Source organism: Dendropsophus ebraccatus, chromosome 3 (assembly GCF_027789765.1).
Source record: "Dendropsophus ebraccatus isolate aDenEbr1 chromosome 3, aDenEbr1.pat, whole genome shotgun sequence".
NCBI lineage: Eukaryota > Metazoa > Chordata > Amphibia > Anura > Hylidae > Dendropsophus > Dendropsophus ebraccatus.
The window spans coordinates 123,060,529-123,132,617 of record NC_091456.1 but is presented as its reverse complement, the minus strand read 5'-3'; the positions used below and the strand labels follow the sequence as shown (position 1 = coordinate 123,132,617).

General features: G+C 45.3%; 3 protein-coding genes across 3 annotated transcripts; 1 reads left to right on the top strand and 2 right to left on the bottom strand.

The window, feature by feature from the left end:
* Nucleotides 1–34,291: 34,291 nt before the first annotated feature.
* RPS28 (ribosomal protein S28) lies at nucleotides 34,292–42,699 on the bottom strand. Its single transcript, XM_069962621.1, has 4 exons — nucleotides 42,591–42,699; nucleotides 42,317–42,364; nucleotides 37,403–37,537; nucleotides 34,292–34,373 (listed from the first exon to the last, which is right to left on the bottom strand). The coding sequence occupies exons 1-3, from the start codon at nucleotides 42,627–42,629 to the stop codon at nucleotides 37,415–37,417; spliced, it is 210 nt and encodes a 69-aa protein (XP_069818722.1). The 5' UTR covers nucleotides 42,630–42,699; the 3' UTR covers nucleotides 34,292–34,373; nucleotides 37,403–37,414.
* Nucleotides 42,700–43,015: 316 nt separating this feature from the next.
* NDUFA7 (NADH:ubiquinone oxidoreductase subunit A7) lies at nucleotides 43,016–49,432 on the top strand. Its single transcript, XM_069962620.1, has 4 exons — nucleotides 43,016–43,131; nucleotides 47,106–47,155; nucleotides 48,751–48,900; nucleotides 49,252–49,432. Exons 1-4 carry the CDS (start codon nucleotides 43,081–43,083, stop codon nucleotides 49,346–49,348), a joined length of 348 nt encoding a protein of 115 aa, XP_069818721.1. The 5' UTR covers nucleotides 43,016–43,080; the 3' UTR covers nucleotides 49,349–49,432.
* A 15,516-nt stretch (nucleotides 49,433–64,948) lies between these two features.
* Nucleotides 64,949–66,792, bottom strand: LOC138786541 (potassium voltage-gated channel subfamily V member 2-like). Its single transcript, XM_069963524.1, has 2 exons — nucleotides 65,557–66,792; nucleotides 64,949–65,212 (listed from the first exon to the last, which is right to left on the bottom strand). Exons 1-2 carry the CDS (start codon nucleotides 66,790–66,792, stop codon nucleotides 64,949–64,951), a joined length of 1,500 nt encoding a protein of 499 aa, XP_069819625.1.
* Nucleotides 66,793–72,089: the final 5,297 nt, after the last annotated feature.

The following is a 72,089-nucleotide window of genomic DNA, read 5'->3' as shown; positions in this document are numbered from 1 at the left end:
AAGCTAATGACAGTACACTGTCAAAGGTCAAAAGTGAATAAAGTGGCTTGTGCATAAAAGTGATACAATAGGAGTAAGGCATGCACGAACATCAAAGATGCCCTTCATTATTAAAAAAAATCAAAACACTGTTCTAAGTTTCTTAAAGATATCTTCTTTATGTTAGTAGACCTGTGGCCAATTTTGAACATACATGAGTGCCAGCCTCCTCTCTTATACAAGGTTAAAAAAACAATGGTGTATTGCAACTCAGCTCTATTCTCTTCAGTAGAACTGAACTTATAGCACTCACACAGTAGCGAAATTAGGGGAAGGGTCGCGCTGCCGGGCCCACCAAGGCTGGGGGCCGACTGACAGAGGCGAATTTACCCCCTGGGCCTGTCCCTCAGTAGCTGCTTAGGGCCGCAATTTAACAGAAACCCGCTAAAAGATCTGCGGTTCCAGATCCCTGGGCCTGAGTGACCTTTAGCTGTGCGTACGCCTTTAGGCTATGTTCACACTACGTAAGTTTCCGGCCGTAGCGCGTTCCGTGAATAAGCGGCCGAAGACTTACGTAGTTTGCATACAATGGAAAGTATACGATGTACGGCTGCACAGTTCACACTACATACGAACTTACGCCCGGATCGTACGCGGCGCCGTAAAAAATGAACCAGACCATTGTTTGCGGCCGAAAATGCCGTAACTTACGCCCGTAGCGTTACATGCGGTTCCATACGTAGTGGTGATTTCTTCATTTTTGCAGCTTTTCGTGCCGATCCAAAAGGTTCTGTGGGGTGTCCGGGGCTAGGCAAAGCTTTCCAAGTAAAAGACCGCTGTCAGATCGCTACGTAGGGCGCTCGGGAAGTGTAAGTAGACTATGGGCGTACGTTTGCGGTCCGTACGTAGGCGGCCGCAAGTAGCGTAAATCTCCGGCCGGAGTTTACCGCGTATATGTCCGGCCGCGAAAATATGCGGCCGGACATATACGCAGTGTGAACATAGCCTTAGGCTGGGTTCACACTATATATATATTTCAGTCAGTATTGTGGTCCAACCAAAACCAGAAGTGGATTGAAAACACAGAAAGGATCTGTTCACACAATGGTGAAATTGAGTGGATGGCCGCCATATAACAGTAAATAACTGCCATTATTTCAATATAACAGCCGTTGTTTTAAAATAACAGCAAATATTTGCCATTAAATGGCGGCCATTCACTCAATTTCAACATTGTGTGAACAGATCCTTTCTGTGTTTTTAATCCACTCCTGGTTTTGGTTGCAATATAAGGACCACAATACTGACTGAAATATACGTAGTGTGAACCCAGCCTTAGGCTATGTTCACACTACGTAAGAGACCCCGGCCGGGCCACGGAACGGCTGGTCTCTGGACGGATTGTCTCTTAAGTACTTAAGTACCGGCCGGATGATTTTTCCGGCCGCAGAGCTCTGATGCGGGCGCATCAGCGTGCGCCCGCATCAGAGCTTCCCATAGCACACAGTGAAGCAAGCGGCCGGAGCCGCTTGCTTCACTGTGTGAACTGACAGGTCTTTCTGTGGCCGGAATTCACTGAATTCACATTGTGGACTGTACAGCAGCAGTTGGGATGCTGGCACAGCTTCGCAGCATCTTGTATGATAGAGGTTACACAGCTTCCCAGCATCTTGTATGATAGAGGTTACACAGCTTCCCAGCATCTTGTATGATAGAGGTTACACAGCTTCCCAGCATCTTGTATGATAGAGGTTACACAGCTTCCCAGCATCTTGTATGATAGAGGTTACACAGCTTCCCAGCATCTTGTATAATGGAGGTTACACAGCTTCCCAGCATCTTGTATGATAGAGGTTACACAGCTATTCACCATCTTATATGATAGAGGTTACACAGCTATTCACCATCTTGTATGATGGAGGTTACACAGCTTCCCAGCATCTTGTATGATAGAGGTTACACAGCTTCCCAGCATCTTGTATGATAGAGGTTACACAGCTATTCGCCATCTTATATGATAGAGGTTACACAGCTATCCACCATCTTGTATGATGGAGGTTACACAGCTTCCCAGCATCTTGTATGATAGAGGTTACACAGCTTCCCAGCATCTTGTATGATGGAGGTTACACAGCTTCCCAGCATCTTGTATGATGGAGGTTACACAGCTTCCCAGCATCTTGTATGATAGAGGTTACACAGCTTCCCACCATCTTGTATGATGGAGGTTACACAGCTATCCACCATCTTGTATGATGGAGGTTACACAGCTATCCACCCTTTTGTATGATGGAGGTTACACAGCTATCCACCATCTTGAATGATGGAGGTTACCCAGCTTCCCACCATCTTGTATGATGGAGGTTACACAGCTTCCCACCATCTTGCAGCAAGACAGATAGGTGGTTGGCTCTGCACTCACAAGTAGCATCAGCTAGCACCTCACAAGGAATGGGGGAGACCTGGTGGTACTAATTGATATTATAGGATTCCAGATAATGACCAACATCATAAGAACTGCACTCACCACATGATGTCTTCATGGACTTCTTTATTAATTCACCGACAGTGTCATCAAACACATTGTGGACTCCAGTGGGCAGCTTTCAGGTAGAGGTAGGATACAGTCTGTTTGGTGCTGATTGTGCTTCAATGGACCCCCCGAGGTTTAATGAGGCACAATCAGAATGAAACAGGCTGTATCCTACCACTACCTGACAGCTGCCCACTGGAGTCCACACTGTGTTTGATGTCACTGTCGGTAAATTAATAAAGAAGTCGATGAAGACATCACATGGAGAGTGCAGTTCTTATGATGTTGGTCATTTCCAGCATCTTGTACTCAGTATAATGGGGTCACACAGCTTTCCCAGCATCTAATACTTAGTATTATGGAGGTCACCCAGCTTTCCCAGCATCTAATACTTAGAATGATGGAGGTCACCCAGCTTTTCCAGCATCTTGTACATGCTTTCCTTTTACTGCCCAGAGAAGGCCTACTGGGGGTAGGGGTGGTGTACAGCACAGAGGGGGGTATACTACAGAGGGACCTATACTGCACTTAGGGGGACAACACTACAGAGAGGCCTATACTACACAGGGGCTGCATAGAGGGGGTACACTACAGGGACTTTGTATAGAGATGAGGATAATGCTGGATCAAGGAGTCTAAAATGTTTCTCTAGCAGATCCTGTGGAGAAGAGTCATGGTCGGAGAAGTCTTCATGATGGCCTGAGCCAGGTAGAGAACAAAAGAAAATGTAAACAACTTTGAATATCAAAAACATCAACTGCAATTCATGCAGAGAAGCCGCCTGCTGTGAGTCACTGGATATAGATGCACTATAATCACTTATAAGAACTGCAGAACCTGTATACACCTTGATCTACCTCAATACGGTCACTGCTTAGTAAGAATATTGGCCTTTGTATTGTGGATGTTATTCAATGACAGTATAGCGCTATTATCCAGTCAGTGTATAGTGAGGGTAGTGGTCATGGTGTAACAGTATTATTTGTCCTGTATATGCTGGTATTATTATTAATATTTTGTATATTAATGCTGCGTTTACACGGAGCAATAATTTGCCCAATCGTACGAATAACGAACGTACGTAACGATTACGAAGTAACGTTTTTTTTTATAACGATCAGCATTTAGATGGAACGATATATCGTACGGAAAAATCGTTTTGCGATCGCTTAAGCCTATCTCACACATAGGTTAAATCGGTGAACGACTGTTTACACGGAACGATCTGCGATTTTTTGCGAACCACGATTTAAGAACATGTTGCAAGATCAAAATGGACGATTTCTCGCTCGTCGTTTGATCGTTCGCTGCGTTTACATGTATGATTATCGTTCAAATTCGAACGATAATCATTCCGTGTAAACGCAGCAATAGTGGAGACTATTCATTGAACATAAAGAGCACAGGTGTCAAACTGTGGCCCTCCAGCTGTTACAAAACTACAATTAACTTAGAAGCTTTAGAGTGCCTTTACACAGACAGATTATCTGACCGATTTTTTAAGCCAAAACCTGAATTGGATTTGGGAAGAAGAGAAATCTGTCTTTCCTTTATGACCTGATCTCTGTTCATAGTCTGTTCCTGGCTTTGGCTTAAAAAATCTGCCCGATAAATCTCTTTGTGTAAACAAGGAATTAACTTTAGCTGCACGGGCATGATGGGAATTGTGGTTCTGCGACAGTTGGGGGAGAGTGAGTTTGACACCCCTGTAAGGGTATATGCGCACAGAGTAATTCCGCATAGGCGCTATCATATGCTCCGGCAGATTCCGCTGTCCGCCCAAAGAATTGAAATGCGTGGTATTACAATTTGTCACTGTTTTCATCAGTGGAAGTGAGCTGCAATTCCAAACACAAACTGAGGACAGGGGTGGTGCTGTTTCTGGAACAATTCAGCTATGGTTCTCTAATCCTGCATAACCCCTTTAAATTTTACATGGCCATGTATGTGAAATGTAGAAAGCCTTTTAGGCTAGGTTCACACTGCGTTTTTGCAATCAGATGTATTTGTGTGCATCCCCTTTGATCTGTTTTTCCATTGACTTCCATTGTAAAAAAAATCGGATCAAAACGGATCACTTTAAACGGACACAAAAGTAGTGTCAGCTACGTTTTTGTGTCCGTAAAAAAAAAACTGATCCGTTTTAATTAGTTTTTTCTACAACGGAAGTCAATGGACAAATGCATCAGGTTTTTTTCATCCTTTTTTTGCAAAAACGGATGAAAAAAACGGATGAAAAAAAACGCAGTGTGAACCTCTCAATCCCTAATCTCTATGAGTAATGTAGTAAAATATGCCCTTTATTATTTGGAAAGTGTTGTCTGCTGAGGTTGTCTGTGGTCTGCTGTTGTCTGATTTGGCTTTCCCTGGCTGCAGAGGTTATTGCCAAATTGGAACAGTTCAGCCTCTTTACACTCTTCAACACTAGTCAAGAGTGGAAGACAAAATCTGTGTTGCTACAATACATGCAGTTAGCACCACCTGCTGGCAACTTAATAAAACTGCATATCAATAATAAAAGCAAGAATTATTACTCACCGATAATTCACTTTTCATAAGCTCCTCATGACAGCACCACAATGGAGAACGTCATCTTTGACCCTATCAGGAACAGGAAATCACAGAGGTTAAAAGGGCACTTCCCACATTCCCCCTCAGTGTAATTATAACGAAACCATACACTAATAAGGGCGGGACATCTAAGGGTGCTGTCATGAGGAGCTTATGAAAAGTGAATTATCAGTGAGTAATAATTCTTGCTTTATTAGGGCTCGTTCACACAAAGCAAAAGCAGCTGAATTTCTGCGCTGAATCAGCGCTGAAATTTCAGCCGTTAAAATAGGTACAGAGCTAATTTCCATTGTGTTGAATGGAAATTCTGCTCTGCAGTTCACACGGTGGAATTTCCGCACTGAACTAATCCGCTTTCCGCCAGAAGAATGAACATGTTCATTTTTCCGCTAGTGGAAGCTTATACAAACCAATGGGGCTTTGATTTTCTGTTTCAGCGCGGAATACGCGCGTATTCAGCGCGGAATACAAGCGTAATACAAGCGGAAATTACGCGCTGAATCAGTGCGGAAATGGGGAAGAAAGGGGGGAGGAGGATTCTAGTATATATTCTGGTATAGTCTAGTTTACTCGCCAAATACTCGCTGAATTTCAGCGCAGAATGCATGCGGATTCAGCGCGGATTCCTCGAGTATTCCGCACTGAATTTGTCAAGAGCTGATTACGAGCTGAACACTTTCCTAGCGGAATACGCAGGGATTCTGCTTATATTCTGCTTATATTCTGCTCGGAATTCAGCGTCAGTTGATTTCAGGCGGAAATATTTCCTCGCATAATCCGCCCCTTTTGCTCTGTCTGAACGTAGCCTTTCACTGCGTCCTCATGACAGCACCACTATGGAGACATACCAACTTAGACTTTCAGGGAGGGACAACTGCCTGGAGTACTTTTCTCCCAAAAGCCAGGTCCTGAGAAGTGCCAATATGCATACGATAGTGTTTGAAGAATGTGTGGGGGTGAATACCACGTGGCTGCCTTACAAATTTGTTCAAGGGAGGCTGATCTAGCTGCCCATGAAGCTGCTGTGGCTCTGGTAGAGTGCGCCTTTAGACCTGTAGGGGGATCATTCCCCATTGTAGTGTAGGCTTCACAAATAGCAGTCTTGATCCATCTTGCGATGGAGCTCTTTGTTGCTTTTTTGCCCTTCTGAGCTTTTTTCTTGGACCTTGAAGAAAACAGGTTAATCTCTGGCAACCGCATTTCTCTACTAAGCTGGAGAATATCTGGGCATTTAGTTCCCACTCTCGCGGGAGGACCTGATGGCGGCTTAAATAATCTGCCAGTATATAGTCCCTACCTTTTAGATGGATTCTCTCTGTTCTGCCCAGGAGAATATTTTTGCTGCCAATCTCTGAAGAAGAGTGGATCTTGTGCCTCCTTGGTGCCTGAGATACGCCACAACTGTTGCATTGTCCGATAGGATTTTAATATCTTTGTGGACCAGAAAGGATTCTGCAGAGCTTCCCATACTGCTCTCAGTTCTCTGTAGTTTGACGATTGGGGATGGGGCGCGCATGTTCAAGGTCTGCACTTTCAAGGTCAATGGCATGAAGTTCATCAGAAACAAAGACTGGCATCCGTAGTGACCTGGACTGGCCACTCCGGATTCCAACAAACTCCTTTGGTAAGGTTCTGTTTGGTCTTCCACCAGATGAGGGAAGATTTGACCCTTAGAGGAATAGTCATATTCTTGTCTGTGGACAAAGGAGATCTGTCCCATACTTGAAGTATGTTGGTCTGGAGATCCCGAGAGTGGTGCTGACACCAAGGCACTGCCGGAATACACAATGTCATCAGACCTAATAGGGACATAGCTTTCCTTATTGATATCACCGATTTCCTTCTGAACTATTCCACCTTGGATATCACCGCCGTAACCTTTTCTTCTGGAAGGGATGTCATCTGGGCTCTGGAGTCCAGGACCATGCCAAGGAATTTCTTCCTGTGGGAGGGAACAAGATCCGACTTGTTGAAGTTTATTATCCATCCTAACTTCTGAAGATAATTTAGGACCAGCTGTATGTGTCCTGAGAGGATGGATGGGGATGGAGCAATAAGGAGAAGGTCGTCCATGTATGTGACTACAGTAATGTCCTGTAACCTCAGGTTTGCTACTGCTTCCAACATCACCTTCGTGAATAGCCAAGGGGCTGAGGATATCCCGAATGGGAGGTTTCCGATTTATTATGGTTCTGAATGTCCCGTTGGGCTTGGGAACTAGAAAAAGACTGGAATAATGCCCTAGTCCTATCTCCTCTGGAGGGACTGGGATTACAGCTCCTAGATTCAACAGCTCTTTTACCCCATCCATCAGTTGGTCTTTCATTTTGTCCGATTGATAGTGGGTAACTTGGAATTTTGGGGGGGGGAAGAGAGGAGAAGTGCAAGAGGTACCCTTCTCTCAAGATGTTTAGAATAAACTTGTTTTGAGTGACTTTCTCCCAGTGTATTATAAAGTGAGATAGTCTTCCCCCCACCTTAATGGAGTCACTTGTCCTTCCCCTCAAAGGAAGGGTTGAGGAGAAATCCTCTTCCCTTAGCTCATTTGGGGTAGGACCAGCGGCCAGATTTGCCTTTGCCTTTGTAACACTGCTTTTTTTGTGTGTAGGGGCGAATAGGTTTTTTTACCTTTTTGTTGGTTCGAGTCAGGAAACTTCTTTTTTCTGTCAGACGCTTTTTCCAGGATTTCTTCCAGGTCTTGGCCAAACAGGAGCTTACCCTGGAAAGGGAATTGACAAACTTTATTTTTGCAAGCTATGTCTCCCTGCCAGTGTTTAAGCCAAAGCAGCCATCCTAATGGTTTCTGCTGAAGCGTCAGCCAAGACCCTGGCTGCCATTTTAAGCATGGGCATGGTAGAGAGTAGTTCATCTCTAGATGTTTTGCCTTCAATGTGCGCTTCTAATTGTTCAAGCCAGATGTGTAAGGATCTTGCTACACTCGTAGCTGCGATGTTAGGGTTTAAAATCGCAGTAGAGGCTTCCCGAAACTTCCGCAGGAGCCCCTCCATTTTCCTTTCCATGGAATCTTTCAATTGGGAGGCATCCTCAAATGGCAATGATGTGTTCTTAATTATTTTAGTTACTGGTATATCTACCATAGGGGTTGTAGACCAGGTTTCAGAATCAGTTTCATCAAATACAAATCTGGACTTAAATTCTTTCGGAATATGAAGCCTTTTTTCTGGTTCTTTCCATTCAGAAAAGATCAGATCTTTAACCTCTAGGCGACCTAGGACGTACCGATGTGTCCTGGAAGTCTGTCCCCAGACGACCCTGGACGTACCGGTACGTCCTGAGCTATGAAGTGCGCTCCGGACCGGAGCGCTCTTCATAGCAGGTGGCGGCCGGCTGCAATCAGCAGCCGGCACCTCACCGTTAATGACACGCTGCAGCGTGACATTAACTCCTTAAACGCAGCGGCCGCTGCGTTTAAGTGTAAGTGACAGGGGGAGTCCCCTGTCACTTACCGATCGGGACCCAATAGGTAAAACAGACCGCCGGAGGTCTCTCACCTGCCTCTGTGCGGTCTGATCGGCGCTCTGTTCTCTGAGCCTGCACATGCAGGCTCAATGAGCAGAGTGCCGATAACACTGATCAATGCTATGCCTATGGCATAGCAATGATCAGTGTAAAAATCCAAGTAGTGTATGTAGAAGTCCCCCAAAGGGACTTCAAATGTGTAAAAAAAAAAAAAAAAGTTAAAAACACCAACACACTACCCCAAAACCCCTCCCCCAATAAAAGTCTAAATCACCCCCATTTCCCATTATATAAGTAAAACATATAAAAATAAATAAACATATAATATACCGTAGCGTGCGTAATTGTCTGATCTATTGAAATATAAAAATATGGTATTAATAAAAACCAGAGATAATGGTGGAAAAAATTACGCCCAATACAGCCCCGTAGGTGAAAAAATAAAACTGTTATAAGCCTCACAATAGGCCCATTTTATTAATATTTAATTGCCAAAAAAAAAGGATTTCATTAAAAAAAAGGTATTAGTCTTACCGGTAAGACTGTTTCTCCGAAATCTTCACGACGGCACCACAGGAGTTAACTCTACCCCCTAGGGACAGGAAAAAGCACAAACACGAGAGGTTAAAAGCCCCTCCCCTTCCCACAATCACCAGTGTATTATAACAACCTTTGGCACCACGTGAGTACTATATATATATTTATACACAGTATAGGGTGGGGTGTTGGTGCCGTCGTGAAGATTTCGGAGAAACAGTCTTACCGGTAAGACTAATACCTTTTTCTCTCCTCATCTTCACGACGGCACCACAGGAGAATGCCAACCATTTACCTTAGGGGGGGACCACAGCCTGAAGAACCCTTCTCCCGAAGGTTAGGTCTTCATTTCTCTGAAGCTGCAGTCTATAATGCTTCGTGAAGGTGTGCGGAGAGGACCAAGTGGCTGCCCGGCAAATCTGATCAATCGAAGCTGAAGCCCTCTCTGCCCAGGTGGTGGATATTGCCCTGGTGGAATGGGCTTTGATTCTCAGTGGAGAAGTGAGATTCTGAAGAATGTAGGATTGTTCTATAGCGTTCTAATCCATCTTGCTAAAACGCTTTTTGAGACTTTTTTGCCTTTATTCTTCCCTTGAAATTGAATGAATAAGGATTGTTCTTTCCTCCAAGTGCTGCATGCATCTAGGTATTGTAAGATTGCTCTTCCTGATTTCTCCTGGAATAATAAATCTTTTCTCTGGTTCCTTCCACTCATCTATGACCAAAGATTGAAGGGTTTCATGAATGGGGAACACAGTCTTGTCCCTTGCTCTAAGTCCCGCAAACAATTTGTCTTTGGGATTAATGTCCTCCTGTACCACTTCCATACCGAGGGCCAGTCTAACCGCGTCAATAAAGGGTCCTGTGCGCTCGGTGGGAAATAGATATCTTTTAGGACGCTGCTCTGTGATAACCTCTTCTTCACAGATAATTACAGAGTCTGATAACTGATCGGATTCCTGTTCAGATTCTGGGGACGAAGATCTACGTCTTTTAGATCTAGAAGATTCTCCTGATACACTACCCGCAGCTGGATCTGGCGGGGCTATGTTAAGGGAAGTGGGGATTGAACTCGGTAATACTGGAGGGATAAACGGAATCACAGGAGGAGAAGGAGTTACTACTGTCGGGACAGTAGTCTGCATAGATGTTTTTATCTCATCTTTCATCATCTTCCTAATTTCATCCAGAAATGAAGATCTGTCCTCTTTAACAATGTCCGCAATGCATGTGGCACAAATGTTTTTCTTATATGATGATGATAGACGATTGTTACAAGTAATACATCTCCTTGTAGGGACCGTCTTAGATTTCTCCTTTGATTCCTTATCCTTATCCTTATCTTTATCCTTATCCTAAAAGAACAAGGATATTAATACACTAAGGGTAACACCCAGTGCAATAACATAAGGAGTAGGAGAGGGTGTGATACAATAGTACAGAATCCCCCTACAGAGTAGTCAAAGATACACACATATATGAGCACTCACCGCCTGGGACACCTTGGGAGACTTATCAGGCGCAGCAGCGGCTGCCGAGGAGGAAGAGGACTCCATCCCGACTGATCAGACCTCATCAGATCGGACGACCCGCTCCTCTTATGTACTCTGTCCCAGCGGTTTGAATTTTGCGCTTCCGGAGTACTACTTCCGGGTGTGACGTCAGTACGTCCCCACGTAACGTGAGGACGTCACTGTGACCCGCCGCCCCACTTCCGGTGAAACCGCGCGACCGGAAGAGCGTCAGAACGCCAGGCCGCACCGGAAGTAGGCCCCGCACTCGCCTCCAGGCAAGTCCGCTATTACTTACCTGGCGGCGGGTCAATCCTGAGTCTGCCTGCGCCTGGAGAGCCGACCCGGAGGGCGGGATTCCAGCAGACTCCGCACACCAGGATGGCCAGATGACTGGACCATCCCGCTACCCCGGACCCGAAGATCCACAGCTGCTCCCGGGAGGAAGGAGGGCGAACCTCGATCGACCCAGCTGAGGGGTAATGCTTGTCTTCTTTCTTCATGGGGGTTCTCATCTTCCCGACGGATCCCCCACCTCTCGTGCCTGCCCTGTTAGGGACAGGAAAAAGCACTGGTGATTGTGGGAAGGGGAGGGGCTTTTAACCTCTCGTGTTTGTGCTTTTTCCTGTCCCTAGGGGGTAGAGTTAACTCCTGTGGTGCCGTCGTGAAGATGAGGAGAGAAAAAATATATAACATTAGAGAATCTGTGTAAACCTGCATATGGTTGTGTTTGGGCTGACCTATAGAATAATGGTATCATGTCGCTTTTACCATATAGTGCATTACGTAGACACAGGAACCCCCCAAACGTTACCATATTGCATTCTTTTTTACGATTTCACCTATTTATATCTTCATAAATAATATATTTGGGATTCTGTCATACATGTTATGGTAAAATGAAAGACGCCATTACAAAGTACAACTATTCCTGTAACAAATAAGCACTTACATGGCTTGTAGATAGAAAACTGAGAGTGCTAGAGCTCTTAGAAGAGGAGGAGGGAAAAACGAAAGCGCAAAGATCAAAATTTGCGCGGTCCACTGGGTCATTTCGGGCCTGGTCCTCAAAGGGTTAATATTTTCGTGAATGGGAAACACCTTCCGTTTTTTTTGTTTTAGACCTGCAAACATAGCATCTTGTGCTGATAATGGTTGCTCAATGTCCTCTAATTCCATTACTGCTCTAACAGCTTTAATTAGAGTGTCAGCGTTTTCGGATGAAAAACAAAATTTGGTTGGTTCCTTACTAGGAGTAACCGTAGATATTTCTGTTGTGCAATCCTCCACATTATCTTCCATTTCAGCATTGTACTCCTGGAAATTTTCTGAATCAGAGTCAGATATTGCATAGATCTTGCGTTTTTTTGCAGGTGAATGCACAACAGAAGATGACAGCCCTGGAGCGATCATAGGTAATGGAGCAGATAGACTTTGTGTAGGGATAACTGGCACTATCCCCGACATAGAGGCCTGAATCTCTTGGCGGATAATTGCACGTAATTCCTCGGACACAGACACCTGGGCCGGAGGATTAAGCTTTGCTAAACAGTTTTTACATAGCATTTTGGTGTAGATATCCAGCAGGCTGGCATTACATCCCACACATGTTTTATCCATTGCTCTTTTTGGTATGTCCTTCTCCACCTAATGATAGAGAGACACCAAAACAATATGATAGGGAATCATAAAAAGGAGTAGCTATCATAAAATAAGTAAGTGAACCCACTAAGGGCATAACTCACAGAGCCAGCAGGTATAACTCTATCCACAGCCTCCCCACTCACAGCTTCCTAAACATCCATAGTATCAGAAGACATGCAGGAGTATAAGGCACTTGTATATGTTACTCACCCAGCCTTTATAGTGGAGAGACCGCAGGAGTTTTGAATTTGGCGCCATTTCCACGCCGCACCACGTATTCCCATCAGGCCGAGGTTTCCGGTGGGCGCGTGACGTCACCTCCGCACATGACGCAGGCGACGCACGCTACGTATGCTATGCACTTACGTCAGTGCGTACGCATCCATGGGGGAGCGCGCACATGCGTAGAAGAGTCACCCACCGGAGAAGGCCGCAGGAGACCCGCCATGGATCCCGAGGGCCGCGGCGACTTCAAGCTCCCCAGCATTAACTCTGGGAGCGGAGGCACCTAAGAAAGATGCGACCATCAGGCAGGACATCTGGAAGGACCCACAAGCCGCTCCACGCCTTCGTCCTAGGACCCATGACCACACAGGATCACAGGTAACCTCCGTGTTCCTTGATCCTGTCAGGAACAGGAAAAACACTGAGGAGGAATGTGGGAAGTGCGCTTTTAACCTCTGATTTCCTGTTCCTGATAGGGTCAAGGGTGACATCCTCCATTGTGGTGCTGTCATGAGGACGCAGTGAAAATTAGTAGTTTGCTGCTGTGGCCAATTGTGTATTGTTTGAAACAGCCTTTGGTTTCTGTGTCAAACAACATTATTGTTCTATTGAAATCAATAGTCGCACATATCGTGTAAAATTTAATTCGATAACAACAATTCCATCTTGGTGCATTCTTTTTTTTTTTTTTTTTCAATAAGTGTATCCACTACTGTTTCTCCACTTTCTGTAACTATGGTTTTCATTCTAAGGCATCTGCATTTACTAGTGGTATGGGTTTTGGTGTGGGAGACCTGGGATTCTGAAATCTGTGTGGAGAAAAGTTCATAAGGATTTGGCACTGCTGCATGTTCTGCTAAATGCAAGTCTGATGTTCACCATAGGTTTCCTGAGTTTAACCCATAGACGACCTTACAGGTACAGCATGGGCACCTGTCACCAGACGGCCCATGCCATAACCATATGCCATTATTTGATATAGCGCAAGCTTGCTTCATAGTAGGTGAGGACCGGCTTCTATCAGTAGCTGAGCCCTCGCTGTTAATGACAGAAAGCAGTAAACACACTGTAGCCTGTTATTAACCCTTTAAAGTCATTGCGTGATCCCTTACCAATCAGGACCCCCTCAGTGTGATTAGTATTATTTCCCTGACTGCAAGAGGTATACTGCTTACCTCTGTGCAGTCTTCTAGGCAATCTTCACATAGAGCCTGCCACAGGCAGGCTCTATGTGAAGATCAGGGGCGGATTAACTTTACCATAGGCCCCGGGCTGTTCACCAAGCCTGGGCCCCCCCACCCCACTGTAACTATGGAAGCACTAGCCTGGCGTTCATAGTACGGGATAGATAATGTCATGATGTCCTGATTTGTGCAAAATTGCCATAAAAAAACTGTGATTTTTTGCAAATCATGGCAGAAGTGTAGCCAGGAGACAGTACACCATTGAAAGTATAAGTCTTTTTGGGTGGTCATGGGCCCCCCAGGAGCTCAGGGCCCCGGGCTGCCGCCCAAAACGCCCTTATTATAATCCACTACTGGTGAAGATCACCAATAACACTGATCAATGTTATGCACTGGCATAGCATTGACCAGTGTTTGTTATCTGGTGATTGCATGTAATAGTCCCCCGGGGAGAATTAAAGCACAATCTGGTGAAAAGTTATATAACTTTGTAATATGCTTCAATCACCTATCAGTGTGTGTGTGTGTGTGTGTTGGGAAAAGGTTGGGGGGGGGGGGAGTCTTAGACATCACAGGAGACAAAGTGCATCATGTGAAAGCCCAAACCAGGAAGTGAAGAAATGAAGACACCAACTGGAGCTTCAGGGACCTGCAAACAGCGGGAAATTCAAACAAAGACGGACTCAGGAGGGATCGTAAGTGTGAAAACTATGTTTATGATAGATTTTTTTTTAAATCAGCGCCGGAGGTGTCCTTTAACCCCTTAAAGGACAATTCCGGGCTAGGAGATTTTTTGCAGAACTGCCGGGGAGAAGGAGAATGAAAGATGTTCACGGTTTACCCTAATGTGCATTACCTAGACACGGGACCCCCCCCCCCCCCCCCCCCCAACAATTAAAAATTGCATTTTTTTTCTAATTTTACCCCATAGATTTTATTGTAAAAAAGTGCCTGGTCATTTAGGCCATTTTGGGGTGGGTCATGAAAGGGTTGAAAGGGTACTCCAGCTTTTTAAAAAAATTATATATTACTGCCCTTATACAGAACAAAGCTATATGCTCCTGCTGCCACTTATGAGATGGACTTTTTTTGGGCAGTGACAACCTGTTCAAGCAATCAGTGGCCTAGATGCTGTCCCGTTTTAGTCAGTGATTGGCTAAATGGGCTGTCTCTGCAGAGTTAATCTCGGAAACGCGGCCCGAAGACAACCCAGGAGGTCCCTGGGGGAGTGTGATTATGTAAAAATACACATTTTATTATGTTCTTTAAAAGGGCAGCAATAAATAAAACATACACAAAGTTTGCAGATTTCCTCCATACAGAATAATGTGTATGTCGTACTATGAATGGAGGAAAAAGTGTTGTAGTGATACAGCTCCGGTTCTAGTTGTTAACTAACTACCGATTAAAGACACTGAACCTCTAAATTAACACAAAGTAAGCAATTTTATTGTTAAAAGCACAAAATAATAAATAATTCATAAAACAATGAACCACAACTGAAAAGAATGTTTAAAAACAGCGAACATACAAGATGGGGCTGCTTTAGATGGACAATAAGAATATAGGTTAAGAATATATCATGAATCAACACAGCGCAAAGTGCTATCATTGAAATACATAAAACCTAATAATGCACACAAAGATCCCTGAAAAGAAAACCATAAACAGATATACTGAGAGTCAGTAATATTACCTAAGTGGTGAGTAGTAGAACGGTCCACTGGCTGCCCCCATCACGAAGCATGTTTCGGCGATGCCTTTTTCGAGGGGTACTGAGCTGCTGGAGGGCCCTGATATAATTACCCATATCGATGTGTGGGCAATCAATCCCGCTCCCGCTTCACAGATGTAGCATATAATTACACAAAAGGATGGAGGCGCCGTGCAGCATCAATCTCACCTGACTTCCAGGTCTGGCACACACCAACGAAGGCGCAGTGATGTCATGACGCCAAGATGGACAATCACGTGATGTGCACCGCCAACGCATAGCGAACATGCACATGCGCATCATAGCAGGGAATAACAAGTGAATAAATGAGCCGCCACCATCTACTGGTTGAAGATAGTTATAGCAAGTAAAATGGGGCTATCAATAGCAATAATAGTGCAATGCTGCCATCAAGTGGACAAATGAAAAAATCCCGGGAATAAGGCATTGCTGCCATCTAGTGGATAAAAAGGGTATTGTGATAAATATGAATTGGTACAACAAAAAAGTGATATAAACTAGTGATGTGCGAGCATGCTTGCTACTCATTCACGTATTAAGGTACCCGAAGGTACTTGATGCTCGGACAAGCTTCTCTCGATACTCAAGAAAATGGCATCATCCCTTTCCAGTAAGTTTGGACGCAATTTTTCAACCAATGAACATGCAGGAGACTCTTTGGTACATCGTGCGATGACGTGGGACCCATACATGTCGATAGCAGCGATTGGTTGGCCAGATCAGATGATCACATGCATGCTGGAAACGATAAGGGACAGAGCTGCTGATTGTCAGGGAGAGCGTTAGGCAGGGCCGGACTGGGACTAAAAATCGGCCCTGGCATTTCAAAGTACACAGGCCCACTCGCCGTACGGGGAAAATGTTATGATAAAATGTCACTGCAGCACAGACACTACTGAAGATCCCCATATACCATATAATCTTGTTGGACCGGGAGCTACAATTCTCAGCAGTTCCTGAAGGTCTATAGCTGTCAGGGCATGATGGGAGTTGTAGTTCCCAATGTATGGGGTTAGTTATTGCATAGTTCTGGGGTATTCATTTTACATGAATAAAAAATGTAACACCCAACCCTATATATTGTAAAATACAACTCCCAGCATGCCCTGACAGCTATAGACCTTCAGGAACTGATGGGAGTTGTAGTTCTCCCTACAATATATATATATATTTTTTTATATTAATGTAAAATGAATACCCCAGAATTATGTAATACCCAACCCTATAGATTGTGAAGTACAACTCCCAGCATGCCCAGACAGCTATAGACCTTCAGGAACTGCTGGGAGTTATAGTTCTCCCTACAAAATAGATTATTTTTTTTTATTTTGTAGGGAGAACATTAACTCCCAGCAGTTCCTGAAGGTCTATAGCTGTCAGGGCATGCTGGGAGGTGTAGTTCACAACTTCATATTTTATGTTATTTTTAATTTCTAGGGCCCCGGCTTTCCCCCCTTCAATTTATTAATATGATCATTTTGGAGGAAGGAAGGAGGCCGGAGACGTCTTAGTTTGGGGACCGGTTCTGTCCAGTGTCAGACTGGGGTACCTGGGGCCCACCAATATAGAACCAGTGAGATACAACATGCTGAGCCGCTCCTTTCCTGGATTCATCTGTATCTGTGACAAACCCCTACATTTATACAGCTCTCAGGGTATGCTGGGAGTTGTAGTCTCTGAGAGGACAACCCTTTAATAAATCACTGTGTGCAAAGTCTACTGGTGGCTGCAATCTGTGGGTGACAACCATCAGCCCTGAAGGTCCAGCAATACATCTGTCTACACTGTACTACAACTCCCAGCATATCCTGAGGGCTGCAGACTGTCAGTAAATGCTGGGAGTTGTAGTGTCTGCAGCTGTTGTAGTTGGGCCCTAGGTGCATTATACACTGGATGCTTTGTAGGAGATCAGAATACATAGATCTGTGGGGGCTCAGTGTAGGGAATTGACCCCAGAACAGCACTAATAGGGGACAGAATAAAAACATCTACCCCTATCCGTATTAGTGCTGTTCTGGGGTCACTTCCCTGCACTGAGCCCCCACAGATCTATGTATTCTTATATGCCACAAAGCATCCAGTGTGTAATACACCTAGGACCCAACTACAACAGCTGCAGGTACTACAACTCCCAGCATGTACTGACAGTCTGCAGCCCTCAGCATATGCTGGGAGTTGTAGTGCCTGCAGCTCTTGTAGTTGGGTCCTTCTAGTTTAAAAATCTGCGCTAGCGTACTGTAGTGACCGCAGGGCTTTGTTAGTACACTACCGCAAACAATACACTGACCAATTTAGTCCCCAATGGTACACAAGCTCTGCACACTATAGAATTGATTACAGTGCAGTTACTAATTACTCACAGGTGATGTCTTCTCACAGAAGGAGAATATAGGGGGGGCAGGGGGAGCGGCAGGGAGAGAATCTGGGGGGCAGGGGGAGCAGAGGAGAAGCTGGGGGGCAGGGGGAGCAGAGGAGAAGCTGGGGGGGCAGGGGGAGCAGAGGAGAAGCTGGGGGCTAGGGGGAGCAGAGGAGAAGCTGAGGGGCAGGGGGAGCAGAGGAGAAGCTGGGAGGACAGGGGGAGCAGAGGAGAAGCTGGGGGGCAGGGGGAGCATAGGAGAAGCTGGGGGCAGGGGGAGCAGAGAAGAATCTGGGGGGGCAGGGGGAGTAGAGGAGAAGCTGGGGAAGGGGTAGCAGAGAAGCTGGGGGCAAGGGGAGCAGAGGAGAAGCTGGGGGCAGCTGGGGTGACAGAATCTGGGGGGCAGCAGAGGGAGAATATAGGGGGCAGGGGGAGCGGCAGGGAGAGAATCTGGGGGGCAGGGGGAGCAGTCGGGGGTAGGGGGAGCAGCAGGGGACCAGGCTGGGCTGGTCTCTCCTAATGTAGCTTCGGGCCGGGTAAGCTTCCGACACAGAAGCTCACAGCTGCAGCCCCGCGGTGCCCGAACTTCTCTGCTGCTCGGCGGTGACGTCATATGTGCCGGCCGAGCAGGAGAGAAGTTCGAGCACCGCGGGGCTGCAGCTGTGATCTTCCGGTCTGTGTGATACAGACTGTGTCAGAAGCTTACCCGGCCCCGAAGCTGCAACCCGGCCGACCCATCAACCTCCCCCCCTATATGCCCGTCCCGGGGGAGGAAGTAGCCGGACGTGCATGTAGGGGTCGGGACCGGTATGGAGGGGGTCAGCCCCTTTGGCAAATGCCAAAGTTGCCCTATGGCCAGTCCGGGCCTGGCGTTAGGGAGGGAATAGTGTTCCTGTTGGCAGGGATACTAGACAAAGAACCCAACAGCCCTTGTAATGGCTTAAAATCTTTATTTTTTTTTGAGTACTCCTGACTGCTGGCTGGGACTTGCAGTGGAGCTACCACGATCTTAGCTGCACACTGTGGGGATCAATTGCTGCCAGAAACAGTGTTTGGAAGAGAATTAGCGTTCCTGTAGGCAGGAATACTACAGAAAGAACCCAACAGCCCTTGTAAGGGCTTAAAATCTTTATTTTTTTTTTGGAGGACTCCAGACTGCTGGCTGGGACTTGCAGTGCAGCTACCATGATCTTAGCTGCACACTGTGGTGATCGACTGCTGGCTGAAAGGGGACAGCAGGGGTTGCATACAGACGCCAAAGAAGTCTTTTTGTGGCTGGTGCTGCTGCTATTGTACATTGTATTGCTGTGATTTGTAGTACAGCTGCATAGAACCTCACTGCTCATTGCCCTGTGTAAGAGGTGGCATACACCATAAAGCCCCTTTCCTTGCCTGCACTTTGTGTCCATGAATGAATAGAAGACCCCACTACTTTTGGGTGAGTGCCATACATCTCTTTCTTTTCACTATCATACACCATAAAGCACCACTTACACACAGACTATACGGCAACCTATAAAAACTAGTGACCAGAATCTTTTGTCAGCTGCAGCCAGTCAAACCACTGAGCAGCACCTCCTACCTTCCTTGGAAGTTGTAGCCGTTTTGATGACAGGATTGACCAGGTCTTTTTAATACACAGGCTACCGCACTTGCCCTCTCTTAGATATTCTTTAAAGGATTTAGGTTACAAACCCACTTGGCGGGTCTGCAGCGAGTCTCCATGCTGCGTTTTTGCAGCGAGACTCGCTGCAGATCCCGGCCCTATACTTTTAATGGCAGACAAACACGACGAGTTTGTCTGCAGCCCTCCCCATTAACCCCCCGGCCGCCGGAGCCGGGATCATGTGAACGATGTCTTCAGCAAGCCGGAGCGGGGACCAGGTGAAGTATATGCTCCAGCCAGCTGCCCCGGCCGCCCGATCGCACGCCCCCCCCCCCCCCGCAGCACCGATCGCTCGCCCCCCCGCAGCACCGTTCGCTCGCACGCCCCCCTGCAGCCCCAGCCGCCCGATCGCCCCCCCCCCCCCCGATGGGGGCTGCAGGTGGGCGATCGGTGCTGCCGGGGGGCGATCGAGCGGCCGGGGCTGCGGGGGGGGCGTGCGATCGGTGCTGCGGGGGGGGGCGATCGGGCGGCCGAGGCTGCGGGGGGGGGCGTGCGGGCGGCTGGCTGGAGCATATACTTCACCTGGTCCCCGCTCCGGCTTGCTGAAGACATCGGGAACCGCCGGAGCCGGGATCAGGGGAAGTATCAGCTCCGGCGGCCGGGGGGTTAATGGGGTGGGCTGCAAACAAACTCGCAGCAGGGATGTACATCCCTGCTGCGTGTTTGTCTGCCATTAAAAGTATAGGGCCGGGATCTGCAGCGAGTCTCGCTGCAAAAACGCAGCATGGAGACTCGCTGCAGACCCGCCAAGTGGGTTTGTAACCTAAAAGTGTATTCGTTCAAATTCCGGGGCCTCTTAAGAAGACTGTATTGTTATTGTCTTGAGGTTGACCACCAGGCTGTTGCCCAGAATTTGGCGTAATGGTGCGATTAGGCAGCCTCAGAGGCATCCATACATGCTGCCCCTGCTGTTTCCTGTCCATTTCCGTGGTGTTTCCATCATTTTCTGAGGTTGACAGGTTCTCACACAACCTTCCCTGGGCCGAGCTTGGGTCCCCTGCAAATATGCTCGAGTCTCCCATTGACTTCAATGGGGTTCATTACCTGAAACAAGCACCCGAGGAACATGATGAGAGTCAGGGCATTCAGCGAGGGGTAGCTGCCATGACAGGCATATTCCGGTATTATGCTAAAAGGTAAACATGTAAGGATATGAAAAGAGACATAAGTCCACTCATCTCTAAGTATCCACAATGAGTCCAGAACATACGGACTATAATAATCCAAATTCAGATGTTACATTAGATAATAGGAGAGATCCAATTTGACAAATAATTATAAAGTCCTACGGTAGCAGAACAAACAGGAACAAAACGGGGCGGGAACAATGGACTGACACACACAGGTCAAATGTCCAAGACAATAAATACACACAGATACAGAAAATGCAAAAATCTGAAAATAAAATAAGAATTAAATAAAAAATCTGTGTGTACTTACTGTTTTGTGTGTTTTTGTTATTCTAGATTCTGATGCACAACATTTGACCTGTGTGTAGCAGTCCATTGTTCCTGCCCAGTTTTGTTCCTAATTGTTCTGCTACTGTATGACTTTATATTTATTTGTCAAATTGGATCTCTCCTATTATCTAATGTAACATCTGAATTTGGATTATTATAGTCTGTATGTTCTGGACTCATTGTGGATTCGAGCAGCCGAGTCACAAATGCAGACCTGACAGATGCACAGGGAGGGAGATGGTGTTGACTGGGGCCAGGAGGGAAGGTCAGCTCACAGGGGTTGTGAAAGGACCTGTACTGGAGGAAAGAATGTGCTGTCAGGGTATAATGCGCCTTCCCTTTCTGAGGGGGAGGACACGGAGGGTGGGGGCCAGGAGGAGGGAGGGTGTCGGACAGGACATGGTTTAGTTCATTTCATGTGTCCAGCAGCAGTGAATCCAGCTATATAGCAGCAAAAGCCATAATAAGTTGATTTTAGAAAGATATAAAGCTATGGGTGGACTATAACTTAATGCAAAAATGATTTTGGGGGGGAATACCCCTTTAACCTCCAGTGATGCCCCTGGTAGCTGTAGTTAACCCGATACTGATGTCCCTGGCGGTCTAGTTAACCCCCAGTGATGCCTCTGGTATGCCTAGTTACCCCCCCAGTCATGTCCCTGGTAGCCTAGTTAACCCCCCCCCCCCCCCCCCATGTCCCTGCTAGCCTAGTTAACCCCCCCCAGTCATGTCCCTGGTAGCCTAGTTAACCCCCCCAGTCATGTCCTTGGTAGCCTAGTTAACCCCCAGTCATGTCACTGGTAGCCTAATTAACCCCCCCAGTCATGTCACTGGTAGCCTAGTTAACCCCCCCCACACACACACACACACACCAGTCATGTCCCTGGTAGCCTAGGTAACCCCCCCCCCCAGTCATGTCCTTGGTAGCCTAGTTAACCCCTCCCCCCCAGTCATGTCCCTGGTAGCCTAGTTAACCCCCAGTCATGTCACTGGTAGCCTAATTAACCCCCCCAGTAATGTCACTGGTAGCCTAGTTAACCCCCCCCCTCCCCACCAGTCATGTCCCTGGTAGCCTAGTTAACCCCCCCCAGTCATGTCCTTGGTAGCCTAGTTAACCCCAGTGACTGTCCCAAATAAAAAAAATAAACATCCCACTCACCTTTCCTCCGCTCCCACGCTGCCCAGGTCCTCTTTTCTCCCCTCTAGCCTGTGCTAGTCTTTTCCTGCAGGCGGCACGTGAAATGACGTCATCGCGAGCGGCCCGCAGGAGAAGGAAGACGTGCGCCGCTCTAGTGGGGAAGGAGCCGGCACTCACAGCATCCACCTGTGTCTGGCAGCAGGATGCTGTGTATGCCGGCTCCTGCCCCACCAGAGCAGCACACATCAAAGGGGAGCCAGGGGCCGCATCTGGAGGTCTCAGCGGATAGATGCGGCCCGCGGGCTGAAGGTTCCCCGCCCCTGCTGTGTGATTTGGACCCATTGTTGACACTTTTGCATCAATAGATGAGCGGACTTATGTCTCATATCCAGGGTCGGACTGGGCCACCGGGGAGCCGGGGGATCCCCCGGTGAGCCCCACCCCCTCCTCCCTCTTGCAGGGCCCTTCCCCTAAGCCAGAAAGGGGCCTCCCGTTTGGAAGCTGCCTAGTATCGGGAGCTCCCACACTGCTGGGTAAGTTCAGCACGGCATCAGGGCCCGTTCTTTCTGTAATCATGGGCCCTCCCCTCCCCTCCCCCCCCCTCCCCCCCGTGTGTATGTCTGCAGTATGACTATTTGCGTATATATGTATACAGTGTGTATGTCTGCAGTATGTCTATTTGAGTATATATGTATACCGTGTGTATGTCTGCAGTATGTCTATTTGTGTATATATGTATACCGTATTTACGTCTGCAGTATGTCTATTTGAGTATATATGTATACAGTATGTATGTCTGCAGTATGACTATTTGTGGATATACAGTATGTATACAGTGTGTATGTCGGCAGTAATTCTATTTGTGTATATATGTATACAGTGTGTATGTCTGCAGTATGTCTATTTGTGTATATATGTATACTGTATGTATATCTGCAGTATGTCTATTTGAGTATATATGTCTGCAGTATGTCTATTTGTGTATATACTGTATGTATACAGTGTGTATGTCTGCAGTATGTCTATTTGTGTATATATGTATACTGTATGTATGTGATGAGAAGTTCACACTTTGGAGGTCCCAGTTGTGCAGGAGATGCGTGAGGCTTGGGCTCTGATCAGCTGAGGATTCTCACATCGAAGATGATAGGTGTTGTAGTTGATATAACAGTAAGACTTTAATCAATGGATGAATGAGATCATCAGATCTATTGAGGATTCCCTTAAAAACGCCTCATCCATTGATTTAAATCTTACTCCTACATCTAATACGACACCTCTCATCTGTGATGTGAGAATCCTGACTCAGCTGATCAGCGCCCAAGCCTCACGGATCTCCGTTTCTTATTCGGCCAGTTTCTTATTCGGGGCTGAAGTTGGTTTCTTATTCGGCAGTTTCTTAGTCAGAGGATTTTTCTTTTTCCTGTTTTAGCTATTATTCTTACAGAAAATGTATAATATTCATAACCTACCGTAAGTGAGGGGCCCTGAGAGGACTGGTGATAAAAATGGCAAAAAAGACCCCACGGTTGGCATAAAAATGGGCATGAAAGTAAAACCACAAAATTATTATTTAAAAATAAAATTGACTTTGGGCCACTGATCTCACACTGATAATACACAGAGAGGGATGCCCCGCATCACATCCAACAGAGTCCAGCCTGGCCCAAAGTGGTTCTGGGTATAAAAACTGGCATCAAAGTGGGCACATAGCCATTTTTCATGATTTGAATAAGTAACAGCTGTTTTCAAAGGGTTAAATGAGTTTGGGCCACTGATCTCACACTACGTACACACAGATAGGCATGCCCCGCATCACATACAAGAGAGTCCAGCCTGGCCCAAAGTGGTTCTGGGTATAAAAACTGGCATCAAAGTGGGCAGATGGGCATTTTTGTCCTATTTTGAATAAGTAACAGGTGTTTTCAAAGGGTTAAATGAGTTTGGGCCACTGATCTCACATTGATAATACACAGAGAGGGATGCCCCACATCACATCCAACAGAGTCCAGCCTGGCCCAAACTGGTTCTGGGTATAAAAACTGGCATCAAAGTGGGCACATAGGCATTTTTCATGATTTGAATAAGTAACAGCTGTTTTCAAAGGGTTAAATGAGTTTGGGCCACTGATCTCACACTACGTACACACAGATAGGCGTGCCCCGCATCACATCCAAGAGAGTCCAGCCTGGCCCAAAGTGGTTCTGGGTATAAAAACTGGCATCAAAGTGGGCAGATTGGCATTTTTTCCTAATTTGAATAAGTAACAGCTGTTTTCAAAGGGTTAAATGAGTTTGGGCCACTGATCTCACACTGCGTACACACAGAGAGGGATGCCCTGCATCACATCCAACAGAGTCCAGCCTGGCCCAAAGTGGTTCTGGGTATAAAAACTGGCATCAAAGTGGGCACATAGCCATTTTTCATGATTTGAATAAGTAACAGCTGTTTTCAAAGGGTTAAATGAGTTTGGGCCACTGATCTCACACTGATATTACACAGAGAGGGATGCCCCGCATCACATCCAAGAGAGTCCAGCCTGGCCCAAAGTGGTTCTGGGTATAAAAACTGGCATCAAAGTTGGCAGATTGGAATTTTTTTCTGATTTGAATAAGTAACAGCTATTTTCAAAGGGTTAAATGAGTTTGGGCCACTGATCTCACACTGATAATACACAGAGAGGGATCCCCCGCATCACATCCAACAGAGTCCAGCCTGGCCCAAAGTGGTTCTGGGTATAAAAACTGGCATCAAAGTGGGCAGATGGGCATTTTTGTCCTATTTTGAATAAGTAACAGGTGTTTTCAAAGGGTTAAATGAGTTTGGGCCACTGATCTCACACTGATAATACACAGAGAGGGATGCCCTGCATCACATCCAAGAGAGTCCAGCCTGGCCCAAAGTGGTTCTGGGTATAAAAACTGGCATCAAAGTGGGCACATAGGCATTTTTCATGATTTGAATAAGTAACAGCTATTTTCAAAGGGTTAAATGAGTTTGGGCCACGGATCTCACATTGATATTACACAGAGAGGCATGCCCCGCATCACATCCAAGAGAGTCCAGCATGGCCCAAAGTGGTTCTGGGTATAAAAACTGGCATCAAAGTGGGCAGATGGGCGTTTTTTCCTAATTTGAATAAGTAACAGCTGTTTTCAAAGGGTTAAATGAGTTTGGGCCACTGATCTCACACTACGTACACACAGATAGGCATGCCCCGCATCACATCCAAGAGAGTCCAGCCTGGCCCAAAGTGGTTCTGGGTATAAAAACTGGCATCAAAGTGGGCAGATTGGCATTTTTTCCTAATTTGAATAAGTAACAGCTGTTTTCAAAGGGTTAAATGAGTTTGGGCCACTGATCTCACACTGATAATACACAGAGAGGGATCCCCCGCATCACATCCAACAGAGTCCAGCCTGGCCCAAAGTGGTTCTGGGTATAAAAACTGGCATCAAAGTGGGCACATAGCCATTTTTCATGATTTGAATAAGTAACAGCTGTTTTCAAAGGGTTAAATGAGTTTGGGCCACTGATCTCACACTGATAATACACAGAGAGGGATGCCCCGCATCACATCCAAGAGAGTCCAGCCTGGCCCAAAGTGGTTCTGGGTATAAAAACTGGCATCAAAGTGGGCAGATGGGCATTTTTGTCCTATTTTGAATAAGTAACAGGTGTTTTCAAAGGGTTAAATGAGTTTGGGCCACTGATCTCACACTGAAAATACACAGAGAGGGATGCCCCGCATCACATCCAACAGAGTCCAGCCTGGCCCAAAGTGGTTCTGGGTATAAAAACTGGCATCAAAGTGGGCAGATTGGCATTTTTTCCTAATTTGAATAAGTAACAGCTGTTTTCAAAGGGTTAAATGAGTTTGGGCCACTGATCTCACACTGATATTACACAGAGAGGCATGCCCCGCATCACATCCAACAGAGTCCAGCCTGGCCCAAAGTGGTCCTGGGTATAAAAACTGGCATCAAAGTGGGCACATAGGCATTTTTCATGATTTGAATAAGTAACAGCTATTTTCAAAGGGTTAAATGAGTTTGGGCCACTGATCTCACACTGATAATACACAGAGAGGGATGCCCCGCATCACACTGATAATACACAGAGAGCGATGCCCTGTGGGTCCTTACCAGACTTTGGAGCAAATGCCAAACTTTACTGAAACGGTAATGAGGATTAAGGTAAAACACACCTTTATCCATGGTCTTTTTGGTGCAATAGGGAGCTATCAGCAGTTTAGATTAATCTAACTGGCTGACAGTTCCCCTTTAATAATGGTCATTATTTGCCCTTATTTTTACTTTGTTTAAACATAACACATATATAAGGGTGGGGGCCGCCGGTGGACATTTTGAGTCTTATTGTTTATGGTAGGATACCTAGTAATTTTTTGTATTTATCGAGATTCATGAATTAATTATTGCACTTTTTTGGCTTATCCAATATATATTATCCACACATAGTTCTCTTGGTATTATATCCAGCACTTTAGCCTACCATTTATTTATTTATTTAATTATTTATTTATCCATTTACTTGTGTCCACCTGCAGCAGCCCCCTCATTGTATGTTTTCCGTTTTTAACATTTCTTGTCAGCCATGGTTCATTGTGTGTGTATTTTGTTACTTTGTTATTTGTTTGTAATTTTAACAATAAAATTTATACATTACAATATGTCAGAGGTTCAGTTGTTTCTCTATTGGTTTTTTGTTTAAACATAGCCTAAAGGGGTATTCCTGGGAAAATTGAAAAAAAAAGACCCAAAATTAATCCTTAACTAAAGAACTTATATATTCCTTGTTGGCTTTACTCGGAGATTGCTGGTCCAGTCACATGATGCAACCTTTCTTACAGTGATGTCCTACTTCCTTTCATCTTCTTGGGTATGGTGACGTCAGCACTTGGGGGCAAAGCCATCTCTCGTACCCAGAACGGCCTTCCTACACGTGCGCAGTGCGATCATTAGTATTGCAGCATGCATCTGCTAATCCCACTGGGTACAGGGACATCAATGCTCCCGTAATCAGGTTCTGCTGGCTACAAAGGGCGGTCTTACTGGCTACAAAGGGGTCCTATATGGCTACAAGGGGACCCTGACATTGCAGGCAACACATAGGACAAATATATTTCAATGGCCCTGTTCACACATCTGTACAAGTGTTCAGGTCCACGTCCCGCGCTACAAAAAAAATAAAGGATAGATTATAGTGCGGACTTGCATTTGCGGCACGAATCATTGTCTTCTACATAGTGCTCCGTAAACTGCGTAGCACTGTTACTGCACATTCATAGTGCGGTCCACCATTACAGGTCCGTATTCACTGGCTGAACTATGGATGTGTGAATGAGGCCTAACATAGCCTAAAGCAGACCTGTCAGCAGAAAACATTGCTGCAGGTATTGTTATTATAGAAATGTATTCAGGGTTAGCCGAGAAATGTTTAATAAGAAGAGATGGGACAGCTAATTCTGGGATCCTGTTATGCTGACAAATGCCTCCTGAGTACTTTAGCCCTGTTTGCTTAAAGGGGTAGTGCGGTGCTAAACATTTATTCACAAAATATCCAGAACCACTTTGGGCCAGGCTGGACTCTCTTGGATGTGATGCGGGGCATCCCTCTCTTTGTGTATGTAGTGTGAGATCAGTGGCCCAAACTCATTTAACCGTTTGAAAATAGCTGTTACTTATTCAAATCATGAAAAATGGCTATGTGCCCACTTTGATGCCAGTTTTTATACCCAGAACCACTTTGGGCCAGGCTGGACTCTCTTGGGTATGATGCGGGGCGTCCCTCTCTGTGTATTATCAGTGTGAGATCAGTGGCCCAAACTCATTTAACCCTTTGAAAACACCTGTTACTTATTCAAATAGGACAAAAATGCCCATCTGCCCACTTTGATGCCAGTTTTTATACCCAGAACCACTTTGGGCCAGGCTGGACTCTCTTGGATGTGATGCGGGGCATGCCTATCTGTGTGTACGTAGTGTGAGATTAGTGGCCCAAACTCATTTAACCCTTTGAAAACAGCTGTTACTTATTCAAATCATGAAAAATGGCTATGTGCCCACTTTGATGCCAGTTTTTATACCCAGAACCACTTTGGGCCAGGCTGGACTCTCTTGGATGTGATGCGGGGCATCCCTCTCTGTGTATTATCAGTGTGAGATCAGTGGCCCAAAGTCAATTTTATTTTTAAATAATAATTTTGTGGTTTTACTTTCATGCCCATTTTTATGCCAACCGTGGGGTCTTTTTTGCCATTTTTATCACCAGTCCTCTCAGGGCCCCTCACTTACGGTAGGGTATGAATATTATACATTTTCTGTAAGAATAATAGCTAAAACAGGAAAAAGAAAAATCCTCTGAATAAGAAACTGCCGAATAAGAAACCAACTTCAGCCCCGAATAAGAAACTGGCCGAATAAGAAACCAACTTCAGCCTCGTCTGCACAACTGGGACCTCCAGAGTGTGAACTTCTTCTCAACTATTGTACCGACTCAAGAATAAAGATATAAGCAGCAGACACAGACACAAGTGGGATAATGCCCCCCTCACCAGACTGCACCCCCTCCGGAGCAGCAGTAGTATCAGTGATAGGTAGGATTATGCCCCCCTCACCAGACTGCACCCCCTCCGTAGCAGCAGTAGTATCAGTGATAGGTAGGATTATGCCCCCTCCTCATCTGCCTGCACCCCCTCCGGAGCAGCAGCAGTATCAGTGATAGGTAGAATTATGCCCCCCTCACCAGACTGCACCCCCTCCGGAGCAGCAGCAGTAGTATCAGTGATAGGTAGGATTATGCCCCCCTCACCAGACTGCACCCCTTCCGGAGCAGCAGCAGTAGTATCAGTGATAGGTAGGATAATACCCCCTCACCAGACTGCACCCCTTCCGGAGCAGCAGTATCAGTGATAGGTAGGATTATGCCCCCCTCACCAGACTGCACCCCCTCTAGAGCAGCAGTATCAGTGATGGGTAGGATAATACCCCCTCACCAGACTGCACCCCCTCCGGAGCAGCAGTATCAGTAATAGGTAGGATTATGCCCCCCCTCATCTGACTGCACCCCCTCCGGAGCAGCAGTATCAGTGATAGGTAGGATTATGCCCCCCTCACCAGACTGCACCCCCTCCGGAGCAGCAGCAGTAGTATCAGTGATAGGTAGGATTATGCCCCCCGCCCCCTCACCAGACTGCACCTCCTCCGGAGCAGCAGTAGTATCAGTGATAGGTAGGATTATGCCCCCCTCATCTGACTGCACCCCCTCCGGAGCAGCAGCAGTATCAGTGATAGGTAGGATAATACCTCCTCAACAGACTGCACCCCCTCCGGTGCAGCAGTAGTATCAGTGATAGGTAGGATAATACCCCCTCACCAGACTGCACCCCCTCCGGTGCAGCAGTAGTATCAGTGATAGGTAGGATTATGCCCCCTCCTCATCTGCCTGCACCCCCTCCGGAGCAGTAGCAGCAGTATCAGTGATAGGTAGGATTATGCCCCCCTCACCAGACTGCACCCCCTCTGGAGCAGCAGTATCAGTGATGGGTAGGATAATACCCCCTCACCAGACTGCACCCCCTCCGGAGCAGCAGTATCAGTGATAGGTAGGATTATGCCCCCCCCCTCACCAGACTGCACCCCCTCCGGAGCAGCAGCAGTAGTATCAGTGAAAGGTAGGATTATGCCCCCCCCCCCCCTCATCTGACTACACCCCCTCCAGAGCAGCAGCAGTAGTATCAGTGAAAAGTAGGATAATACCCCCTCACCAGACTGCACCCCCTCCGGAGCAGCAGTATTAGTGATAGGTAGGATAATACCCCCTCACCAGACTGCACCCCCTCCGGAGCAGCAGTAGTATCAGTGATAGGTAGGATAATACCCCCTCACCAGACTGTACCCCCTCCGGCGCAGCAGTATTAGTGATAGGTAGGATAATACCCCCTCACCAGACTGCACCCCTCCGGAGCAGCAGCAGTATCAGTGATAGGTAGGATAATACCTCCTCACCAGACTGCACCCCCTCCGGAGCAGCAGTATCAGTGATAGGTAGGATTATGCCCCCCCCCCCCTCACCAGACTGCACCCCCTCCGGAGCAGCAGCATCAGTGAAAGGTAGGATTATGCCCCCCCCCCCTCATCTGACTACACCCCCTCCAGAGCAGCAGCAGTAGTATCAGTGAAAAGTAGGATAATACCCCCTCACCAGACTGCACCCCCTCCGGAGCAGCAGTATTAGTGATAGGTAGGATAATACCCCCTCACCAGACTGCACCCCCTCCGGAGCAGCAGTAGTATCAGTGATAGGTAGGATAATACCCCCTCACCAGACTGTACCCCCTCCGGCGCAGCAGTATTAGTGATAGGTAGGATAATACCCCCTCACCAGACTGCACCCCTCCGGAGCAGCAGCAGTATCAGTGATAGGTAGGATAATACCTCCTCACCAGACTGCACCCCCTCCGGAGCAGCAGCAGAGGCAGCACTAAAGTAGTAAAAATTCTTGTGACTTTATTCACACCCTCTAGCGCGGTTTCGTTTTAGCTCTGAGAAAGGCAAAACATTGCACAAGAGGGAGGTAATAAAGTCACAAGATTTTTTACTACTTTGGTGCTGTCTTCGCTGCTGAATTATTGTACCAAGTCTCCTGGTTCCGTTAAAAGGGCTGCAAGCGGCATCAAGGTGTTTAAACCACCGCTAAAGTGACTGGCAGTGTTGGGCTTGTAGCATGACCGCCCAAGGTGAGCAGCAAGTTTAGCCACTTACACACATTTGTTCTGCAGTCATACGCTATGTGCGCCGGATGGTGTTCTCTCTCTTCTACTAGTATAAAATGGCAGATTACATCTTAAAGCCATGTTCACACAACATATGTTTTGCATAAATCTTAGCTGTTGTTGCAATTTGCAATAACAGACGCTAGTTATGCAAAACATACGTTGTATTGGAATGAATGGAATCCCAGATGGCGCGTATAGACATAGTATATGCTCCAGCCGCACAAAAAACTGTCATGGCATTTTTCTGCGGCCACTAATAGCATACGGACATGGCAGTTTACACAATGGAGCGTGCAGCTCCAGCCACACGCTCCATTGTGTGCAGTGGTGAATTCGGATGCAGGTGCACACTCTATCAAATAGCTTCCAATAATATGCCTGTAAAGAAAAATGAAAATACACAAGTGAAGAATATTCTTTCAACTGAAAAGCATCCTCAAAAGAGCAGAGTTCTTCTTTGCACTTTAGTAACCTGGACGTCTACCTTGGGAATATTAGACCATGCTTCAGTGTCCTTATCATCAAAAAGCATTCTATTTTTTTTAACTCTTTAGGGATAAACAACCTCTTTTCTACCTCCTTCCATTTAGTCATAAGATCTTAAAGGAATACTCCAGCAAAAAGCTTTTTCCCAGTAATTGAAACACAATACAAAATTATATAACTTTGTAATATGTTTCAATCACCTATCTTTGCCCACCTGAACCTTCCACCAGGAAGGGAAGTAAACTCATTCTTGGGCCCTCTTCACACGTCCGGAAAAACCACCCGGATTTCCTATCAGGAAATCCGGATGGATTTCCGGCCGCATAGACTTTCATTAAACACGGACACCCTTCCGGATTTTTCCAGAAGAGTGTCCGTTCTGGAAAATAGGGCCGGTTCTAAAAAATCTGGTCCTATTTTCATCCGGAAAGCCAGCCAGGACGCCCCCATAGAAGTCTATAGACGGGCCCTGGACGCTTTCCTGACGCACATCAGGAAAGCGTCCGGAGTTCCACTCACCCAGACCACCTTCCGCTGCTGCCCCCAGTCTCCTGCTGCCTCTTCCTTCACGCAGCAACCCCACGCCACTCCCAGTACCCCCCTGCGGCAAGCCACGCCCACCGGACAGCAGATCAGAAGACTAGGACAGTGGCTGCGCGAGATTGGCTGGGCGCGAGAGCAGGACGCAGGAAAGGTTTTACCCACTAATAAAAGCTTGCTGGCAGGCTTGCAATTTGAATTTGGTGGCAAAGCGCTTCTGGTGGCAAAGAATTTCTGGTCCAGACCAGGCGCATCAGAGCATCGGTAAATGTCTGACAAGGCCCAGGAGCACCCGCAAGCGTGCGAGGGCAGCATGGATGCATTAACTGTACTCGAGCACCACAGGGAAGCCAGGACCACATGGCATCCAATAGGGGGGACAGGACAGAGTTAGAAAGGACCGGGAGCAGTTACTAGCAGGGCTGTGGAGTCAGCACTAGTTTTGGCTGGAGTTGGAAAAAATTTACAGATTCCAGCTAAAAAAAAAAAAATCTGCGGGATCGCAGCTGACTCATTACCTCCGGCCCCAGACTCAGTGATGCGAGTGGCAGCGCTATCCCTGCAGCGCTCCCGCTCACATCGTCAAGAACCCTGACAGTCAGGAACGTATATTTACATAACTGATGTGAAGGGGTTAACTTCCAAAAGGCCCAGGGCACAATACAAGGGATTACAGAGAACAGCCATCAGAAAACGCTAAGTTTTAAAAAATAAATAAAATGGGAACAAGAGGGCTTTCAACCTCTGTTTCTATTCATTGCTATCATGGGGGATGGCTAAAGTATTTTCAGAAGAAAAATGGATTCTTTATGATAAGAGCAATAGGGCAATGGGGCTAGTTATGGTAAAAATGGCCTGGAAGGATTCCTGGCGATATACAGCTTAAACATTAGATCTGGGACAAGGGTTGCTGATCAAGGGATTTAGTCTGATTTCCTCCTTGACCTCAAATCTGGCATTCTCCCTAAAGGGGGGAAAATTAGCTTCTACCTCAATGTTTTCTGGCTTCCTCTAGAACACTACTGTTGGCTGAACTGGGTGGATCATTTTAGCCTTACAAACTAAATAGCTGGTTTAAGTGTGCAACAACTCTATATACCAAGCAAGTGGTAGTCAGTTATTTCTGCAATATATAATACAAGCAGTGGAGTTTGACTAATGTTATGCTGCAAGACTAGTGACGTGCAACTGGCCAATTTACATTAAGTAGAGAAACAAAACAGGCAAGAAGCAGCATCTCATGTGATACTGCTATTGTAAAGGTAAAATAGGCGGACAGATTCAGTGTTCACCTTCAAGCTCCTTGGGCTTTATGCACATCACCCCAAAGAGGTCACAGTACATAGTATGTAGAAACCAGCTCAGGAAGGTACACAGTAGATCTTTTAACAGCTGCAGGAAGGCTGGAAGGGACAATGCAGACTGGATGCTCCCTAGAAAGGGGCCCATGAGAGTAATGCAGTCCTACTGTAACCTGTCTGCACACCTATATGATGAAGGGAATTTCCAACACATGTTATACATGCACCTATGTGCTACTTAAAGGGAACCATTCACCCCGTGGCCCCCGGCAGAAACTGACATACAGTGACATAAAGGTCAATATACTTACCACATCGCTCCCGGTCCCGTCCCAGATCCAGTTGTTGACACGGAGAAATCGCCGATTCTTCTTCTCCAGCCCATTATGGTAATGAGCTGAGATGAGTCCAACGTCCATAGGAAACGACGGACGAGTCCAACTTATTCATGAGGTCCTCTTCTCGTCGCCGCCCATCCACGCCGCTGCGATGGTCTCGTCACCTCTTCTGCGCCTGCGCGGTAAACAGGAAACGTGTTCGAGCCAATCGGCGCACGCGCAGTAAACAGTGAAGCTGCGGAGCGGCTTCAAATGTGAACTGCGCATGCGCCGAAAACGACTGTCACGGCGCCTGCACGGGATCTGGCGAGAAGAAAGAAGACGAGGAGGAAGAGGACCTGTCGTCAATCAAGTGTCGGAGGCGGGGAGAAGGCTGGACTTCGGACCCGGCGGCGCTCATTACCATAATGGGCGCGAGAACAAGAATAGTCGATTTCTCCGTGTCAACAACGGGCTTCGGGACGGGACCGGGAGCGATGTGGTAAGTATATTGACCTTTATGTCACTATGTCAGTTTCTGACGGGGGCCCCGGGGTGAATGGTTCCCTTTAAGTAAATTCATTCACTTTGAGATTGCATAGTCTATGGGCAGTGCTGACACTGTGGTACTTCAATTGCATTATTTTACATTAGCATGCTAGAATATTGTTCCAATGTATCAGCCAGTTTCAAATAGATTTGGCCTTGTATTGTCAGATGTATTAAAGGTGTCAATAAGGTGTATTAAGTATTAATAAAAAGAAACCCATGGCAGGCCTTGTTTATTATGATGGCCAAGTATTTAAAAAAAAATACAATGTTTTCCAAACATTCCTTCAGAAATCTTTATTTTCAACCAACAAGCAAACTGGAGATGGTCTGTAGAACAGTGCTATGTAGATTGAACAGGCATCTGAAAAAAAAAAAAAAAAAAATGGAGAAACTCAGGTTAACAAATACAGATAAAACAGAACACTGACACAATGGTCCTCTTTAATAGGTACCTGATGTTCTTGATGTTGCAGTGACATCAGGCCACTATTGGACATTGTGGGCAAAACCACAACTAAACACAAGCAGTGTCTAAAAAAATGCTTAAAGTGTCACTGTCGTGAAATTTTTTTTTTGCAGAAATCAATAGTCCAGGCGATTTTAAGAAACTTTGTAATTGGGTTTATTATCCGAAAAATGCATTTTTATCATGAAAAAGCAGTTTGAAGCTCTCCCCCCTGTCTTCATTGTTCTCCTATGGAGAGAGCTAAAGAAAAGACCAAAACAGGACAACAAAGAGTTAATCTACAAATCCCTCACCCGTTATCTGTTCTGACCATCACCAGTGACCTGTCTGAGCTCGGATTACAGCTGTCACCCCAGCTCCATGCCTGTAATCCTCTGTTATCTGCTTTCTGCTGCCGGCTAACTCCCTCCTTCCTCCTCCCCCCTCCCCTCTCACTAGAGCAGATAGGGTATGTCTCCTGCAACAAGTCACAATTTTCAGATTTTTCAGAGTGGATGAAAAAGAGGAAGGAGGGGGGGGACCTGGGAAAAGGCTTTTTACATGCAGATAATGGCAGACTTGGCTAATAAACCCAATTACAAAGTTTCTTAAAATCGCCTGGACTATTGATTTCTGCAAAAAAAAAAAATACGACAGTGACTCTTTAAGTATTGACACACTTAAAAGTCCCCTATTAACATTTTAATCCCTGCTTGTACTACTGGTTAATAGTAAAAAGCTACTGTCAAAGGGGTTTTCCCATATGGACAGGCTGTGTCCTCTGCCACAGGATACAGCATCAGATCTCAACAGGGTCCCCTCTCATTTTTCTTAAAAATAGACAATTCAGTAATAAAATGTTATACACCACTGGTGCTGCTGTAAATATTAAATAGGTTTCTTTTACCTCCACTGCTTCCAAGACAACACATCAGCAGGCCCTGCCGGCTCAGCTAAACTCAAGCCAAGAACTCCACAGCAGCCTATGATTTCCTAAGTCCTGCTCCTGTACATCCTAGGAAGCAGTGGTGTATCAGAATTTTCTGCAGTAGGAGCTGCAGGGGGATCAGCAGAATAGGTTTTTTAATTTCTCAGAATACTCCTTTAATATGGCATAAAGGTATAAGGTTAAGTATGGAGTGACGTTTCAACCAAACAGATGCATTTTAGTCTTGAGACATTTTAAAATAATGAATCTAAGGCTATGATCACATCATATTTAGGATATATGCCATAACAATGACAATTTACCAGTCACTAAAAGGACACTTTAGAGAGACAAGTAGTCGAAAACCAGTTATAGAGGCAAGCTTAAGGAAAACTGACAATTAGACAGAACCTGTAGTGGCAAAGTCTTATACTTTAGCACTGCCGACAAAGGTTTACATATGCTACTGTGTGGTTACACAGTAGCATATTTTAGAAGTACACATCAGGGAATACACAACTTATAGGACCAACTGCAATATGAACAGAGCTTAAGGATACTATTACACGGAACGATAATCGGCCGAATTGGCCCGATTCGGCCGATTATCGCTACGTGTAATAAATGCAACGATCAGCCGATGACAACGATATAGGTTAGACCCTATTTTCGTCGGGCGCCGACTGCGCACCGCTGCGTGTAATAGCGGTGCGTGGCCGGCGACTAACGATTACATTACCCATCCACGTTCCAGGGCTGCTCCTGGGGTACCGTGCGCGCTCTAGCTTCACAGAGGCCTGTCAGCTGATAGGCCGCTCAGCCAATCACAGGCCGCAGCGGTCCCGGCCTGTGATTGGCTGAGCGGCCTACCAGCTGACAGGCCGCTGTGAAGCTAGAGCGCGCACGGTACCCCAGGAGCAGCCCTGGAACGTGGATGGGTAATGTATGCCAGTTTAGCAAGGGCTGCAAGGACATCGGTAACTATGTCCTTGCAGCTCTTGTCAAACAATTGTCGGGCCGTGTAATAGGCACAGTAAACGAGCAACGATCTAGCAGATCGATGCTCATTTACAGGTATTATCGGGCCCTGCTCGGCCCGTGTAATACCACCCTAAGGCCAACAGGAAGAACTTCAAAATGTACTGTATTTTCCTGCATATAAGACTACTTTTTAACCCAGAAAAATCATCTTGAAAGTCAGGGGTTGTCTTAATACGCTGGGTGTCTTCTTATAGGGCAGGTGATTAGAAACTTCAGGACTGGAGAATTTGCGGTTGACATATACAGTGGGGGGAGCTCAAGAACATCTGCATCTCTGCCATATGCGGTGACCGTATAAAGGGCAGTGCAAGCTGCAGGCATCCGGGGTATATTAAAAAAAAAAAATAAACATACGGCAGAGTGGCGCTGTGCCTGGAAAAACACACCTCGTTCACCTGTCTGGCCCGCCTTTCTTCTCTGCCTTTCAGATCTTGCTGCAGTCTTGATTTTTTATTTTAATTTTTTTTTAATAATTTTGGTGTCTGTTGGGACAGTAGAGGGGTAGTCTTATACAGCAGGAATGTCAGGGGTCATCTTATATGCCCAGTCTTATACGCTGGAAAAACAGCTAGTCTGAAATCCATCACACCATTCCTTACTCTACAGTTTAAATGAACAAAACACTGACCAAGGAAATAAAAAGTATACCGAAACATAAGTTCCAGATGCATAAGTGAAGCAGGTTTTGCTTTACAACATAGTGGAGAGAAAAAAAAAAAAAAAAAAAAAAAAGATACAATCTTACAACTGCGTAGTAAAGACCAAAGGGCACTTAATTCATGACCCTATGAATGTGTTTCTAGTGACCACAACTGTTCAATCACAGTAAGGCTAATGTCAAAGCAGTTTGAGTCAAGCCCTGGAGTGGATCCAGCATGAAGGAGAACTACAAGTCCTTTGTCTATTCCTCTTGAATCCTGCAAAATCTATAACCAAAACCTTTACATCTCAATTTCTGGGGTCATGAGGACCTTACCTTAGGGGTAAGTTAGCGCAGCCTTCTAGCTTCACGTTCAGATTCCAAAAGTGTCAGGACATCCCCTTCTCTAACAGGTCCTTTCACATTTCTAATAATTGAACGATTGCTGTCATCCATAAATTCTACACGGACCTAAAGAAAAAATTTTAAACAGACTTTAAATCAAAACATACCAAAGAAAATCCTTGCAGTAGCTATGCAAACTCCTTAAAACAAGCAGCTCAGCTATTGTTGGTATGCCATAAATGCTCTAGATGGCAATATCCCTTTATAACAGTTTAAAGTGACTGTACCACCAGGCCCAAGCTGAAGCACTGGAGGCGGGCCTGGGCCTGGTGGTACAGTCACTTTAAGCCGGTATGGTCAATAGTTTTGAGTAGTTTGTTTCGAGTACCAAATCACCACAGAGGCTTGTTGCCAAGTGCTTTACACTCTGCAGGAGACCATCTCAACAATTGTGACAATTAGAGATGAGCGAACCGGCCGAGGTATGGGTTCGTATGAACCTGAACTCTCGGCTTCTGATTGCTGCTGTCTGCCTGCTCCATGGAGAGGGTGGATACAGCCTGAGGACTGAAGTGCTTAGCTAAAAGCTTTTTACACAGTCCATGTTGGGCCATGTAAAGGGACAATTAGAGCTTTTCTTGGATTTAAAAAAACAAAAAAACAAAAAAAAAAAAAAAAACACATGAGATCTGCTAAAACGCAACTTAAAAGGGAACCAATCACCAGAAAAACGCATATAGAGCTTTTGAAATGTGCTGTTAGAGCACACAGCACACTTGCCACACGTGTTTCCGTAGCCTCCGTGCCTTCCCCGTGTAAGCCGCAAAGTAACTTTATAAAACTGGCGCCCTGTATGCTAATTACCTGAGGTATTCACCTGGGCGGTGTTCTGCTAGCAGGTAGTCACGGTCCCCTGGGCGTTCTTCCACTGTAATCACGCCCCTCTGGGCGTGATTCAAATGGCCGAGTAGCTGTGACATTCTGATGCCGGATGCCGCCGCACATGCGCCGTGCAGCCGCTTCCATTACGGCGGTACTGCGCCTGTGCAGAATAGCCTCGAATAGCCTGTTAGCCGGAGTTCGAGGCTATTCTGCACAGGCGCAGTGCAACCGGAATGGAAGCGGCTGCACTGCGCATGTGCGGCGGCGTCCGGCATCAGTACGTAAGCGCGCCGACGTTGGGCACGGCGCGCTCCCGAGTGACGCCACAGCCACTCTGCCATTTGAATCACGCCCAGAGAGGCGTGATTACAGCGGAAGAACGCCCAGGGGACCGTGACTACCTGCTAGCCGAACACCGCCCAGGTGACTACCTCAGGTAATTAGCATACAGGGCGCCAGTTTTATAAAGTTACTTTGCGGCTTACACGGAGAAGGCACGGAGGCTATGGAAACACGTGTGGCAAGTGTGCTGTGTGCTCTAACAGCACATTTCAAAAGCTCTATATGCATTTTTCCAGTGATTGGTTCCCTTTAATGGTCAGGATAAAAATGGAACTAAACACACCTTAGTGCACCCTAAACAATGTTGAAACCACCCTGCCTAATGGCCCTATAACACCAAGCGATTATCGGACGATTTGTGTAATCAGTGTTAAAAGTCAACGATCAGCCCAACATTAGCAACGTCAGCTGATCCTTGTTTTTCATGTTGAAAAACAAGGATGGTCTGCTAGACGTCACTTTGTATAACAGCAGCAGCGGCCATTTCTTATGGACTCCCGCAGACCCACGCACTTACCCGCCCGCTGTCGGCGCGTGTGATAGCGCCAGCAGCGAGCGGGGAATGAGGAGACAGGTGCACACAATCTGCAGGATTATCCCTGCCCTCAACCTGGTCTGCCCCTGGCCTGGGATAGATCGACACAGGGGACAGGAAATTAAAGTTGTTATCCAGCGCTACAAAAACATGGCCACTTTCCCCCTACTGTTGTCTCCAGTTTGGGTAGGGTTTTGAAACCAAGTCCCATTGAAGTAAATGGAGCTTAAATTGCAAACCACACTTGAACTGGAGACAACAGTAGAAGGAAAAGTGGCCATGTTTTTGTAGCGCTGGATAACCCCTTTAAAGGGAACCAATCACCGGAAAAACGCATATAGAGCTTTTGAAATGTGCTGTTAGAGCACACAGCACACTTGCCACACGTGTTTCCATAGCCTCCGTGCCTTCCCCGTGTAAGCCGCAAAGTAACTTTATAAAACTGGCGCCCTGTATGCTAATTACCTGAGGTAGTCACCTGGGCGGTGTTCGGCTAGCAGGTAGTCACTGTCCCCTGGGCGTTCTACCGCTGTAATCACGCCCCTCTGGGCGTGATTCAAATGGCCGAGTAGCTGTGACATTCTGATGCCGGACGCCGCCGCACATGCGCAGTGCAGCCGCTTCCATTCCGGCGGTACTGCGCCTGTGCAGAATAGCCTCGAATAGCCTGTTAGCCGGAGTTCGAGGCTATTCTGCACAGGCGCAGTCCAACCGGAATGAAAGCGGCTGCACTGCGCATGTGCGGCGGCGTCCGGCATCAGTACGTAAGCGCGCCGACGTTGGGCACGGCGCGCTCCCGAGTGACGCCACAGCCACTCAGCCATTTGAATCACGCCCAGAGGGGCGTGATTACAGCGGAAGAACGCCCAGGGGACCGTGACTACCTGCTAGCCGAACACCGCCCAGGTGACTACCTCAGGTAATTAGCATACAGGGCGCCAGTTTTATAAAGTTACTTTGCGGCTTACACGGGGAAGGCACGGAGGCTATGGAAACACGTGTGGCAAGTGTGCTGTGTGCTCTAACAGCACATATCAAAAGCTCTATATGCTTTTTTCCAGTGATTGGTTCCCTTTAAGGCTCATACTGAGTAAAATAGGCAGAATTCTGTCTGCCTCTGTGTCATAGCATCTCTATGGGAGAGTGCGCGCTCCTCCGCTGCTCTCCCCTCAAAGTAGTGACATGTCACTTCTGTGTGCAGAGTGGCTACAGTGGAGAAGCATGCGCTCTCCCATAGAGATGCTATGACACAGAGGCAGGTGGAATTCTGCAGCAGAGTTCAGCTGTGGAATTCTGCTTACTTTACTCAGTGTAAACAGCCTTAAAAAAAATGCAACAACTGTCACAGACTAGCAATTAGTGTACAATGATCCCTACCACACAAAGTAATGGGATCCCCAATGCACAATGTATTGGAATGAGCTCAGGTGTATAGATCCCTATAACTTGTTTCAATTTTCATCTTGAATATTAAAAGTTGTTTGAATTCTGGATCAGTACCCTGATAGATTGTTGAAGCCAAAGCCAGGAACGGATTTGGAAAGGAGAAATCAGTCTTTCCTTTATGACCTGTTCTCTGTTACATAGTTAAAGTGACTGTACCACCAGGCCCAGGCTGAAGCACTGGAGGCGGGCTGACCCACCCTTAGTGGGAAGAAACTCCAGCCCCTCCATGACATGACTCCATTAGAATCAATGGAACTATCATAGAGGGGCGGGGGTTTTCTCCCACTAAGGGCAGGTCAGACTGCCTCTAGTGCTTCTACCTGGGCCTGGTGGTACAGTCACTTTAATACGGTTGGAAAAAGACATGTCCATAAAGTTCCACCAAGGAGTGTTTATAGCCTGTTCCTGGTTTTGGCTTTGACTTTGAAACTGTCAGAATTATTGGTCAGTTATTTGCATGTGTAAATGCAGTGTAAGGCTAGGTTCACACTGCGTTTTCAGCATCCGTTTAACGGATCCGTTTTTTTTAACGTCCAGAAAAATAGGGTCAGCAACGTTTTTTGTCCGTTTTGGTCCGTCAAAAAAAACAGATCCTTTTTTTTATAATGGAAGTCAATGGAAAAACGGAGGCACACAAATGAATCCGTTTTTTGCAATCCGTTTTTTGCAAAAAACGGATGCGTTAAACGGATGCTGAAAACGCAGTGTGAACCTAGCCTAAGGGTAGCTTCACACGTACCGTATCGCTGCGTTTTTACATGCGAGTTTTGATTTTCACATGAAAATCAAAACTCGCATGTAAAAAAAAATAATAAAAAATCACACCAAACACGCAGCGATACAGTACGTGTGAAGCTACCCTAAGCCAGGAACACTGACATATCATAATGCACTGTTAGGTTTCTATTGAATTCACTGTGGGTCTGTACAACAAATGAAGCCTTTTTAATGCTTAGATTTGTAAGAGTCCACAGGGATGAGACACTGCCTGATAAATGACTCACTCAGTGATACTGCTGCAGAGAACGCACCAAACCTGCACACTGAATAAAGACTTCCCAAAAATAGGACAAGAGGCTGAAGGAAGAAAGCTACCCTTATTCTCAACATCCATTGTACTATAGGAACATAACAGCTGCTTAGCGTCTAATCAGCTGGTAGTTTCCCATTCACTTGATGAGAATTAAAAGTTTAATTATTTTATGGGAGATGGGAATTGTAGTTTAGGGCTAGTTCACACTGAGCAAACGTGGTGGAATTCTGCGGCAGAACTCTCCCTGCCTCAATGTCAAACAGCATCTCTATGGGAGGGCTCACACGCCTCCGCTCAAGGAATTGACATTGACCACATTTACTTAGTGTGAACATACCCTTAGTGTATTAAACACCACAGACACTTCTGCTCACCACTGACATTGTGTCCTACCTGGGCAGCTCCTATAATGGATCAGCACAAGTTTCGTACACTAATTCCGTTGGGATTTGCTGAGCTCCATGTAATGGTATCTCCGGTAAGCATGGCATAGGATGGGCAGCCACCCTGGAGGCCCCCACAAGCCTGCCACTTGGCTCTCCAGAGTCCAGCCCATCTAAGAGGGCAGACATGCTAGGTTACCATGAATCCATCCCCAGTGACATGGCCGACTCCATCAGCAGCACTGAGCGGGCCGCCCCCCTCCCGCCTGCCCGCGGAGCCTCACCTGAGTACACTGCCCCTGGGAGCCGGTCCTTCCCAGAACTTTGGTCACCTAGAAGGAAAAGCACAGCCGTCAGCATGGTAGCGATGTCATACAGCCGACAGTAACCGCACAGGGACTAGAAGCCGCATGGAGCGTACAGGACCGACCAAGAGCGGGCGGCCAACAGACTGCTCACACAGAGGCGAAGGCTTCTACATGACGGCTGTCCCGCCCGCTAACAGCCGCCCTTCTATCGCGATCACAGGGGCAGCCACACACGTAGCATATACGTTACCCGAGCAAGCTTGATGGGTTGCACGCGGCTGGCGTCCATAGCTAAAGGAGCTGTAGGCCCAAAAAGAGGATCACGTGCGCAGGCAGCGCCTTTTTATAGGGCGGGGTGGAGAGCGGAAGTGTCGTCATAACGCGCCCCTCGCGACCCATTGAGGCTGAACAGAAGACTATTATCAGCTAAGGGGCGGATGGCTTTTAATCACACGATTCCAATGTTTAGTTTATATCGCGTTTCTTTAGAATTAGTCACAATCTTGGCTGGCATAGCTAGGCCGTGTTCCCAAAAGCGTCCAGCTGTATAACACCTCCATGTTTGAGGAGACCAGAGTAGTACGCTATAGTAAAGGACTATGCACAGACCCAGGGACTAATACAGGGCCGTACAATCCGCGCTCTTGTAACAGCGCGATTTAGTTTTCTGCTGCGGGGTGTGTTACCATCTATTCCTTCCCCCTACGCAAAGGTTCCGCTTTCTGCCCTTGACGGCAATCATGGCCACTGCAACCAAACTGATCCAGAGGCTGAGGAACTGGGCGTCTGGGGTAATGTCACCGCTCTCTGCTGGTTTCTTATTCATAGGATCAAGCTGGTGTTAGACGTAGTGCTAGTCAGGCCAGGATTAGAGACCGGCCCTGCTGCTAGCTCAGTGTAACAGTCTGTAGGTGATGAATATGTCAGTGGTAATTCAGTCAGTCACTCTATGTGTCCAGCTGGGGGACGTTGTACACTGCTAATAGTGACCATTATTCTCCGCTGGTTCACATCTGTGTGTGGCAGCAGCAAACAGGTGGCCAGTCTGCTGCACTTTGGAAATGAACCCAGCTCCACAGACCCCGTTGACTTTAATGGGGTAAATGCTAGGTGCACACATCAGACATAATAATCCTAAGTACATTACTGTATTAATATGCTTACCACATGGACGTCACAAGACAAAATGGCCCCCGTAAAAGACATATACCCCGACATATACATCACAGCCCCATGATGTTAGTATTACCAAATTCCCCCACCACCAGTCCCAGTATAGGCCAATATATTAGTTCTATCAGATTTAGCCCTGGCATGGTCAGGCTGCTTTCCCACACAACACAGGTTTTTTTTTTAGAAAAATGCCACTGCAGTTTTTGCATCAAAGCTGAATGTGGATTAAGGGTATAAACCCACACACTGTATATGCAGAGTATTTACTGCTGCGATACGCAGCAAATACGCAGCAGATTAGATCTAAATAACTGAACACAGCATCAAATCTGCTGCGTGTGGGTTTGCCCACACACCGTATACGCAGCAAATACGCAGCAGATTTGATGGTGTGTTCAGTTATTTAGATCTAATCTGCTGCGTATTTGCTGCGTATCGCAGCAGTAAATACTCTGCATATACGGTGTGTGGGTTTATACCCTTAAAAGGAATGGGAAATAGAAAGGAAGGACTTGTACTATAGTACAACTTTGAAAAACTGTGAGCTCTTCTTGTAAAGCGCTCTTAACCACTTAACGACCGCGGGCGTATATTTACGCCCTGCGGTCGGTAAGGACGTTCAGAGCGGGGCCGCGCGGCGGTCCCGGGTGCCGCTTGTAGCCCGGGACCGCAGGTATTAGCGGTGCCCTGGTGTCTAGTGGGGAGATCGCTCCTCCGGGACAACCTCCGTTTCTGAAGCCGGCCGGGGACCGCTCCAAGATGGCGCTGTCCCCGGCTCGGCACTCGTTTACTTCCGGCTGCAGCAGCCGGAAGTAAACGAGTGCCTATCTCATGGATCTCTGCAGCATATCTATGCTGCAGAGATCTCTATGAGAGATCAGAGCACTTATACTAGAAGTCCCCTAGGGGGGCTTCTAGTATAAGTGTAAAAGTAAAAAAAAAAGTGTCATTATTAATAAAAAGCCCCCTCCCCTAATACAAGTCTGAATCACCCCCCTTTTCCCAGGTTATTAATGAAAGTAAATAAATAAATAAACAAACATGTTTGGTATCGCCGCATGCGTAATCGCCCGAACTATTAATCACATTCCTGATCTCGTACGGTAAACTGCGTAAGCGCTAAAAAATCCCAAAGTGCAAAATTGCGCATTTTTGGTCGCATCAAATCCAGAAAAATGTTAATAAAAAGCGATCAAAAAGTCGGATATGCGCAATCAAGGTACCGATAGAAAGAACACATCATGGCGCAAAAAATGACACCTCACACAGCCACATAGACCAAAGGATAAAAGCACTAGAAGCCTGGGAATGGAGCGATTTTAAGGAACGTATATTTGTAAACAATGGTTTTAATTTTTTACAGGCCATCAGATACAAGAAAAGTTATACATGTTACATATCGTTTTAATCGTAACGACTTGTGGAACATATATAACAAGTCAGTTTTACCCCAGGGCGAATGGTGTAAAAACACATATCCACTAAAAACACAAAATGTGTTGTTGTTTTTTCAATTTCACCACACATTGAATTTTTTCCTGCTTTTGCAGTGTACTTTATGCAAAAATTCAGCCTGTCATTGCAAAGTACAATTAGTGGCGCAAAAAATAAGGGCTTATGTGGGTTTCTAGGTGAAAAAATGCAACTGCTATGGCCTTTTATGCACAAGGAGGAAAAAACAAAATTGCCCCGATCCGTAAAGGGTTAATCCAAGTTACTCTTAAACCAAGGTACCACTTTATATAGAGAGATATATCCAGGAGACATCAGTTTGATACTGTGAATTGATATATTGGCATACTAGGACTGCTAGTTGAGGAATTTATTAATACTTACATCCTCAGCGCTGTGATGTATATGTCTTATGGGGGAGGGTAAGTTTATTGGCTGGGGGTTAGGGCTGGACTAAATGGCCCAAAAAAAAAAATCTGAAATACTAAACATTATGGACGATTCTTCATTTAAATCTTGATTTTCTTTTTTATTCTAAATAAACAGAAAATGTGTCTACTTGTAGACAGCCTCAGATACAATTTTATAGGTGTTTGAGGCAGGAACTGTACTACCCCTATATTAAGTGAAAACTGTCTGTCATTACCGGGCACTATGGCTGGCAATGTTATGGGAATATTGGATCATTACACACCGGTAGAAGTAAGAGGAACACCGCTTTGACTGCTTTGAGGGACAGGGTGACACTGTTGTACAACCTATGGTGCCTTTACACAGACAGATTTATCTGACAGTTTTTTTTAAGCCAAACACAGGAACAGACTATACACAGAGAAGAGGTCATAAAGGAAAGGTTGAGATTTCTCCTCTTTTCAAATCCATTCCTGGCTTTGGCTGTCAGATAAATCTGTCTAGGTAAAGGCAACCCTAGAAGAGAGGGCAAATACTTCTATTATTACTGTTTTAGGGGTGCAGCTACATCAACTGTTTGGGGGAGGGTCAAAGATTCTGTGCCAATAGGCTCCTGATTCTGAGGCAGAATAAAGTGGGTCCTGAAAATGAGACCAACTGTACTATGATGTCACTATAATGTCACCATTGAATCTAAGAAGCTGAGGACAGATCCCACAAATTTTGAAAAGTTCCCTAAGTTCTGAAAGGCTTCTACCTTCTACCATCCCCTGAGCCGGGGGGGGGGGGGGGGGGGGGGGGGGGGCATTTACCCACCCACCTCTGGTAGTGTCATCCTTCTCTTTTAACCTGTCTGTGCTGCAGCATGAGTAACTGTGTCACTTACATGCTGCAGCACAGGAAGAGTTATACAGCACATTTCAATCTCTTTGGCTCTTGACTTCTACGCTGAGTCCTGTCCTGCACATTTGTCTACTTGGAGGCAGTCTGAGAAAAGTTGGAGGTTATCGGTTGTTGGTGCACAGTGCATCGGTCCAACCTCAGTTCTCGCTGCGGGCAAGTAGAGAAAAATACGGGACAGTACCCAATGTAGAAGTCAAGAACTGAAAAGATTGAAATGTACTATTTAACTCTTCCTGTACTGCAGCATGTAAGTGATACAAAGCTTAATTATTCATGCTGCGGCAAAGGAAGAGTAAAAGAGGAGGAGGACGTTACATTAATGTCACCTCGTCCTCCGCACAGAATCATGCACATTTATTGTTTTGTTTTTTCCAAAATCGAATTTGTGATATTTAAGATTATATTTTAAATTTAAGTTGCCAATAATAAGTTTGTATTAGGGTAGCTTCACACGTACCGTATCGCAGCTGATTTTCTGCTGCGGATCCATAGCAGATTTGACTAAATGAATGAACACAGCATTAAATCCGCACAGTAAAATCCGCTGCGGATCCGCAGCAGATCCACAGCGGATTTTACAGTGCGGATTTAATGCTGTGTTTACTCATTTAATCAGATTTGCTGCGGATCTGCAGCAGAAAATCAGCAGCGATACGGTACGTGTGAAGCTACCCTTAGCTTGTATTTGTCGGTAGTATTTTATTATTTGGCATGCGCTGCATATTAATAAAAATATATACATGTATACACACCCTGGCATGAACAACCCTGTTAATACCAGGAGGTTTATTAACTTGTTTCTTGTATTATTTTTTTTTTTAAATAGCATAATCTTCAAGAAAAATTACAGCTACGATATACAGAAATAGCAAGAAGGTAAGCATTGGCAATGTAATAACTGTACCAGAGATGGCAATTGCAGTCAAATCTATTATATATTAGGCAGTTAGGCTGCATTCCCACATTTGGGTCACTGCATGTGGGGAAACCAGGCCCTCATGCGGTCACCTATGGAGGTGCACAGTTGCTGGGATTGATCAACACAAGGTTTCAGCCACATGGGGAGACAACAATGTGGGCATGAAGCCTTAAGAGCACTGAAATCACCAGTGGACAGCCTGCAGCCTTTTCCCTACAGCAATACCAAAGATTGCTGATAGCCAAAGGCTTCTACTGATCCTAGAGGTTTGCTTTAGGATCAGCCATAGAGAAATAAATTGTCTCACTGCTTCACTGCAATTTTTTTGTGCTAATAACAGTATTTAAGAACTAACACTTTGGCCCGTTTCAAACAGCTATAATATAGCCACATTTTAGTAGGAGTTGTTACAGCTACTCATATTCACATGACTCCTCTTTCCAACTTACAGGTTGTAGGTGCTGTATGTTGTGGCTTGGTTGACAACAACTGTGGCCACATGTAGGTGAATTTCTTCCTTAGTGCAGAGTAGTTAAAACAGACGTGGGGAAAGAGCATTGTTCAAGTTCCTGAAAGGCTTAGTGTCTATACTCTGTGACTGTAATCACTATATACGAGAAAAGATGTGGCCTCATCAAGTTCACAAATCTTTCCTGCTTTCTTACAATGATGCCTTTCTTCTGTTCTCCTTTATATAGTTTCTCATTTACAGTTTCTTTCTCCAGTGTGCAGAGCTTTAGTCTACATAACTCCTGATCTGTTCATGTCATATCCAGACCATTAGATATTTTTGATTGACAGCACAGCGTCACCAGTTCCCCGACCCCTGCCAGCCTCCTGCAGCTCCCGCTCCTGCAACATCATGTTGAGAAATGCTTGTTCAGCCAGTCAGTGACTGGGATAGGACACCACTGTCAAGCAGGTACTTCCCGCCAGGATGTGACAGATGCAGGAAACCAGGAGAAACTGGAGCCCAGTGGCAGTCATGGAGATGGTGACACTGCGCTCTGGGGGCACTGGGACTGGTAAGTATAGATTCTTTATTATGTCCCCTGGCGGCCCTGGATTTTTAGATTTGGCTAGAGTTCTCCTTTAATTTAAGATTAGACTAAGCAGATTTTATTGGAAAAATGTGTTACCTGTCAAGGAAAATGCTAGCATCCTTGAAAATGATGTAGTATTGTAGTTGAGATGTAAGGATTCAGTTGAAGAGCATATAGTAGTTGTCCTGTTTGAAACAGACGTGACCCAATAGGATTTTTGTGTATTGTAGGGATCCCTTCGGTTTTACACCTCAGATGGAATGAAATAATATTTTTCTGTTATCACTACAGGAAGTAGCAGTGCCACTATATGTTCATTGTGTCGCTTCATACCTCCTTAACCAGTTGGGTAGAAATAGGAACCACCTGTGTAGGATGGCTAAACATCTACTGTGTACTGGAATGTGTGTCATGCGGAAGGGCATTTTTTCCTAATAAGAGTTTGTATTAGTAAATGAATAGTTTTAAATAGAGTTTAAAATAATTCATAAAATGTTTCTTCAAATTAGGACTCAGCCTCCACCAAGTCTTCCAGTGGGTCCAAGTCACAAGTTTGCTAACAACTACTACTACACTCGAGATGGACGTCGGGAAACTGGACCTGCAACTATCATTATGTCGCCACAAAAGGCTCTGGTGTCTGGGGAATCCTCACCAAGGTAAGTGGAGACAATGTTCTTACTGTCCAGTGTTACTGACAGTGACGAGAAAGGTACTTGGTATAAAAAGTGTCCTGCTGTTGGGTCCCCAGCAAACTACTGAAATCTATGTTTGTATCTGTCAGCAAGTTTGTAATTCATGTGTAGCTATGATGTGGCAGTTTTCCCATATGTCTATCATAAAGATCTGCTGGCAGGATACTGAGTCTGAGACTCAGATTTTCTTTGGATAACCTGTTAGATCTTTAACATAGATTAGAAAAATTGAATATCTCTCAATGGCACCATTTGTTTGATAGAAAACCATTGGCATATTTTGCCTTAAACTTTTTCTCGTCTCTCTCTTTGTAGTTCTGATGTGACCATTTCAAAAGCCATAAAGAAGCCAGTAACACCAGGACCATGTCCTCCTAAGCTCACGTTGTCAAGTGATGAGCCATACCTGTGAATGAGGCATGGGAAAACTTTATCTGAAATATATGCATCTGTATAACTATTGTATTAATAAAAATGAAAATGATTTAAAAGAAAATGTAAAATGTTTTTTTAAATTTAAAATTAACATCATCTTGGTGTTGTTATTTTTTTATAAAATAAAATATAGTGTTCCTAAATATAGGAGATAGGCTCCAAAGCCTGCAATGGAGCCTGTTCCCTGTAATTGGTCAGACTGTGCTCCAAGGAGGGGGGAAAAGTGCACTTCACCTGGCTATAGCTAATGATCGGAGAAGGTCTCTGCACTGAGTATTTTTCAACCAAAACCAGGAGTGAATTGAAAACACAGAAAGACTTTGTTCACTCACTGTTGAGATTTAGTGGATGGCCGCCATTTAATGGCAAATAATTAATTGCCATTATTTTAAAATAATGTATGTTATTTGCCGTTAAATAATGGATTTTTACTAAATTTCAACGGTATGTGAACTTTGTGTTTTCAATCCACTCCAGGTTTTGGTTGAAAAATACTGAGCAAAAATACTGTGAGGGAACATAGCCTTACACCAGGGGCGTCAAACTCAAATACACAGTGGGCCAAAATTAAAAAATCAGACAAAGTCACGGGCCAACCATGATAATTATTGAAGCGTGTATGCTGTGGTGCTGGCTCTGTCAGTGGTGTGCGTCTCCCGTGCAATATGATAAATGACATGACATGATTAAACCCCAACCCATATAATAGCCAGTCCCCCAAAAAATTGCCCCATGTAGTAGCCAACCCTCCAATAGTGCCCAAATAGTAGCCAGCCCTCCAAGTGTCCCATATAAAAGCCAGGCCTTCCCAATAGTTTCATATAGTAACCAGCCCTCCCTTATAGTCTCTTATATAGTAACCAGCCCTCCCCAGTAGTCTCATATAGTAGCCAGCCCTCCCCCTTAGTCTCTTATATAGTAGCCAGTCCTCCCCATAGTCTCTTATATAGTAGCCAGCCCTCTCCCATAGTCTCTTATATAGTAGCCAGCTCTCCCCCCATAGTCTCATATAGTAGCCATCCCTCCCCATAGTCTCTTATATAGTAGCCAGCCCTCCCCAGTAGTCTCATATAGTAGCCAGCCCTTTCCCATAGTCTCTTATATAGTAACCAGCCCTCCCCAGTAGTCTCATATAGTAGCCAGCCCTCCCCCTTAGTCTCTTATATAGTAGCCAGTCCTCCCCATAGTCTCTTATATAGTAGCCAGCCCTCTCCCATAGTCTCTTATATAGTAGCCAGCTCTCCCTCATAGTCTCATATAGTAGCCATCCCTCCCCATAGTCTCTTATATAGTAGCCAGCCCTCCCCAGTAGTCTCATATAGTAGCCAGCCCTCCCCAGTAGTCTCATATAGTAGCCAGCCCTTTCCCATAGTCTCTTATATAGTAGCCAGCCCTCCCCTGTAGTCTTGTATAGTAGCCAGCTCTCCCCCATACTCTCATATAGTAGCCATGCCTCCCCATAGTCTCTTATATAGTAGCCAGCCCCCCCAGTAGTCTCATATAGTAGCCAGCCCTCCCCCATAGTCTCGTATATAGTAGCCAGCCCTCTCCCATAGTCTTTTATATAGTAGCCAGCCCTCCCCTGTAGTCTTATATAGTAGACAGCTCTCCACCATAGTCTCATATAGTAGCCATCCCTCCATATAGTCTCTTATATAGTAGCCAGCCCTTCCCAGTAGTCTCATATAGTAGCCAGCCCTCCCCCTTAGTCTCATATAGTAGCCAGCCCTCCCCATAGTCTCATATAGTAGCCAGTCCTCTCCCATAGTCTCTTATATAGTAGCCATCCCTCCCCCATAGTCTCATATAGTAGCCGGCCCTCCCCATAGTCTCATATAGTAGCCAGTCCTCTCCCATAGTCTCTTATATAGTAGCCAGCCCTCCCCCATAGTCTCATATAGTAGCCAGCCCTCCCCATAGTCTCATATAGTAGCCAGTCCTCCTCCATAGTCTCTTATATAGTAGCCATGGTGGGCCAGATGTAATTAGAACTCTGAATTGCCTGGCGGGCCAAAAATAATGGCACCACAGGCCAGATTTGGCCCTCGGGCCAGAGTTTTACATGGCTGCCTTACACTGACATATCTTTATTCTTTGGGTCATTACAATTACTGCAATATCCAATTTATACAGTTTTTACATTCTGGTACTTTATAAAAATGTAAACTACCATATTCTGACCCATTTATCTTTTTATTTTGTGGGCTCATTTATTTTTTTTTTTTACGTGATCTGTAGTTTTTATCAGTACCATTTTGAGGTAGATGGAGCTTTTTGATTGCTTTTTTTAAATTTTGGCATGTGATGTGACCAAAAATCTGCCACCGATTTTCTGAGCGTGCCTGGGACATGTCTATAGACCATGGAAGCACCATGCTGTGGAGGCCAGAGCTTTGGGATCCTGTAAACAGTGGGGTGGGGGATTAGTGCGGATCCGCTGCGGATACGCCCAGTGTGTTTGTACCCTTAGGGGGAGATTTATCACACTGGTGTAAAGTAGAATTGTCTTAGTTGCCCCTATTAACCAGATTCCACCTTTCTTTTTTCAAAGAATCTGTGAGGAATGAAAGGTGGAATGATTGGTTGCTAGGGGCAACTAAGACAATTCTACTTTACACCAGTGTGATAAATCTCCCCCTAAGGGTACAAACACACTGGGCGTATCCGCAGCGGATTTCTCGCTACAGATCCCTGCCCTGTGCACTCTATGGGCAGACAAACTCGCAAGTATGTCAGCAACCTGCGCCGTTAACCCTCGGCCGCCAGAGCATATACATCACCTTTTTCACGCTCCGGCTTGCTTCGGGGTTTCCCAGCACGTCCCGCTCGACCAATCAGTGTGCTGCCCCATTTTATAAGAATGTCTTTACACACACCGGATCCATAGCGGATTTCACGCTGCGAAATTCGCTGCGAATCCAGTGTCTGTTCATCCCTATCAGAATGCATACTCGCAGCGGGATTGACATCCCACTACGTGTATGTTAACCCCCCCACCGGCCAGAGCTTACATCATCTGCCCCCCGCTCCTTTCTGCTTTGGGGCTGGACCGCTGCGGGTTCTGTGTCTGAAGTTACCCTTTCGAATTTTTCCAGATTTGATGTGACCAAAAATGATTTTATTTAAAAAAAAAAAATAATGGAAAAAGGGGGGTGATTTAAACTTTTATTATGGGATGGTATTTTTTATTTATAAAGAAAAACCTTTTTTGAGGGGGAGGGACTAAGTTCACTCTACGTATAATTTCATTAAACAACGCCCTTAGTTGCTGCTTTGCAACCATGGCCGTTATTTAATGAAATTGCCGCTTGCTTTAATTGCTATGGAATCCCAACTGGAGTGTATACACTCAGGCCGGGATACCAAGTGGCCGCACAAAAAACTGACATTTAATGAATAGCGGCCACGCAAGACTGACAGAGCAGACAATGTAAAATGCGGCCCCAGGCGCACTTTACATTGTTGGCTATGGTGATTTGGAATGCGGGAACACCGGAATGTGCCTGCATTCCAAATCAAAAGAAATTAAGTTCATCCGGTAGTACCGGCTGGGATGAACTTCACTAACACTGGCTGTTCTTTGATACAGCTGTGTCACAGAACAGCTGGTTTCATGCGCTGTGTGAACCCGGCTCTACACTAATTTGTATGAGCAGTGCACTGATTTGTCATAGAGATCAGAGCAGTCCATATGTACTACATTGATCTTTGCAATCAGTGCTCGATTACTAAGGGCTGCTGAAGCCCATAGTAAATGATTGCCTAGTTGTGATCAGCACCCGTATGGCGGATAGCCCCTTCGTGATCGCAGGGGCGATCTCACCACTAGACCACCACCGATCCTGTTTTATCAACATCCGTTCTGACAACAGCATTTAAATGGTTAATTAGCCGGCATGGCCACAACGTGAGCCCTCTTTACCCCCTTATGGATCTATTGGCGCACGTCATGGTTCCTCAAGGAGTTATTGAGGACATTTATCATATGCACAGTAATTTTTTTTCTTTCATTAGGAGCAAGGGCCTTGATAAATTTTGCTCAATTTTTGTTGTCCTTTTTTGGCGAACAGCTATGCTAAAAACTACGCTAGGGTCTAACTGGAGTAATGCTGCACAATTTTTATAGCCAATGCATTTTAGAGACAAACATTAAAAATCATGGGTATAGAAAAAATTCATCCACCAAAAAGAGGAGGTTCCAGCAGACGCATATTATAAAAGGGGTACTCCGGTCCGAGGGTAAGCTATGGGCGGTGAAGGGGTGGTTATAGACGGCGGAGGTCACTTACCTCCCCGGGTCCAGCGCCGGGTCCCGGATCGCGCCGCCTGGTACACCTGTCCCGCGGCAGCTTCCTGGTGTGAGCTGCCGCATGAGACGTGACGTTTCAAGGCAGCTCAGCCATTCAGCGGCCGTAGCGGTGTTCCGCCTCGGCCGCTGAATGGCTTAGCTGCTTTAAGACATCATATCTCATGCAGCAGCTCACACCAGGAAGTGGCCATGGGACGGGTGTACCGGGCTGCGCGTTCTGGGACCCGGCGCTGGAATCGGGGAGGTACGTGACCTCCGCCGTCCATAACCACCCCTTCTCCGGCCATAGCTTAAAAATACCCCTGGGCCGGAGTACCTCTTTAAACAGAGTCTTTTTGGATTTTCAGACTTGCATCTAGAGTACCGCAAGGTGTGAATGCTAGACATGATTTGATTCTAACTTACTAATTACCTGTTAATAATCTATACAGAATTTATGTGTCCCTGTTCACACTATAGGAAGTAGGTTGCAATAATATAATTTAAGGATTTATTTTTAAATCTTGCAACTCTATATGTATATTGTTGTTTTCCATGTGTTTGGATCTAAATGATGTAATCAGATTTCTGCTATGGCAACTAGGGATGGTCCGAACCCTCCGAGGTTCGGGTTCGTATGAACCTGAACGCTCGGCATCAGATTCCCGCTGTGCCCGCTCCGTGGAGCGGGTGGATACAGGGGGAGGACCGACTGGAAAATTGGGATTACGGCTATGGCTGTATCCCAGTTTTCCAGGCGGTCCGCCCGCTGCACGGAGCGGGCAGACAGCGGGAATCATTACCGAGAGTTCGGGTTCATACAAACTTTTTTTTTTTATCAGATTTTCTTTATTAAAAGATGTTGTCCTCTGCATTTTAACCCTTTTTTATGTTGCATCATGTTAGTGAACACTGGATCACTTACACACTGCAGGAGTTAAGCAGAAGGACACGGCTCTTATCTTCCCTTTGCATCCCCGGGCCCCTCTCCTGCATGGGCCCCATAGCACCTGCCTACCCTTCCTCTATGGTAGCTACGCCACTGCCTCCCTGCACTCAACTATATGTGAGAGTTAGGGCACATACAACCAAGATGACAGTGTCATGCACTGTACAGTGTTTCTACTTCTACTTTGTGAACTAGTACGTCTATTAGTTATTGCATTATGATCTGCCAGTAAAAGAAAGGCCTCCACTGGATTACGCCGGAGATCCCTTGACTGTATGCCTGGCGCATCAAGCCAAGGGCCCCAAATACTCTCAAATTTTTTTGGATGCCTTTCTTTTTTGATATACCCCCTTTTCCAAGCGGACCACCACATTAAGTCTAGCTATCAGTTCCACAATAGTAGGTGCGGTCTCCTGAATCCAGTACCGAGCAATTAATTTACACGCCTGGTACAGAATTCAGCATATAGCCAGTTCGATACCTGTGGGTTCGTCTTCCTCAGGCACCAGACCAAGTATACATTGTAGGGGTTCCACCGGCACAGCAACCCCATACCACAATGTACATTTTGCTTTGCTCTGTCTCCAATTTATGCTTTTAACATGTGTTGTTAGGGTCCATTTACACAGAAAGATTATCTGACAGATTATCTGCCAAAAATTTGAAGCCAAAACCAGGAACAGACTATAAACAGATCAGGTCATGAAGAAACACCTGAAATTTCTCTTTTCAAATCCATTCCTGGCTTTGGCTTCAAATCTTTGGCAGATAATGTGTCAGATGATCTTTCTGTGTAAATGGACCCTAACTTGTTTTAATTATGGATCATGTGATGGAAAAATCTGTATGTATAAATGTAGGCGGTTTGTTTTCCATGCTATACTCAGTTGTGACCAAGGGGCGGAAAACGCCGAAACGTGTAAACGTGTTTTTGCATTCCTGTTTTGTGAAGATTTTTCTAATAAACAAATTGCATTTTACCCGAAGAATGGGTGCTGGACATTTTTCATATTCCTGTTCTCTGTTTATAGTCTGTTCCTGGCTGTCAGATAAATCTCTTTGTGTAAAGACCCCTTAGGGTATGTTCACAGGTGGAACTTTCCGCCACAGAATTCCGCCTGTCAGTGTCCCGTAGCTTATCTATGGGAGAGCATGCACTCCTCTGTTGCCACGGCTCTCCGCTCAAGGAAGTGGAATGTCACTTCCTTGAGCAGAGAGGGATAGCAGCAGAGGAGTGCGCGCTCTCCCATAGAAATGCTATGACACACTGAGGCAGGCGGAATTTCGCCTATTTTAGTGTGAACATACCCTTACTGGGTAAACTTGCAAGATGTTTTGGATGTGAATTAATGACAGCCCTAAGTTCCTTGTTACTGGAGAACAGAAACTGCTATCTGAGGGACCATTTTGTTGCACCCAATCTTGTGATTGTTAATGTTTGCAAACCAAAGCTATTTACCTTGAGACAGATTGATAGGAATATGCGGGTATGCGTCCCTTAAAGTGACACTGTCACCCCTCTTTTGCATTATGACTTCTCTACACAGGTTTAAAGGTTAAATTTTGCAGTTTTCATAACTTATTTTATATCATACGTCATGATGCTCGTTCCAGTCAAAAGTGATCTTTTATCATCTGCGGATTGTGCTACCTGGGTGGGGCTTCACAGCCGCAGCGCCATCGTAGGCTCTGCCGCTCCGTGACATCATCAAAGCATAGACCACGGCCTCTTAGATGGCCATTGTACGGGCCACCCCCAAAGGTGTAGGTCAGACCATACCAATGGCTGCTGAGGGGGTGGGGCCTTGCACTGATGATGTCACAGATGGGCGGGGCCTAAGGTGATTGTGTGGGCGGGGCTAAGAGGTGCTGCGGCCATGAAGGGGGTGACAGTGTCACTTTAAGTCTAACAGTGATAAAGAAATATTGGGGTAGAACAAAGAGCAGTAGAAATTTACGTTGATTGTCTATTTTTATTTTTAATTTTTTTTATTAGAAATTGATTGAGGTATGTCAGGTCAACTACCAAACTCCATTTCCATTCTGGTTTTGATGCTTGGCTGGACTAGGCACATTTCTTCAGAAAGTATTTCACCAGCTGTGAGATTATGAAACTTTAGAATTTGTGAAGAGCCTTGGTTGTAGACATTTGACAAACTCTATGAGATATGCAAAAGAAGGGTCAGTGGAGTCTCAGTTACGAGTCTCAAAACATGGGAATAGCCAGATATCCCTCCAGGGGAGGGAAGCCTATTACCAAGGGGGTGCCTTCCAGTGGGGAGATCACCAAACCACCCTGATACGTAGCCCCTTAAGTCCCACTCGGGACTTGTCGCTGGTCTCCCTGAGCTCAGCGATTGCTGTGTATTGTTGGTCTATTTTTCATTGCCCCTGTTAGCCAGAATCCTACTCCACACTGACGAGGGGCAACTACCCCGAAACAATCGTCTGTGGATGGATAACAACAGAGTCCAACAGCACTGAGTAAAAAAGATCAATGTAAGGTAACAGATACACGCCTCACCAGACTGGATCAAGTCCGATAGCAATCCTCAAAATGTAAAGAGACAGCATCCAAAAATAGTGAAAAAAACGTGTAGCTTTATTCACCAAGCCATGCCTGCCTGGCTTGGTGAATAAAGCTACACGTTTTTTTCACTATTTTTGGATGCTGTCTCTTTACATTTTGTGGATGGATGCCTGCCTTGGTAAACCCTTGTCATGTCGCAATACTCGCTACAGAGTTAGACTTTGACGTAAAAGGGCCACCCTGGTATTTCCCTATTTATGTTCCAATACTCGCAACCGAGTGGGACTTAAGGGGCTACTTTTCAGGGTGGTTTGGTGATCTCCCCACTGGGAGGCACCCCCTTGGCAATAGGCTTCCTTCCCCTGGAGGGATATCTGGCTATTCCCATGGTTTGAGACTCTTAACTGAGACACCACGGACCCTTCTTTTGCATATTTAAATTTATAGGGGGCAATGCATCAGTGGAGACTCTTTAGTGAGTACTCCATTTGCTCAATTGGACTGCATATTCATTTAACCCATTGTGTGCTGCCTGAGGACAACAAGGAAAGATTATTATTATCCTGGAATGTTAGTGGAATGGAGGAAAGAATGTGCCATTAGGCTGTGTTTACCAAACTACATTTGCAACTGAATTCACTCTGCAAAATCCGCTGCAATATGTGGTTATGTACTATGGCTGTGCATTTTTACAGCAGATTTTCAATCCGCTGTGAAAATGTAGCCATATCCTCCTTAACTAATCATCTGCCGGGTCTTTAAACAAGACAATACATTACCTGTCTGCACGCCAGCTTGCTTCTCCGCTCAGCCAATCAGTACACTGTGGCGGGACAACACACTGATTGGCTGAGCAAGGCGCCAGTGACCCATGAGCCTTAGAATCAAGGGGGAACACAGGCAGGTAACGTATGATGCACAGAAGATGATTATTTAAGGAGAATGCGGCTACATTCTCGTATCAAATTGAAAATCTGCTGCAAGAATGCAGAGCCATATGGCATAACTGTACCGCATATTGCAGTGAATTTCGCTGCGGGACTTGCGAGAAATCTGTTGCGAATGCAGTACGTGTGAACGCAGCCTTAATGAGCGTCTGCTAGTCACTGTGGGTATTTTAGGATAACATCAATAAAAAGATACCAGCATTAATATTAGAATGATAAGCAGAGGCACAATATCATTCTGTTCTTTCCTCATATTCTTGTGAAGTGTTAATATATGGTAATCATAAAATTTGTTTGAATCTTAAAGGGAACCTGTCACCATGAAGGAGCCCCCTTCAATTGGCAGAAGTTCATTTCCAGTTGCTGACCAAATGACAGGGAGTTTGGAAGAGAGCCACACTAAGGCCCAGAATGCTGTCAAAAAGACCGGACACCCCTTTCTGTGGCAGAACCTACTCCTGCCAGTCCACCTCAGAAATATAGAAGCTGGTTCATAGAAAAAAAGAGTAGGATTGGAAAGTGCAAAGACAATTTGACGTCCAAATGCAGAAGAACAGTGTCTGGAATGTGCTGTGGTCCTGGAATTTGATAAAGGTACAGGATATGACTTTCTAAAGGATGTCCAGCCTGGCTGTGGGTACTTTGTGAGTTGCCACTCTGTAAAGAGGGACTACCTCATGGACTACATACACAATCTTGAACCAGATGAGGAGATGGAGTACAGTCCTATGCAGTGCCTGCACGAATGTTGGGCTTCTGCCATGACCCGGCTGGTTGTGTTAACGTAAACCGAACCTGAGGTGTGGGAGGAAGAACAGCCTATGCAGGCCGTTAGAGACTCTTGAGGGTCTGTGTTTGACACCCTTCCAGTCCCCAGTTTAATGGAGTCCCCAAGTCAGCAGACATCATCTCATCTGCTCCTCTAGTGGCAGTCCCCAAATCGGCAGAGACCATGTCAACTTCTCTTCTAGTAGCAGTCTCCAAATTGACTTACCGTCTGAACTTCTCTAATGGCAGACCCTGAGTTTGCCGATGCTATCTTACCTTCTGCTTTAGCGGCAGTCCCCAAGTTGGGACACACCGTCTCACCTTTTTCTTTAGGGGCAGTCCCTAAGTCGGGACACACCCTCTCACCTTACGCTTTAGGGGCAGTCCCCAAGTCGGCAGATGCCATCTCACCTCCTGTAGTGGCATTTGTTCCCCTAGAACCAGAGGGGGTATCTTCCGCCATATTGGCTGCCACTTGGTCCTGCATTGGCGAGATGCCGGTGGGAGAGTTAGAGAGCCTCTGTTCCCTTAGCCAGTTCAGATTTATGCTTATGTAGGCCCAGTTGGCCAATGTTTCAAAGTTGTGCCATGTAATGTTTAGGAAATGTGCCTGGTCATTACACCATGTATGTGGCATTAAAAATGCCTAATATTATAGGGTGTTTAGTTTTGTTGGAGTTTAGTGTGTTAAAAAACATGCTACTACTGTGATTGCTACTGCTATGTTTTATAGAAGATAATGTTTAGTTACTATTTAATGCGGACACTCTTATGGACACTACTTGCTATGTACTAGAGGACCTCTCTTTACCAAAAGGGACTTATTCGAAGTAAACTATACAGATTTACAGTGCCAGAACTCTTATTTTATCTCTTCACCCCTACAGCAGTCACCAGATTCTTTTTTACAGGTCTTTATAGGATAACTGTAATATGGACGCTGTGTCAGGTGACTCTTAAAAGTTAAAGGAGTACTCTAAATCATAATGGACGCTGATTACAAGTGCTGTTTGCAACTGCCTTATCAAGGACTTTAAGAGTATTTCCCATTGGGCAGAGGACCATTCCACTTTATAACTTACAGGGGTTTGCAAGAAATTAGAATATCAACTAAAAAAATTTTTTTCAATATAAGAATAATTAACCCAAAACACCTGCAGTGACTTCCTAAGTGTTATAAAAGGTTCTTTAGTTTGTTTCAGTATGCAACACAATTAGGGATGGTCCGAACCCTCCGAGGTTCGGGTTCGTATGAACCCGAACGATCGGCATCAGATTCCCGCTGTCTGCCCACTCCGTGGAGCGGGGGGATACAGCGGGAGGACCGCCTGGAAAACTGGGATACAGCCTATGGCTATGGCTGTATCCCAGTTTTCCAGGCGGTCCTCCCGCTGGATCCGCCCGCTGCACGGAGCGGGCAGACAGCGGGAATCATTACCGAGAGTTTGGGTTTGTATGAACCCGAACTGAACTCGGTTCGCACCATCCCTAAACACAATCATGGGGAAGACTGCTGACTTGACAGATGTCCAGAAGGCAGTAATTCACACACTCCACAAGGAGGGTAAGCCACAAAAGTTCATTGTTAAAGAAGCTGGCTGTTCTCAGAGTGCTGTATCAGAGAATATTAATGGAAAGTTGAGTGGAAGGAAAAAGTGTGGTAGAAAAAGGTGTGCAAGCAACTGAGAGAACCGCAATGCCATTCAAAAATTTATAAGAGATTCACAAAGAGTGGACTGCTGCTGTGCCAAGGAAAAGAAGAACTGTTTTCAGATGAAAGTAAATTTTGCATTTCATTTGGAAATCTCGGTCCCAGAGTCTGGAAGAAGAGTGGAGAGACACACAATCCAAGCTGCTTGAGGTCTAGTGTGAAGTCTCCACAATCAGTGATGGTTTTGGGAGCCAGGTCATCTGCTGGTGTAGGTTCAATGTGTTTTATTAACACCAAATTTTACAGCACTTCATGCTTCCCTGTGCTGAAAAGATTTTTGGAGATGGAATTTTCATCTTCCAGCAGGATTTGGCACCTGTCCACATTGCCAAAAGTACCAATACCTGGTTTACTAACCACAGCATCACTTGATTGGCCAGCAAACTCGCCAGACCTTAACCCCATAGAGAATTTATGGGGTATTGTCAAGAGGAAGATGAAAGGCACCAGAGCCAACAATGCAGATGAGCTGAAGGCCGCTATCAAAGCAACCTGGGCTTCAATAACACCTTTTCAGTGCCATCAGCTGATGACCTCCATGCCACACCACATTGATGCCGTCATTCATGCAAAAGGTGCCCCGACCAAGTATTGGGGCATTTACTGTACAGACTTTTCATTTGGTCGACATTTCTGTGTTAAAAACATTTTTTTTTTCAGTCGGTTTTATATAATATTCTAATTTTCTGAAATACTGACTTTGGAGTTTTCCTTGGCTGTAATCCATAATCCTTAACTTTAACAGAAATAAACGCTTGAAAAAGTTCACTCTGTATGTAATGACTCTATAGAATATATGAGGTCGCTTCTTAAATTGAATCACTGAAAAAAAAAAATTTTGGGTTGATATTCTAATTTATTGCAAACCACTGTATGTTTCTATTTATTGTGATATTTTTGATATTGTACTTTGTGAATATTCACATATGCTGCTGTTATATTGCATAGGATTTATATGTGTTATATTTGAGAGAGAAATCTCCTCTTACTGACCCATCTCTGTCTGGTTGCCATTTTGAAGGCCCTCCAAAAGATAAAAGACGTTTACCGGTTGTACCTGATGTCCCAGTTAGGTCACTCTTGAACCATAATACTTTGTCTCCCTGTTGGCTGATTTGTACTGCATCCCTGGGGAAGTTATAAGAAACAGAAAAACTTGGTCCCTGGAAATTACAAGATCCATCAATATCACCAATACCTAGGTGCAGTCCCCCTTTAACCTCTGAGGCCAATCTCCTAAGAAGAGAGTTATAATAGTTTTCCCATTCAGAAAAGTGATTTGGCTGGTACCTTGGGTTCTCTTTGCCTTCCTCCGTCAGCCACGGGGAGACACTGTAGTGATGCCGGGGATTGAGGTGCCATGTGGGAATGATCTCCCGGACTGGTAACTGACATCTGCGCATGTATCGGAGGGCGGGTGCGCGGTATGTGGTTTTCTGGCATATATGTCCCATTGAGGGATTTCCGTCAGAGAGGAGCCGGATGTCTAAGAGCTTTTGGCACACTGTTTTTTATTTTGTTTTTGCTCTTATTTTATTTTAACTTGAGCACCTTTGTATGCTTTGTCTCTGTTTCACTTTGTTGGGTCCAATGTCTGGACCGCAGTTTGGATGTTTTGTCATTTCAAAACTAAAGTTATTGTCTTGAAAATGTTTTCACTAAATATATATTAAAAAAAAAAAAAAGAGTTATAGGAACTGTCCAATAAGACTTTTATTGGTTCAGCATACTTTCTTCTTATTAAAAGGGTTAACTTCACCCAGGAGAGCAGTGAACGTTGGCACATCACTGACGTACAATGAGTCCACAGCTCTCCTGGGTGAAGTTAATGCTGTTAGTCTTGTCAGTGTACATAAGGTGGCCTGGTCTAAAGCTGTGTCTGGCATCAGAATAAGTGTTATTGTCAATGACAGTTATTCTTCCACACACAGTTTTAAAACAGGCCACCTGATGTAGCCTAACAGTTCACTCACTGGATTAACTTCACCCAGGAGAGTTGTGGACAGCAGTGGATCACTGGCGTACAACGATTCATTGTAGGTCAGTGATCCACATGCTGTCCACAGCTCTCCTGGGTGATTATAATTCGGTGAGTCACCTGTCATATTACATCAGGTGGCCTGTTCTAAAACCATGTCTGGCAGCAAAATAAGTGTCATTGTGAATGACAGTTACTCTGCTGCCAGACATGGTTTTGGAACAGGCCACTTGATGTAACCTCACAGGATTAAATTCGGCCAGGAGAGCTGTGGACAGTGTGTACTGACATACAAAGTGACAGGACAGAAGCCATTTCACAGCTAGACAGCTTACACTACTACTTTCAAACTATCCTCTATCTGCCCCTGCCACCTAATCAACTTTCTATAGCCCTCTCTATTCCTGCCTCTACCTATGCCCCCCTGGCTAGTGTAAATATACGTGTTCAGTTCACTGTACAGGAGCTGACTTGTTTTAAGATATATATGAAAAAAGTGTGAGTTTGCAGGGGGAGATGCCTTTGCCTGGCTACAAGAAATTATTGTTAACTCATCGCAACCGGGCTTTGCTGTAATTTGACCCTTTCAAGACCTGGGCAAAAATTAGCTATATCACTTTAATTTTTCTATCTACAGGACCATGTAATGCACGGTTTCTCAACTCCAGTCCTCAAGACCCACCAACAGGTCATGTTTTGAGGATTTCACATGTGATATAATTATAATTAGTGCACCAATAACTGCCACGGCTGTTCGTTGTATGGGATATCCGCAAAACATGACCTGTTGGTGGGTCTTAAGAACTGGATTTTTGATACACTGGTGTAAGGGCTTGTTTTTGTTGGGGGAAGAGCAACATTTTAAGTCCCCTTGGGACCAATCAGGGAGATGCATGATGGGAAATGTAGTTTCCGCCATCGCGGATATAATTGGCTTTTAGAAAAATTTGTTACTCAGGAATGGAAGCAGCTAGAAAGACACTACTCAGGGGGAATTGGTGAGTAAGACCAGCTAACATTTCATGTTTTCGCTCTTAGATGAATAACTCCTGTAATGCTGCCTGAACTCCATGTCATCAGGGTGCTCCACAGTGGCTTTTGCATGTAAGTTTTACTACATGGTAAAAGGTGTAACAAAAGGACAACCCCCTTCCTTCACCACATTACAACATTTTTGTTTTTCAGTTTCAACTCACAAATAATTTGTTTTCAGATTCACAATACCCCGACACATCCAGCACTCATCCTTCAAAAGTAACCATTAAAAACATCGCTTTAAACTAGGCTATAACCTATAATAGTTCTACAGCACACTTCGGCACCACTAACTGGCTGCCCTTTACCCTCTGTCTCCCTCCCCTTACCTTGTACATTGTAAGCACTCGCAGGAAGGATCCTCCAAATACCAGTGTGCCATTTACCTGATTCATGTAACATGTTTTGTAGTGTTCTGTTTGTCACCCCCTATTACTTGTATAACACTCTGGAATAAAACTCTTATTAAAAAAATTATATTTTATGGAAGATATAACATTACAAAGCACAATTGGTTCTTGGAGAAAAACACAAAAGCAAAAATTGACATAATACTTTTACAGTTACAGCATATCCTTTAAATATAACGATTATTTATCTTTAATTATGAAAGGAGAAGTAAGGAGGGGGAGTAAAAAATCATTATAGGCAGGGGTGGGGGGGGGAATAAAAAAACAAGTTTTAGTCACCTGTCCCAGTGCCCGCACAGAGCTGCATCCTGCTCCTGAATCCTGCTTTCTGTCTTCTGAGCTCCTTGCCGGCCACATCACCTACCCGGCTAACGGATGCTCTGCTCAGTGAAGACCACGGCCATCACTGATTAGCTGAATGGGCTAAATCCCACCCACCAGTGACGTGCAACCCGGGTCGTGACAGGGAGAAAATGACAGCCAGTGTGTTCCAGGAGTTCCATGATGCAGCGCAAGCATATTTGCTTTTTCAATTTCCCTCCAACCCGGACTTCTCCTTTAAACTACCTTACTCCTATTAACCTGACTGGAAAAGAGATCTATAATTTTAAAAGAGAAAAGATGTGCTGCAGATTTCAGCAATTTATTTAAAGTGAGCCCACAGATTAAAATGTGGCAAGATAGCATATTTTAAAGGTTTACCTATTTCTGATTCTTTGGGAAACCAAAAAAAAATTGATATGAGAATAGTTTTCCCGAAAAGTTTTCCCGTCATATGGGAATTACAATGGGGGGCATTGCCATGGAGATCCGAACTTCCGTTGACAGCATGAAATTCACCGCTGCTCTGGCAGTGGCCCCCTCGTGATAGGTACTTAACAATATTTAACAAAGGTATAATATAGTTAGCTGCTGCATACAATATACTTTCTATAGTCCATGTGGCAGTTTTTTTGGTCTACTAATCAGTGTATTGTCTTCTGTCACAGCAGGTTTTTATCTTTTCCATGATTCTTTCTTTAAATCTGATTTCTGTACCAATTTTCATAACACCGGTACTTTCATGTGCTTTTAGTTTTGCATAAAAGTCTGAAAATCTGTTGTAAAGTATGGATATTGGCATGCCATTTAGAATTATCCCAAAAGATATACACAAAAAAGCTACAATACGCCCCAAAATCGTATCAGGAATTGTATCACCGTATCCGACAGTAGAAATGCTGACCTGCAAAAAAGGAAATAAAAACAAACATACAACATTTAAGCTAGGGATATCACAGTAGACTTAAGTTTAGGTAATCACACAAACATACCATACTTTTGTGGCGTTACAAAAGTATATAAACATTTCCTGTGAAAATAAATTATTTGGGTACCTTATATTAAAACGCTAAATTATAGCAAGTTTTATATAAAACTAGTTTAAACATACTAGAACAACCTTCTTTTTGATATTTTTGCATTATTCAATTGCTTTCATTGTAAGCAAATATAATATTGTTATTAATTGTAATGTTAGCTTGAATAATGTTGCTTAAAAAAAGGAATCAACTGAAAAGAAAAACTTACTGCTGCCCACCACCAGGCATCTGGAATACTGGTGAAATTAGTTCCAGGTATGTCATGTTCCACAGAATGCATTAGAGCAGAGAAAGTAAACACGCCCATAGCAATGAACAAGAACAAACAACAAACTTGTTGGTAGCACTGACGGATAGTAAAACCAAAAGCTCTCAGCCCAATGGAATGACGGGCTAGTTTTAAAATCCGAAATATCCGCATAAGCCGAATTATTTTCAGGACTTTTCCAAGTTGTCCGACTCTTTCCATTCTTTCTATGTCATCAGGATGCAGATGCACATATGCTTCTTCTGAGAACCTCTCAAAAATAATCTGAATATAAAATGGCAATATAGCAATAAGATCTACAATGTTCAAGACAGTTTTTAAGAATCGTTTAATATCTGAAGTTGATAACAGTCTCATGACATATTCAGTGGTAAAGAAAATTACACAGGCAATTTCCACGTGTTCCATATAGGATACACCATAGAGGTTCAAATGTTTGAGTTCCTCCACTGTACTGAGACACATGGTTACAACAGAAATCAAAACAAAAAAACTGGATAATATGGCTATAATTTTAGCTGGAATAGAAGAATATGGATTTTCCACTAAATTCCATATCTTTTTTCTCAAATCTCCAAGCCACTTGCCTTCAAAATGCTTTTCATGGTCATGACGTTCAAGTTCAGCTTGGAGATCTCTCTGTATTTTAATATTCTCTTTCAATTCATCTTGGTGTTCTTGAAACAGACTACGACAACAGTTATGTGTATAATTTATATGAATGCCCCAGTATTCTATTTCCTCAACAAAGTTAAGAGGGCATAGCTCGTCCATTATCCATAATATTCCACTGCGATAGAAATGGAAGATATAGCAGAAAACTGTAGGATCTCGGTCAAAGAAATATTCATTCCTCTGTACTGAATAGTCATCACAAAGATCTAATCTTTTTATTGGATCAGAACAAGTGGCAATTTTTCCAATTCTAGTAACTGGGTATTTTGCTGCTGCTAAGCAATCAATCTGGAATATTTTTCCTCCAACATTGAGGTTGAGTATGAAAGGGTTGATATATTTTTTTGATGAATCAGATGCATTTTGGCCTTCACGTTCCGAGCTTCCCCCATTAAAAGTAGCAAATAAATCTCCTTTGTAAATATCCGTTAGACTATGAGTATGCTCTCCAAGGTTGATAGTGGTAGGAAAGGTTTTTCCTCGAGTACATACCTCCTTCATGGTTTAAATTGTCCAGTTGCAAAGTAACTGATCTGTTAACATATATTGCCAGAAGACAATACAATGTAGTGACTGGAGAACAATCCTTTTCATGTGTGCTCCTTAGTCCTCAAACAACTGTTGTGCTTTGCTCCAGTGTAATCCGTTTCTGGGATAAAAGAGGATAAAAGGGATGATTTAGTAAATGCTATTGCTGTGGCTAAAAACAGATTTTCTTTAAACACTATAATAGGATTGTCTCGTGCCAAATGAGTATACCATGTGCAGGAGAGGCTTATTTAAAAGCACTATGTAAGTTGACTGTATCCAGCATAATATTTTTTAAGCAGTTCCCTGTAAATAAGTTTTAGTTGTTTTGTATATAGGCATTTCTATCTATACTATTACAGCAAACTTGCCAGGGCTCACATACATGATATGTGCAATCATTATTGGACTGGAGTACCTAGGGCCCACCAGAGCAAATGATCCATAGGGCCCACCAAAGAAGACTCGGCCCTATCCTGGATTCATCTGAATCTGCGACAACTCCCTTGTGAATGACATGTTTTCAGTCGAACTATAACTCTCAGAATACCCTACACTTATGAAGCTTTAATGAAGGGTATGTTGGGAGTTGTTGTTTCAGAGAGAACAAACCTTTAACAATTGATTGTTGTGCAAAAGCTTCTGGTGGCTGTAATCTCTTACAACCATCAGCACTGGAGGTCCTGCACTATATCTTTATAATGTGTCTTATTATAAGTTACTGTACAGTATAGCAACCAGCATGTTGAGTATAATGTATAGTAAGGGCATAAACCTGAAAAAACAGCAGCAGTTTGTAGATACAAGATGGAGCTGCAGATCCTCATAATGCAGCAGTGTAGTACAACAGGCTAGAATAGAGAAGCAGCGCTGTGTCAGAGGTCTGTGGGGTCACATGACAGCAATGGGGAAGGGGGTGTGTTCAGCATGGACCAATCAGGAAGTGAGAATCACAGAGCTGTGCAGGAGGACAGTGACAGAAACTTTTCTATACAGCAGTGTAAATGGCTGAGTGTGAGTGCAGGCACATCATAGCAGCAGTGTGTATAGCTCATACCTCCCAACCGTCCCGGATCCGGTGGGGCAGTCCTAATTTGGGGGTGATGTCCCGCTGTCCCGGGTTTGCCCCCCTGTGTCGTCACTGAAGCCATCTGACAGTGTGAGCGGCTCCTGCGGCTGCTGACAGTGTCAGGTGGCTTCAGAAACGCTATTTGCATATGCAGAGAGCTCATGCAGCAGCCATCCTCACACACAGCTCACCTGCTGTTCCCCCGGAATCTCTCTGATCCAGACCCGCGGTACCTGCACTCTGTCTCTTCTCCCCTGTCTGTCTCCTACACCCTGCTGCTGCTGGTGATGTCACTGGTCAGGGACAGACCAGAGAGAAGAAGAAAGCAGGAGCCGCAGGGCTGGAGCTGTGAGCTTCGGGGGCAGGAGCTGATCTGTGTGTCACGCTGCCTCTCTCCTGCTTTGTCCTGACCTGTGACCTCAGCAGCAGCTTGAAGAAGACAGAGAAGAGAGACAGCTCTGTGACTGCTCCCTGACTAGGTGAGTATATGTTTTTATTATTTTCTGTGAGGGATGGGTCTGCCTAGAGGAGAGGGCATGGGGGCTACTACACTGGGACCTATGATGAGGGGGGATACTACAGAGGGACCTATGATTTTGGGGGGGGGGGGATATCCTATGATGAGGGGGAATACTACAATGGGACCTATGATGAGGGGGGATGCTACAATGGGACCTATGATGAGGGGGGATTACTACAGAGAGACCTATGATTGGGTGGGATATTACAGTGGGACCTATGATGGGGGGAATATTACAGTGGGCCCTATGATGAGGGAGATACTACAATGGGACCTATGATGAGGGGGGATTACTACAATGGGACCTATAATGAGGGGGGGGGGGGATAACTACAGCTGGATTAACAAAGGGAGGGGAATTACTACAGTGGGATTAACAAATTGAGGGGGTTTACTACAGTGGGATTAACTGGGCGAGGGGATTACTACAGGTGGATTAACTAGGGAGAGGGGGGATTACTACAGTGTGTCCTATGGGGAGATGGGGGTTACTACAGTGTGTCCTATGGGGAGATGGGGGTTACTACAGTGTATCCTATGGGGAGATGGGGGTTACTACAGTGGGATTAACTAGGGGGAGGGGGGTACTACAATGGGATATGGAGGCACAGAGACTTACTGTGAAGCAGATGAGGATGATACTGGAGAGAGGAGCCTAAAATGTTTGTCTCACAGATGGCCGGAGAGGTTTTCAAGATGGCCGTGCATGATGGCGTAGAAACACAAAAGTGATCAACAAGAGAAGAAGTCCCCTGTGAGTCACTGAATACATGCAATACAATCACCTATAAGGTCTGCAGAGCCCGTGTACAGTCTCATCTACCGCTATATGGTCAATGCTGAGGGAGAGTACTGCTCTTTGTATACTGGATGTTATGTAGTAATGGTATGTGGGGATAAGTCATTATGTGGTGAAGATCTGGTGGTAATATTTGTTTCCTATATAATGGTAATAGGGATGCAGCTATGGGGGCGTGACACATTGCCGTGACTGTCCCTCTTTCCTCCCAGCAAAAGTTGAGAGGTATGGTATAGCTGAGTGTAAATGCAGGCACATTATAGTAGGAATGGAGAGGATGGCAAACACAAGGGCTGACAGAGACTGCAGGAAGTATGAAGGAATTAGCAGGGCAGATGTGGGCACATAAATGCAGCACTCTCTGTACTAGAAGAGAGGGGTAACTGCTATGGAGAGATTACCTCCTTAGTCCTGTCCCCATGATGCAAACCCCAGCCGGAAGTGGATCTGCTATGATTTGGAAGGTGATGGAGACTTCCTGGGTCAGAGTACAGTGCTGTAGACCCCGCTATGCAAACTGTAAGCTCTTCTTGCTAAACGCTCTTAATCCAAGTTAATCTTAAACCAAAATACCACTGTATATATTTGTAAAGGCATATCAAGTTTGAGGCTATTTCGTTTAGAAAAAAGACATCTTAAGGTCAATCTCATCACGATGTACAAATATATGTTAATGGACAGTACAGAGATCTTTCTAGTGGTCTTAGGCCTAGAGGTATAACCATGACAAGGGGCAGGGGCTGGCTGGCAAACTTAAGCCTGGGGGGCAAGCACACAGCAGTGGCCCATGAGTAGTGGACAATCGCCAGGGTACAGATATACTTAAAGGAGAACTGTTGCCGAACCTAAACATCCCAAGGGGGTGAGGGGAACATAAAAAAGAATCCATACTTACCTGTCCCTGTGCCCCCACAGTGCAGCGTCTCTGCTCACAGACCAGCCTCCTGAAGCTCCTGGTCCTGCAAAGTCATGTACTGGGGCGAGTGGGTACTTCCCGCCGGGACATGACAATGCAGGAACGTGAGGAACAGGATAACGGCAGCTGTGAGAGAGCTGGTGACCCTGTGCTGCAGGGGCATGTGGATGGGTATAGATTCTTGATATATTCATTTTTATGTTCCCAGGCCAGAGTTTAATCTGCTCTGGATTGGATTGTACCTGGTATGGACATGGAGAACATACTATTACTGACCAAACCCTGTGCCGGCCGTTACTGCAGTATTGGCCGCATGATGTTCACTTCTGCTGAATTCGGATGCGGGCGCACTTTCCATTGTGTGAACTAACATGTCAGTTTTTATGTGTATACACTCTGTCCAGGATTCCATTTATTCCCATACAACGTATGTGTTGTATAAATCACAGCCGTTGTTACAAATTGCAAGAACAACCGTAATTTATATGTGAACATGGCCTAAATGTGTATTCCTATCTTGATAAGTTATGCCCTATCCACAGCATAGGGGATAACTAGGAGATGCCAGGGATCCAATCTAGAGGTTGGGACCCCGGAATCCCAGATGAAAGAAGCTGCATCCCAAGCATGCACGCCACAGCTCCATTCATCCTTTACGGAGCCACAAAAACCGTGGAAATCTCCGTCTTCCTCTTTTTAGCGGCTCTGTAGAAAATAAATGAAACAGTGGTGAGCATGCACTGCCCATAGCTTCTTTTAGGCAGGATTTTAGAGTCTCCCTATCAGGGGCGTAGCTAAAGGCTGATGGGCCCTGGTGCAAAATGTTAGCTTGGGGCCCCCCCATCTCACCCGATCAGGCAAAGTCATATCACCCGATCAGGCAAAGTTATATCCAATTACTCTAATGTGCCACCATGTTCTAATGCACTGCCACTGCCTCCACCTCATGTACTGCACTACTGCCCCCTATAATTAATGGACTGTACTGTGTCATTGTCTAATCACTGTATTCCAATCTGTGACTCTCCAGCTGAAAAACTACAACTCTCATCATAAACTACCAGTTGAAAACGATGGGGGTTGTAGTGCTGCCACCTGAAGAGCCACATGCTGCAAAACTACAACTCCCATAATAAACTGTCAGCAGGGCATGATGAAGTTTGAACTTCTGCAACCTGGAGAAGCCACCTGATATCACCTGCAGTCCTATGTAACACCACAGATAACACAGTGATATCCCTCTGAGTACAGATAATGTAGTTGTCACCTGCAGTCCTATGTAACACCACATAACACAGTGGTATCTCTGAGTACAGATAATGTAGTAGATTTCAGTTGCAGTCCTATGTAACAGCACAGATAACACAATGATATCTCTGAGTACAGATCATGTAGTAGATGTCACCTGCAGTCATATGTAACACCACAGATAACACAGTGATATCCCTCTGAGTACAGATAATGTAGTAGTCACCTGCAGTCCTATGTAACAGCACAGATAACACAGTGATATCTCTGAGTACAGATCATGTAGTAGATGTCACCTGCAGTCATATGTAACACCACAGATAACACAGTGATATCCCTCTGAGTACAGATAATGTAGTAGTCACCTGCAGTCCTATGTAACAGCACAGATAACACAGTGATATCTCTGAGTACAGATAATGTAGTAGTCACCTGCAGTCCTATGTAACAGCACAGATAACACAGATATCTCTGAATACAGATAATGTAGATGTCACCTGCAGTCCTATGTAACACCACAGATAACACAGTGATATCTCTGAGTACAGATAATGTAGTAGTTACCTGCAGTCCTATGTAACAGCACAGATAACACAGTGATATCTCTGAGTACAGATAATGTAGTAGCTGTCACCTCGGGGCACCCCTACTAAATGATGTTCTACAAAATAAAAAAAGTGTCATACAGGGACTCACAGGTGACGTCTTCATTGATCTG

Coding starts and splice junctions, on each gene's coding strand:
- RPS28 (XM_069962621.1), bottom strand. CDS start 42,629: ATGGACGCCAGCCGCGTGCAACCCATCAAGCTTGCTCGG. Junction 42,365..42,590: donor AACCCATCAAGCTTGCTCGG/GTAACGTATATG, acceptor TTTTCCTTCTAG/GTGACCAAAGTTCTGGGAAG. Junction 37,538..42,316: donor CCCAGGGGCAGTGTACTCAG/GTGAGGCTCCGC, acceptor TTTTTTCTTTAG/GTCCGTGTAGAATTTATGGA.
- NDUFA7 (XM_069962620.1), top strand. CDS start 43,081: ATGGCCACTGCAACCAAACTGATCCAGAGGCTGAGGAACTGGGCGTCT. Junction 47,156..48,750: donor TATACAGAAATAGCAAGAAG/GTAAGCATTGGC, acceptor TCTTCAAATTAG/GACTCAGCCTCCACCAAGTC. Junction 48,901..49,251: donor TCTGGGGAATCCTCACCAAG/GTAAGTGGAGAC, acceptor CTCTCTTTGTAG/TTCTGATGTGACCATTTCAA.
- LOC138786541 (XM_069963524.1), bottom strand. CDS start 66,792: ATGAAGGAGGTATGTACTCGAGGAAAAACCTTTCCTACCACTATCAAC. Junction 65,213..65,556: donor ATGCCTGGTGGTGGGCAGCA/GTAAGTTTTTCT, acceptor CCTTTTTTGCAG/GTCAGCATTTCTACTGTCGG.